At 49.2% G+C, this 72089-nt stretch overlaps 1 protein-coding gene across 1 annotated transcript; it reads right to left on the reverse strand.

Moving 5' to 3' along the window:
- Window positions 1–20122: 20122 nt before the first annotated feature.
- On the reverse strand, window positions 20123–48586 carry LOC144737425 (E3 ubiquitin/ISG15 ligase TRIM25-like). Its single transcript, XM_078620104.1, has 6 exons — window positions 47678–48586; window positions 28193–28288; window positions 27163–27396; window positions 26129–26151; window positions 25619–25704; window positions 20123–24252 (listed from the first exon to the last, which is right to left on the reverse strand). Exons 1-6 carry the CDS (start codon window positions 48242–48244, stop codon window positions 23690–23692), a joined length of 1569 nt encoding a protein of 522 aa, XP_078476230.1. The 5' UTR covers window positions 48245–48586; the 3' UTR covers window positions 20123–23689.
- Between the last annotated feature and the right edge of the window lie 23503 nt (window positions 48587–72089).

Raw genomic sequence — 72089 nt, forward strand, 5'->3', positions numbered from 1 at the left:
AGTAGTTTCAGGCTGCCGCGCCCGCCGCAATAAGTTACAATGTGACGTTGTAAGCCTCATTTTGGCGCCCCTTTACCTTGGCGCCCGGGGACATATGTACCCCCCTGCCCCCCCCTCCCCTAGCTACGCCTCTGACCACCAACCCATCATCATCATCACTCTCATCAACATAATCACCAACATCATTTACATCATTATCCCTATCATCACCACGATCACCACCATAAACCATCATCACCACCATCACAATCAACACCCAAAAAAACATCATAATCACATCCATAATAATCATCACTATCATCTCCACCACCACCATAACTATCATGACCATAACCATCATCACCACCACGATCACCATCATCACCACTACTGTCAATATCATCACCGTGAAAACCACCATCACCATCTTCTTTTTGGTTCTTTCGGTAAAGTCACCATTATTACCACCACGACCACCTTCATCACAATCATTACCACCATTACGATCATCATCACCCCCCCCCCCCTTCGCAAATCCCTTATCTCCACAATAAATATTAAAGACATAACACACACCACGTAACGTTTAATTCATCCCATCAGTCGCAGACACGGCCTTCTGGGAGTGCCTAATTGAAGCGGCATTTGGTTCAACGCAAGCAACACTCTGGGCAGGTTTCGACCTTCAGTGCCTCATCAGCAGCAGAGTCAGGCTCGTCGTAAAGCAATGTATGAATGTTGAACGTATTTCGCACCGTACGTAGCCAATGTACGTAGCCAACCGTGCTAATCGGAGGTGCAATCTTGGCGAATTGGCCAGATGTTCATAGGCAAGAACAGGTTCTGACGTTCTGTTTCTCATCAGCAGAAGTCAGGCTTTGCTTAAACCAAAGCTCACAAAGTTTTGCCAACTGGATTCCTGGCCGCCTGCTTGTATGTGTAATGCGGGCGTAAGCGACCTTCCGGAGGTGACGTCACGGGGGGTGGAGTCATGTGACGTGGGGGGAAGGTTCGGGGCCTTAAGCGGGTAAACCGGAAGGGGAAGGCAGTCGGGGTGTGAGCGGAAAAGAGTGAGGCCACGCGGGCAAGTGTGGAGAGGGGGGGCGCCGACGGCCATCGGGAGCCAACCCCGAAGATAAGAGGAAGCTGCGGAGTGGTGAGGAGCTGCAGAGGAGACAGCCAGGAGGGCTGCGTGTTAGAGGCAGCGGTGTGGCTGCCAGGAGGAGCTGCGGAGAGAGAGAGAGAGAGAGGGCTGCTTGTTAGAGGCAGCGGAGTGGCTGCCAGGAGGAGCTGCGGAGAGAGAGAGAGAGCAAGAAGCTGTGAGAGCTGCGGAGGGAGAAGAGCAGCAGCGAGTACAGCCAAGGGGGGCTGTGTGGGAGAAACAGCAGCGGAGCTGCTGTTGTGGATCGGGCCGACATTGGAGTCAGCACCGTGGAGAAGCTACAGAGTAAAGACAGCCGTGTGGGTGTACAGCACGAACCGAATAATAAAGGACACTGAGCCAGACATCGTGGTCCAGTCGTTTATTACACTGGTGTCGGAAGTGCAACGGCATGTCGAAACAAGTGAGGAAGAAAGTTAATCCGGCGCCTGCATCGGCTTCTTCGTCCGACGACGACGAACTCCCTCCAACCACGGATCCTGTTGGGGTGGTGGAGGAGAGCCCGGCTGAGGCGACCACGGGAACGGGAGTGGAGGATGTTGGCGCGGTGGCGGGTCCGTCGACATCATCAGACGCGGATCAACGATGGCATGCGATGGCGGTACAACTGGAGGCACTTAAGGACGTCCTGGCGCATCTATGCCATCTCGTCGCGCCAGGGACGATGGAAGACGCAGGTGGTGCTCTGCGGGCCGCCACGTTGCCTGTCCTGCCGCCGCCATTGCCCACGCGGCAAGAGGCCGCCATTTTGCGCGCTCCGTGGCGCCAAACCGCCATCTTGGCCACGCCGCGGGCCGACGCCATTTTGAATTTGCCATCACAGCCACCACCATTGGAAGACGGCGGGAAGAGGAGTCGGAGTCGCCACCTTACAACGGTTAAATAATTTTCCGTCGGTGGGGACTGGAGCGCGTTCGCCTGCCGCTTCTTGGCGGCGGTACGCACAGCAAGATGGACCGATGCGGAGGCTTTGGAGGTGTTGCCGACTCTCCTGGACGACGAATCTGTCCGATTCTTCCGTTCCATAACGACCGATAAGAAGGAAACTTTATGTGGTGTTTTTCAAGAAATGGCCGATGCTTATGAGCCACCAGATGATGCGCATCGGCGATTCGCTCAACGACAACGAGCACCAGAGGAGTCGCCCGTGGCGTTCAGGGGTGCGGTGCTGGAGCTGGCCATGGCAGCTTATCCTGAGACGCCACAGGATCTGCTCGAGCCTCTCATATTAGGGAAAATGTTGGAGCTGTCTCGGGATCTAGGGATCCCCATGCCTGTGTGTGGGCATGAGAAGCTAACTTCCCGGACGGCTGCTAAGTGTCTCGATGCGCAATTCAACCTCCGTCGCTGGAAACAAGTGACGGCGTGGACGGGAGGGCCCGTCAAAGAAGAGGATGCGCTGGGGTGGAACCCTGCGCAGGCTGTCTATGTTCCGGATGACCGGGGCCCTCAACAACTGACGGCCGCCTCCGCTCCATGGACGGGACGCGGCGGGCCGAGACCGCGCGCGGCGCTACCAGAACGGGGCCGTCAGGAGGCGAGGCCTGCGCTTCGGCGCAACGAGGCCGAATGTTTCCGCTGCGGGCGTAGGGGCCACTACGCCAGAGACTGCTGGGCCCGCTTCCCGGCTCCGCCGCAGCAGGAGGCCTCGGCACCGGTCAAGTCGGCTAAAGATCCTCCGAAACAGACAGGCCGGCCGTGACATTGCGGGGGACGAGGGGCCCTGCTCGGAGGACGCCTGCCAGGTCTGCGGGACCTTCGAGCCCTGCAGCCCTTCCGACCCAGCTGCGGGCACGGTCACAGGACAAGCCCAAGACTAACTCTTTAGGGACACGGGACGTCGGTGGACTTCCAGCTGCGACAGGGGGATTACCCCCTGTCATTCCTCGACTTTCATCGCGTTCCCGTTCTGCGAGTGGGCCGCCGACCGTCCGGGACGGGCCGGCGACCCGCACACGTTCCAAATCGCTTACGTTTCGTTGATTGTTGCTGTCTTGTTATTTTTTTCTTACAGTTGTATTTATTGCATGCTTTTGTACGTTCGTTGATGTTAATTGCGTTGTTGTTGTTCTTGCTGTTACATTATATGCTTAGTGTCCTTTAGGGGGGGAAGCTCGGTTCGCCGCATTACGATTTGCTATTGGTCAGCCGAGGTCGGCTGGGATTTTTCTACGGGGGAGGGTGGTGTAATGCGGGCGTAAGCGACCTTCCGGAGGTGACGTCACGGGGGGTGGAGTCATGTGACGTGGGGGGAAGGTTCGGGGCCTTAAGCGGGTAAACCGGAAGGGGAAGGCAGTCGGGGTGTGAGCGGAAAAGAGTGAGGCCACGCGGGCAAGTGTGGAGAGGGGGGGCGCCGACGGCCATCGGGAGCCAACCCCGAAGATAAGAGGAAGCTGCGGAGTGGTGAGGAGCTGCAGAGGAGACAGCCAGGAGGGCTGCGTGTTAGAGGCAGCGGTGTGGCTGCCAGGAGGAGCTGCGGAGAGAGAGAGAGAGAGGGCTGCTTGTTAGAGGCAGCGGAGTGGCTGCCAGGAGGAGCTGCGGAGAGAGAGAGAGAGCAAGAAGCTGTGAGAGCTGCGGAGGGAGAAGAGCAGCAGCGAGTACAGCCAAGGGGGGCTGTGTGGGAGAAACAGCAGCGGAGCTGCTGTTGTGGATCGGGCCGACATTGGAGTCAGCACCGTGGAGAAGCTACAGAGTAAAGACAGCCGTGTGGGTGTACAGCACGAACCGAATAATAAAGGACACTGAGCCAGACATCGTGGTCCAGTCGTTTATTACATATGTATTGTGTGTTGAGATTATATTGCAACGAATGTAGCCAGCTGGGCTAATCGGAGGTGCGGGGGAAGGACAACAAACTAAAAACAAAAACACACACACAGGCACGGACAGTCAGGTATAAAGGCCGTGCGGGTTGCTCGTGTTTGATTAGAAAATAAAAATGGTCAATAAAAATCGAAGGTAAAAAAGAACACACAGCACGTGTTATTGTCTTGAGTATTACTGTTTACTTGAAGTGACTTTAACCCACAGTCTATAGAAAGCAATACACGTACAGCGACACAGACTAATTTGACTTGAGTTTGTGTGTGACCAGACCAGTACTCGCTGTATCTGATTCAATACAAATCTTATTGTAGTGCTCGTTCTGTCAAACAAGAAAAACGTGCCAAGTCTACTGCACGGTGAACGTGAAAGAGTTAATGCATTAGCACTTTGATAGATTCACTCAGACCCATAGACTCACCACACAGAGACATAAACTCACTCAGAGACACAGACTCACGAACAGGGACCCATAGACTCCATCACACACAGACCCATAGACTCACACTGAGATCCACACTCACACAGAGACCCATACACACGCACCGAACCAGACTCAGAGACCCATAAATTCACTCACACAGAGACCCATAGACTAAGACAGAGACCCATAGACTCACCACACAGATACCCATAGACTCATGATACAGAGACCCATAGACTCATGACAAAGTGTCGTGTATAGTGTAGTGTGTAGTGTAATATACTAGTACAGCACTAGTGTATAGTGTAGTGTATAGTAGTGTATAGTGTAGTGTATAGTCGTGTATTGTGTAGTGTATAGTAGTGTATAGTGTAGTGTATACTAGTGTATTGTGTAGTGTATAGTAGTGTATAGTGTAGTGTATTGTATAGTGTATAGTAGTGTATTCTGTAGTGTATAGTGTAGTGTATTGTGGAGTGTATACCAGTGTATAGTGTAGTGTATAATAGTAGAGCGTATAGTAGTGTATAATAGTGTAGTGTATAGTAGTGAAATGGTTCGATAGAGGCACACACATTAAACTTGGGAGGCAACACTTTTTATTATTAACACAACGAGTAACTCTTAACATCGGGTGGTGACCACCGACCTATCCTCGCTAACACACGTCATCACTCGCTAACACTCGCTAACACTGATGCTCTGATTCGACGAGCGTGGCCAAGCCAGGAGGGCTACTGGTTGGCCACGCCGACTTGAGGCTTGACTCTTCTTCTTCACGAGGCGTCTTCACGAGGCATCTTCATCCTGGACCCGAGCAGCCCCGCACCAGGTTCGGAGCCCGCTTATATGCGCCTCGCGTGTCCGGGCCACACCCCGGCCACCCCCATCTTCAAGAACTCTCGAGAAGGTGGGCGTGGCCTCGGTGTGTCCGGGCCACACCCCGGCCACGCCCACCTTCGAGAACTCTCGAGAAGGTGGGCGTGGCCTCGGCGTGTCCGGGCCACACCCCGGTCACGCCCACCTTCGAGAACTCTCGAGAAGTTTCTTTTTCTGACCACGTGGCCCCCAGGGTGCCCCCAGCCCCCACCTTGATCCGGTCACGTGTCCAGCCGGGTTCATGCAGAGTGCCACGGCCTCACACAACCCCCGCGCTACTGACCCACGGCCTCCAGACCCCCTGATACGGCCGTGACATCATTCCCGCATGCAGACGTAGTGACGTCATGTGTGTGTGAGTGTGGACCCGTGCGAGGTAGTGACGCTCCCCCAGGTAGTGACGTCACACGTGTGTGTGTATGCCCACACGGTAGTGACGTACAAAGTCACTACAGTAGTGTATTGCGTAGTGTATAGCAGTGTATTGTGTAGTGTAGTATAGTGTAGAGTATAGTAGTGTAGTGTATTGTGTCACATGGTACAAATAAGTGGCAAAAGAAAATACACCTGTGTAGGAAAAGTGGGTGATTGAAAATTAGAACCACCTGCAGCCAAACAAAGTGTCAATCACCACCAGAGACGAGAGGGTGAATAGAGGACGACCCCAGGCATCTCCGCTCTCGAGCTCCAAGAACAAGGCAAGAACCAAAGTAACACATTGTAGTGTATAGTGTAGTAGTGTGTTATATTGTACTGTGTGTGGTGGTGGTGGTGCTGTGTGAGGTGGTGGGGAGTACGTGTGAAAGTGAGTGTGTGTATGTAAAGTTAGGTGCTCATAGTATGTTGTGGACTATACAGAGGGATCGTCATCTGCAGGTTTATGTGTAGTGACTGACTCAGAGACACTAAGAGTAGGAGGCACTCTGTTTATTAACACGGCCATAACAGTTAACACTTGGTAACTACGGTTCCCAGTCATGACAGCTGGTAAGACTGCTTGACTGGTGACGCCGAGATGGTGAAGACGAAGACGATGGTGAAGACTCCAGCAGCATGACGAGATCCCACTACAAACGACAGCCCCGAGGTCCCCTCCCTGAGCCCCTCTTATACAGATAGTCCCCGAGTTACGATGGTCCGACTTACGATATTTCGATCTTACGATAGCGATACGACAAAATTGTAAAATATTTAAAATTTCGCGCGGCAGGCAAACGCAGCAGCGTACGAGGTACGATACTGTACGTTGGGACGCTACCGGGATGTACGCATCTCCCACCTTGTGTGATGCCTCACTCTCACCAGCAGTCGACGGAGTTAAGTTGTCTCGGTGTTAGCGTGTTTATAGGATTGTTTCCTGAAAAAAACTTGCCATTAAATTCCAGTTCATATAGGTAGGCTAAGAATTTACCTTGTTTTTTTTCCTTTACATTTTACTGTGCAATACAGTATTGTAATTAATAAATACATACAGTATATAGTTTACACAGTACGGTACTGTAAATTGCTCTGTTTGGCTAAATTATCACTATTCTTTAAGACTCCTGGGTAGGCTAGTCCATCTTCAACTTACGATTTTTTTGACTTACGATGGGGTCGTCGTAACGCATCTCCATCGTAAGTAGAGGACTACCTGTACTGCCAGTGTGGCCTGGCTCCGCCCCCGGCCACGCCCCCTTCTGGAACCTACTAACGGATTCTCGATGTGCCCCTTCTGTAACCTTTCCCCTAGATCCCTCTCTGGTCTATCATGTGACCTGCTGTCAGTCAGGGCTGCTATGAGCTGCAGATCTCTTTCCCTGTCTGCAGCCAGCACTAAGCTGCTATGTGACCGATTCTATGTCACTACACGAGTGTAGTGTATAATAGTGTAGTGTATAGTAGTGTATAGTACTGTAGTGTATAGTAGTGTAGTGTATAATAGTGTAGTGTATAGTAGTGTAGTGTATAGTAGTGTATAGTAGTGTAGTGTATAATAGTGTAGTGTATAGTAGTGTATAGTAGTGTAGTGTATAATAGTCTAGTGTATAGTAGTGTAGTGTATAATAGTGTAGTGTATAGTAGTGTATAGTAGTGTATTGTATAATAGTGTAGTGTATAGTAGTGTAGTGTATACTTGTGTAGTGTATAGTAGTGTATAGTAGTGTAGTGTATACTTGTGTAGTGCAGAACCCCAACGATCACCTCTGTTAACGACTAATCGCTTAACAACGGGTCTCCATTGAGCACAATGTGTTCACTTATCGACCATTCCCCTGTACGTTTTTGGGTGAAAAAGGGTAACTTTCGAAGCTACCAGAACAAATTAAGCCTTTAACGGGTATTTCATAGACACACTTATATTAACGACCAAATCACTTAACGACCGGTTTCGTGGGATAAATTAGCATCGTTAAGAGGAGGGGTTCTACTGCACGAGGGGCTGGGGTGGTCCTCGTTCACCAGGGCCGGGTGGCGGGGGGGGGGGGCTCCTGCAGGGGAGCGGCTGCTGCGGTGTGGGTGAGTCGGTGCCCTGAGCTGCTGGTGCATGGAGCAGCTGTGTGCGGTGCTGCTGTGCGGGCGTGGCAGTGACCCAGACTGCTGGTGAGTGGAGTCGCTCAGAGCGCTGTTGAGATCAACCAACCAAGTCCCGAGGCTGCGTTGATCCATTAAAGGGCACCGTTGTATGTGCGAGCCAAGGTTGAGGTTTATGCTGCTTTGAATCCTTGGAGTGCTGCACTACCGTTGGGTCCTGGGGGGATCCCTGAGGCTGCAAGCGACCTCGTGAGTGAATGTTGCGCACCAAGCTGGTGGGCTTCTGCCACGTTGCCTCGTCACCCATAGGCCGCTGTCGGTAGCCTAAAAGAGGCCTAGAATAGGGTTTCGTTCCACCAAGTGGGGCGCTACCTACTTTTTTAATATTTAACATCAGAAATATATAGAGATTCCTTAGGAAAAAGTTATCCGCACACAACCTTGCAGTTTTTGAGAAAAATAATGCTAAAGGTGCCCATTTTTAAAAAAGGGAAACCATAGGGATTTTTGCACTTTTAAACCTGTTTATCATATAAACCCAAAAATGCAGAATTACCACTTGAAGTACAAAATAAACCAGTTTGAAATGTGTGATATACCTGAAGTTGCTATCAATGTACAATAAACATGATAAGATTATCAAGAAAACTTCTGCTGTAGCATTAACATCCCAATTACTTCTCATTATGTTGTTCCAATTGAAAGGTAATATTTGAGGTAAAATCTGAATAACAAATAGAATTAAGCCAAAATATAATATATAAAAAAGCACTTTTCAAAATAACACATTTAATGGTGAATTGTCAATTCGCATACATGAGCAGCAACTGCACTACATATTCACAGCAATGATTATTGTAAACAAGATTGAATTTTGATTGATTTATATTAAATATATATGTCCTATATTAATTTTATTATCATATACACATCACTAAATATCAAGATCACTGTCCTCACTATCAGATTCACATGAAACAATATCCTCAATTAATCTCACATTGTCACAATGAACACATTTACATAGGTCAGTGCAGGCCAGGTCAGCCTTGTGGCATGAGCACCTTCCACCTGTACAAGTACGAGACTTACACCCACAGTGGAGTGACCCCAAAATCTGTTGAGAAGCTGGATCTTTAGTCATCCATGATATGATGAGATCACCATCCTTGACAATCCATCCAAAGCCGTCTGGACTGGGAGCATTTATAAAAGGATCCAATGCTCTCCTGTGGATTGCAGCTAGGTAGTTAGCACGCTTGAAGTGCTCTGTAAGTGCATCTTTTGTTGGAGGTAATGCCTGTTCGGAAGAGGCCTGGACACAGAACCTATTGTATCTGGCCAAATTAACATCTGATACCTTTTCTCCATACAGCTCACACACAAAACGTTCTATGGTTACAAATGTGGTGCTGTCCATTTCAAATTGCCTCCCAAGAGCAACAAATGCACGGATGTACTCTGCATTTCCAGACACTATATTTAGTGGTTTCTCTTTTCCTTTCCCATAAAAGGAACTAGTTGAGTCACAGCCAGTGAATGTGTGTAGTCCTATCAGTGCCTCTGTTAGTGAAGGACCCAAAGCAGAACCAATAGCCTGGAGATCTAACATTCTTTGCCTGTCTTTTGTTCCTGTCAGAAAGTACATCTTTGCTGAGGGAAGCTTAGCCATTATTGAAAGTGAAATGATAGTGTAATGTAGTAACTTGATGGGAGACGACCTTACGGGTAGCACACTCTATATTAACACCAACTTATATTACACGGGTGGCTAACTGCAGCCTAACCCACGGGGTTCCCCTGGCTACACCCACACGGGCTCTTACGCCCCGTAGCTTCTCTGAACCCACCCGGCTGGGGTGTCCGTCTCGACTCTGGGTCCCACAGCCTCGTCCCACATGGACGTCAGACCACGGGTCCCACAGTCTCGCCTCCGAGCCACACAGGGTCCCGGCCCTTACAAGGACAGCGGGACTAGGGGTCTCAGGGCCCTACCTCTTCAACTCCGTCTTCGATCTTCAACTGGTTAACAACTCCCCGAGTGCTCCCGCGCGTCCTCCTTTATAGTCCCTCATGCGGACGTCGCTGAGAGCACCCACCCCAGTTGACCAATCACTGCGCGCTGCCCACGATCCTATTTCCCACCTTGTGTCAGCGCGCACAACCACGCACCCCGCGCCGCCCCGTGATCTCTTACTGTCGGCGCGCGTCAACACCACCACTACATCACCCCCTACCACATAGCTCGCAGCCGACCCGGCTGCTATAAAAAATATTTATTACCCCCCCCCCCGTGTGTGCCCCGTAACACAAGCAACAATCACAACAACACAACACAACAATAACTCCGCCATCCGCAAGAATCAGAACATGGCACCGCAACAACAAGAACAATATGTACAATATGTACAACCCGGCGAGCGACAACAATAAATGTGTATGCAAAAAAAAATGACTCGTGCAGCGTCCCTTCATTCCCGAGCGCCCCTTGAACGGGACGTTATACCGGGCAGAAGAGGAACGCGGCGGCGAGCTGCAATCTCGGGCCCTCCCCTCTTTTTTTTTTTTCATGAAAAGTGTCGTGTCTTAGCACGAGTCCGCCTGGCCGGTCCGTCGTACGGCACCAGACGCGGTTGACCGTCCGGTGGTGCCAGCAGTCCAGGAAGGCACGGGGCAGGCATCGGAGATCCGCGCGTGCCTCCGGGTTCCGGTTCACGACGGTCAACAGCCGTCAAGTCCGAGACACCTGGGAGTGGGTCAGGTGGAGACACGTGAGGATCAGACTGCGACACATCCCTCCCCGAGTCGACGGCCACATCACACGCTCGGTCGTTACAGCACAAAGGGAGGTCATGCGGTGCCGCGCAGGGTTTCAGCCGGGAGGGGTGTACGTACCAACGGCTTTTTTTCCCATTTAATCTGGATACTCTGGGGTCGTGCTATACGCACGATTTCCGCTGCCGCTATGTCGACTAAATGTAAGGACAACTTGATTTCCAAATTCAACCGCCTCTCAAACAAGAAACCGGACCCAAACATTGAAAAGCTAGATGTTAACAAAGTCGTAATTAATCGCAGTAACAGTCCTATTTCTGAAGGTCTGAAATCCGTTTTAGCTAAAGGACTAAACTTTGCAGTCACACCTAGACACATACCAGTTAATGATATAATTGCTCGAGTAGATGTAGCTCTCAAGGGCTTGAGTCACATCGCTGCAGACGTAGCAAGATCTGAAATCTCTGCAACCCTCAAAAACGCTAAGATGCCAGCTAGCAACATCAGCAAAGATGAGCGTTTTGAATTAGCTCAATTAAAAAAGAGGGATGACATTGTCATCCTCTCAGCCGACAAAGGCAATGCCACTGTCATCATGGACAAAATAGAATACAACAACAAAATTCAAGAACTACTCAACGATGGCAGCTATACAAAAATAAAAAGAGACCGCACCAACAGCCTCGTCACCAAAACCAACAAAATCATTTCTGCTTCAACCGCATTAATTGATCAGACCACACAGTTCTCGTTGAAACCTTCTGCAGCCAGGCCACCAAGATTGTACGGCTTGCCAAAGATACATAAAGAAGATACACCTCTTCGTCCCATTGTCTCTACTATCAACTCCCCCACTTACAAACTGGCTCGTGTTTTGTCTGAAATCCTACGGCCTTTCACTGGAAAAACCACCTCTGCGGTACAAAACTCCACTGACCTGGTATCGACAATTAAGGGGATTTCCCTGTCCCCAGACGACCTGCTTGCCAGTTTTGATGTGGTTTCCTTGTTCACCAAGGTTCCTGTGCCTGACACCTTCGCAATCATTGAAGACTTGGTTCATCAAGGACTGAATGCTGGGGTTCCCCCCCTGGTGCGACACTGCTTAACCAATACATACTTCACCTGGAATGGAACCTTCTACAAGCAAACTGAGGGCACCCCAATGGGCTCCCCCCTATCTCCGGTTGTAGCCAACATTTTCATGGAGAAATTTGAGACTGACGCCATCCAGACTGCCACTCTACACCCGACCTTATGGAAGAGGTACGTAGATGACACTTTTGTTATCTGGCCACATGGCCGGCCTGCTCTAGACCAATTTCTCCACCACATCAATTCCATACACCCAGCCATCAGATTCACCATGGAAGTCGAAAAAGATGGCAAGCTACCCTTTTTGGATGTCCTAATTAAAAGGAGACCTGATGGTTCAATGAGCCATTCTGTCTACAGGAAAGCCACCCATACGGATGCCTACCTTAAAACCGGATTCCCACCACCATCCATCCCAGAAGAACTCCCTCATCAAGACTCTATACCATAGAGCCCAATGCATCTCCGACCAGGAACACATTGCCAGTGAACTCAAACACGTACGCCAAGCTCTTAAGGCTAATGGTTACTCCGACTACACAATCCGCAAGGCCATCACTCCAACCGTCAAAAAGGATCCTGCTGAGGTGCCTTTCAAAACCATCACCTTACCCTACATTGCTGGGGTCACAAAAAAGATCTCCAAAATCCTGATTAAACACAAGATTCAGGTACGATTCAACACAGTATATAAAATCCGTGATCTGGTTCTGTCTGTAAAAGACGTGGTTCCAGACATACAGTACCCTGGCGTCTACAAACTAAGTTGCCTCTGTGGTAGCAGTTACATTGGAGAAACCAAACGACATGTCTCGGACCGCATCCGTGAACATAAAGCTGACCTGAAACACGGTAGGACAAACACCTCAGCCGTGGCAGATCACTGTTACAATTCAGTGGGTTCACATGACATTGACTTCTCCAAGACAGAGGTTCTCTGCAAGCCATCTGGCTACCATGAGAGATTCGTTCATGAGGCGATCCACATATACAAACACAGAGACAATTTCAACCGAGAAGATGGATTCTAGCTCAGCAATCATTGGAAGGACGTAATAAACCACTTCGGATCTTAACTGATTGTTGTTCACGTTTATGGTGGCTTTCAGACCGCAGTCCACTCACTGGCATTAACTGTGTATCTTGTGTTCTCCACAGGGAATGCATTATTTGCTCTGCTGCGGATCTCCTGCCACCGTTTTCCCAGTCACATGTTTCATTGCTTCTACATACTATTAACATGCCCTCCCTTTGTTAATGCTACCCCCCCCTCCCTTTGGTGCTGCTGATCCTGCATAATGCATGGGCATATTATGACTTTGAACCCCCCCCGCCCACCTCCTACGCATTTACCATGAATATGCTAAATTCCTCTTGATATGCACATTTTTTTGTTAAGGCTCTCTTCTTCTTCCACCTCCAACTCAGCTTATATATAAGCTCCTAGCTTGGCAGAGTCTCATTCTTCACCTGAAGACGGCTGCTTGCGTTGTAGCCGAAACGTCGTGAGAATTGTTTTATTATGTTTTATTTTTATTATTTTATTACTTCCCTTCTACGTGACTTTACCGAAAGAACCAAGAAGAAGAAATCAATTGCTGCATTAACCACACACAGTACTTGTAGCGAACATGCAAACAAACATGGCTCTGTTAATATATGATGCATTGCCTTTGAAACGGATTGGCCTACTACAGATACATCTTTCTTTAGGGCCTAGTCTCACGAGTCTCAGACCAGAGAACGCATAAAGGCGAAAAGTGCAAAGGCAATGCACTATCAGGGCATTTTTAGCTCTGGGTGAGCAGCCAAAAAATGAGACCCGAATCGCTATTGCAGCCATGCTAATTGTGAGGGCCGCTGATCTTTTTACGTGGGAGAGAGAAAAATGAGTTAGGATCAATTTTATCTGCCGTGAAATTCCCTTAATTTTATTATCGGGCACCAGCGCGGATTTTTCAACATTGCTTTAACGGCGATGAAAAGGGCAATAACTCGATCAGGAATACAGAGAAAGATTTGTAATTTATAAATTATACCTCGATTCGTGATGCACTATTGAAACACTTTGCTCAAGGACGCGAACCAACTGTGGAGGATAATCATTTATTGACAACCAAGTGCAACCAATTCTTCGAAACTCTCGACAACAGTAACAGCGCATGTTTACATAACCCCGTAAGTCCACCGGCATAACACGGCGACCCCACAGCGCGTCGACGATCGCAGAACTCCGCGGCGACCGTTCGCACCACAACCCTGACACATGCTCCGCTCCGGGGTGACGAGGCAACCCGGCAGAAGCCCACCAGCTTGGTGCCCAACATTCACTCTCAAGGTCGTGTGCAGCCTTGGGGATCCCCCCCAGGACCCAACGGTAGTGCAACACTCCAAGGATTCAAAGCAGCATCAACCTCAACCTTGGCTCGCACACACAACGGCGCCCTTTAATGGATCCACTCAGCCGCAGTCTAGGGACTTGGTTGGTTGGTTGCTCTCAACAGCGCTCTGAGTGACTCCACCAGCAGTCTCGGTCACTGCCACGCCCGCACGGCAGCACCGCACACAGCTGCTCCATGCACCAGCAGCACCGGGCACCGACTCGCCCATTACAGCAGCAGCCGCTCCCCTGCAGGAGCCCCCCACCCCCCCGCCACCCGGCCCCGGTGAACGAGGACCACTCCAGCCCCTCGTGCAGTAGAACCCCTCCTCTTAACGATGTTAATTTGTCCCACGAAACCGGTCGTTAAGTGATTTGACCGTTAAGTGTGTATATGAAATACCCGTTAAAGGCTTAATTTGTTCTGATAGCTTCGAAAGTTACCCTTTTTTCACCAAAAAACGTACAGAGGAATTGTCGATAAGTGAACACATTGTGCTCAATGGAGACCCGTTGTTAAGCGATTAGTTGTTAACAGAGGTGATCGTTGGGGTGGGGTTCTGCACTACACTATTATACACTACACTACAATACACTACTATACACTACACTATTATACACTACACTACTATACACTACACCATACACTACTATACACACTACTATACACTACTATACACTACACTAGTGTAGTGACGTGGAATCGCTCACGTAGCACCATAGCGCTGTCTGCTGACAGGGAAAGTGAACTGCAGCTCACAGCAGCCCTGACTGACAGCAGGTCACGTAATAGACCAGAGAGGGATCTCGGGGGAAGGTTACGTAAGGGGCACATTGAGAATCCGTTAGTAGGAGCCAGGCCACACTGGCAGTATAAGAGGGGCTCCGGGAGGGGACCTCGTGGCTGTCGTTTGGAGTGGGATCTCGTCATGCTGCTGGAGTCTTCACCATCGTCTCCGTCTTCACCATCTCGGCATCGCCAGTCAGGCAGTCTACCAGCTGTCCTGACTGGGAACCGTAGTTACCAAGTGTTAACTGTTATGGCCGTGTTAATAAAGTGCCTCCTACTCTTAGTGTCTCTGAGTCAGTCACCGCACATAAACGACAGATGACGATCCCTCTGTATAGTGCACAACGGATCTGACGTACATTGGAAGCTAATTTCTTTATAACTGATGTTTGTGTCTAGTTTGTTATCCTCACCCCGCAGCTCCGGTATATAACTAACAAATTACAATTGGGTATTAATTGCTATGTATGTTTAAACACTAAATGCAAGTGTGGAAACACAAGTCCATCTTTACGCCAAGACAGCACACAGTCTCTCAATAAAATTGTATATGAATATTGAACTATCGATACGTGGATATGGATCAAAGTTCCAATCACATTTGCAAATGTGGCTGTAGCCAGCACGATTGTTCTGCCTCCGGACGTTTATTGAAGGAAAATGTATGATGTTAAAGAAGGAATGCTCACGAAAGGGCCCAAACAGACCCTTCCTGAACACGTCCGCGACTCTGTACTCCGTGTGGTAGAAGCACGAGAGGCAGCATGGGTCAGCATGGCCAAGACCCAGGCTTGTAACGAGCGGTGTGCTCGCCGGTCGCATCGCGATATGCTGTGGTCTGTGGGTGACCGGGCCTGGCTTCATTGCCCCCAGGTGCCGGTGGGCACCTCCCCCAAATTGCACAGGCCGTGGCAGGGGCCAGTGGAGTTGATTGAAATTCGACATCCTCAATGTGTGCGTATCCGGGCCGGTCTGCGCCGTTGGTACGTCCATACGTCCCGGTTGAAACCCATCTTTCCCCCGCGCGTCGATCCGTCATCCCCATTGAGTACCTTGCCGGTGTCTGATGCGTCCGACGTGCCACCCCAGTTAGTTGCCGGTTGATCCCCCAAAGGGGCCTGTTTTTCCTCCCACAAACGCGAGGGCCCTGAGGACTCCTGTTGCTGATGACCCTGCTCCGACCGGCCCTTCACCCACTATGGCAGACGCCGAGCCCTCCGCACTTCCGCCTCCCACTGTATCGCAGCCAGCGGGACCTCGTGCTAATGCCGGAGATAGTCCGGCGTCGCGTACCCGTTCTGAATCATTTCAATTTTGTTGATGCTTATTTCTTCTTACTTGCTTCGATTTATAGCTTTCGTGACTGCACGGATTCATCTTCTTGGTTCTTTCAGTAAAGTCACGTAGAAGGGAAGTAATAAAATAATAAAAAATAAAACAAAATAAAACAATTCTCACGACGTTTCGGCCACAATGCAAGCAGCCGTCCTCCGGTGAAAACCAGGTCTGTCGAGGCGACAGCGTCTGAATGAAACAGCACACGTGCTTGGAGCATATATATAAGCTGGGTTGGAAGGGGGGAAAAGGGCGCCTTGACAAAATAATATGCATATCAAGAGCAATTTAGCATATTTATGGGAAATGCAGGTATGTGATTAGTACTACTTATGCCCGTGCATTATGCAGGATTAGCAGCATCAAAGGGAAGGGATATGGGAAATGCAGGTATGTGATTAGTACTACTTATGCCCGTGCATTATGCTGGATTAGCAGCATCAAAGGGAGGGGATAGGGGTAGCATTAATAAAACGCTAAGATGCCAGCTAGCAACATCAGCAAAGATGAGCGTTTTGAATGAGCTCAATTAAACAAGTATAACCCGTAAAAACAAAGTTTTTCACTATAAATCCTTTATATGCGTGGCGGCTAGAGTCCTCTCGTACTCTGGCTTGAGATGGCTGCCACCTATGGGTCAGATGATTGTCTGGCAGCATTAAGCAATTGGTAATTAAATATTGAAAACAATTTCCCTAAACAGTGGGTTAAAAAACGACCGAAATATTTGCATGGTCGTAAGCAAGCAAGCAAGCACGCAAGCAAGCAAGCAAGCACGCACGCAAGCAAGCAAGCGAACTTAATATAAAGGATTTAAAAAGAGACCCCACCAACAGCCTCGTCTCTAAAACCAACAAAATAATTTCTGCTTCAACCGCATTAATTGATCAGACCAAACAGTTCTCGTTGAAACCTTCTGCAGCCAGGCCACCAAGATTATACGGCTTACCAAAGATACATAAAGAAGATACACCTCTTCGTCCCATTGTCTCTACTATCAACTCCCCCACCTACAAACTGGCTCGTTTTTTGTCTGAAATCCTACGGCCTTTCACTGGAAAAAACACCTCTTCGGTACTAAACTCTACTGACCTGGTATCGACAATCAAGGGGATTCCCCTGTCCCCAGACGACCTGCTTGTCAGTTTTGATGTGGTTTCCTTTTTCACCAAAGTTCCTGTACCTGACACCATCGCAATCATTGAAGACTTGGTTCATCAAGGACTGAACGCTGGGGTACCCCCCCTGGTGAGACACTGCTTAACCAATACATACTTCACCTGGAATGGAACTTTCTACAAGCAAACTGAGGGCACCCCAATGGGCTCCCCCCTATCTCCGGTTGTAGCCAACGTGTTCATGTAGAAATTTGAGACGGACGCCATCCAGACTGCCACTCTACGCCCGATCTTATGTAAGAGGTACGTAGATGACACTTTTGTCATCTGGCCACATGGCCGGCCTGCTCTCGACCAATTTCTCAACCACATCAATTCCATACACCCAGCCATCAGATTCACCATGGAAGTTGAAAACGATGGCAAGCTACCCTTTTTGGATGTCCTAATTAAAAGGAGACCTGATGGTTCAATGAGCCACTCTGTCTACAGGAAAGCCACCCATACGGATGCTTACCTAAAACCGGATTCGCACCACCATCCATCCATCCCAGAAGAATTCCCTCATCAAGACTCTATACCATAGAGCGCAATGCATATCCGACCAGGAACACATTGCCAGTGAACTCAAACACGTTCGCCAAGCTCTTAAGGCTAATGGTTACTCTGACTACACAATCCGCAAAGCCATCACTCCAACCATCAAGAAGGATCCTGTTGAAGAGCCTTTCAAGACCATCACCTTACCCTACATTGCTGGGGTCACAAAAAAGATCTCCAAAATCCTGATAAAACACAAGATCCAGGTCCGATTCAACACAGTACATAAAATCCGTGATCTGGTCCCGTCTGTTAAAGATGTGGTTCCCGACACACAGTACCCTGGCGTCTACAAACTAAGTTGCCTCTGTGGTAGCAGTTACATTGGAGAAACCAAACGACATGTCTCGGACCGCATCCGTGAACATAAAGCAGACTTGAAACACGGTAGGACAAACACCTCCACCGTGGCAGATCACTGTTACAATTCAGTGGGCTCACATGATATTGACTTCTCCAAGACAGAGGTTCTCTGCAAGCCATCTGGCTACCATGAGAGATTCGTTCATGAGGCGATCCACATATACAAACACAGAGATAATTTCAACCGAGAAGATGGATTTTGGCTTAGCAATCATTGGATGGACGTAATAAACCATTTCTGATCTTAACTGATTGTGTTCACGTTTACGGTGACTTTCAGACCGCGCTCCACTCACTGGCATTGTATTCTCTGCAGGGAATGAATTCTTTGCTCCGCTGCAAGTTTCCTTCTACTACTCACCCATTGACATATTTCGTTGCTTCCTCTTAGTATCTTTCACACGACGGTCAATGGTACAGTGTATACTAACAAATAGTATAACATTTATATGCTTAATACAATGTACGAAGTAATATATAGTATTGTAATTGTATAGTTAATATACAGCAGTTTGATATACATTAGGGTGGGTAGAATAATACATAGTGTAATATTACAATGTATAAGGTATAGGGTAGTTTATACCAATACAGTATATAATTTAATGTTGGGTTTGTCCATGGCAGTATATAGTACGGTGTAGACTCGTGTGACGTAAGAGAATAAAGTTTAGATGGAAGCATATTATACATTATTTTACGACGTAGAATTGTAATGTATTACTTACTGTTAGTAACTCAACATATTGTAGAGTATATTTAGTATACTGATGATACTATGTAGTTTATACTTTAGTTGTTTACGTGGTGGTTTTAGTTACTGCAGCTACATACTATTAACACTCCTTCCCTTTATTAATGCTACCCCTATCCCCTCCCTTTGATGCTGCTAATCCTGCATAATGCACGGGCATAAATAGTACTAATCACATACCTGCATTTCCCATATCCCTTCCCTTTGATGCTGCTAATCCTGCATAATGCATGGGCATAAGTAGTACTAATCACATACCTGCATTTCCCAAAAATATGCTAAATTCCTCTTGATATGCATATTCTTTTGTCAAGGCGCCCTTTTCCCCCCTTCCAACCCAGCTTATATATATGCTCCAAGCACGTGTGCTGTTTCATTCAGACGCTGTCGCCTCGACAGACCTGGTTTTCACCTGAGGATGGCTGCTTGCGTTGTGGCCGAAACGTCGTGGGAATTGTTTTATTGTGTTTTATTTTTATTATTTTATTATTTCCCTTCTACGTGACTTTACCGAAAGAACCAAGAAGATTCTTACTTGCTGTTACGCATGTTGCGTTCGTTATGCATCCTGTTCTTGTTGTTCTATTCATGATTCATGGTGTCTCTCTTGCATTACCTGACTTACCTCGTTCCTAGCCGGGACAGCTAGTCTTTTACACCAAGGTGGGGGAGATGTAATAAGAGAGTACACCGACGGTCGCCGATCGGCTGGATAGGCTCCGCTGCATCAGCCATAAGCCAATCAAATTGGGCCAAAGTTCAAGGGCAGAGCTCAGGGTGCTCGTGGGGAAACATTGTCAAGGTTCTGGAAGGGGCGTGGCTAGAGGCGGGGCTTGGCTCCGTGTGAGAGGGATATAAGGGGAAGTAGGAAGAGGCTCGTGGTCAGTGTGGGAAGTCTGGAAACCGGACCACGTCTCGCCCTTCAGAACGCCAGCGGCCACGTGGCGGTCCCAGAATTGCCTCCGTGCTCGCCGCCAACCAGCGGTGTGCAGGTGCGGGGAGTGTGAGCGAGCCGTGCACGGAGAAGAGTCAACACATGCCGTGCCGAGAAGAACGGGAGTTATTATACGAGATGGAGCGTGGAGCTGTGCAGCCGACACAGAAATAAATAAAGAAAGACGCAAGTCACTGTTCGTCGTTGAAGTGGTTTATTACACAATTATTCTCGCTTTAACTTTTACTGATTCTGTCTTAGTGTATTTTATTGTAGGTCTTAAAATTCATATATCTCTGCAGGATACAGTTCTTATAATTACGATTATTTTGCATGAACTTAGGAAGGCTCCACTCAGGCTTTTCTGTGTTAAGCAACTTTTATCTCTAAACAAAAACATACCACTCTAATATGCAAATTCTTATGCTAGGAATGTCAACACAGTACTCCTGGAGATGTCCTCCTCATTGATCTGTACATTTAACCCTCAATGATTACGTTTATTAAACTGGGTAACAGAACAATCGGTTAATTCCTCAGACTAAAGCGAGCAGACACGGCGATAGGAAAAGTCCTTAAAAATGAATGTGACAATATTCATATGAACAGCAATAAAGAAACATGTCCCGAAAACAAAAGTAGACCCCAATGAATTCATTGGTAAGATTATGCAATTAACGAAATGTCTTGGAACAATGGTGTGCGGCACTGTGCCTGCTTGTCTAACCAATGTTATCAATTGGCTAAGGCTTCAGTAAATTCAACACAATAGTCCCCCTGTGAGTGTGTAGATTCGTAACGTAGATGTTAATACATGTTTTAGTTTCATCAATAAATTCATTGATACAGTTAGGCAATTAACAAAAAGAATGACTAAAATACTTCTAACGACCATATCCACATAACTCAATGCGCGAAACACAAGGATAACTTTTGGAGTCCTCTTATTACTCCCGATATGTGCGTCATGTGTGTGTTGGTGTATTTTTAAATCCTTTATATTAAGTTCGCTTGCTTGCTTGCTTACGACCGTGTAAATCTTGCGGTCGTTTTTTAACCCACTTCCCGTGATCCAATCGAGCTGACATTTTCCACACAGACTCGTTGTGCGTGACAATTAATATTCGTGAATTTTTTTTCTCCAAAATTTTACACATTTTAGGCAAAAAAATGATTTTACATTTATTCAAATAGAACTCATTCATGGCTTTGGCTGAACGTCACAGTGTAGGAGCCCAGAGCGTGACACCACCACAGGCCCTGGCGGAGTAGCGCAGTTGGTAGCGCCCTCGCTTCCCATGCCAAAGGTCGCGGGATCGATCCCCACGTCCTCCACAGGCGAATATATTTTAAAATCCTTTATTAAATCCTTTATATTAAGTTCGCTTGCTTGCTTGCGTGCTTACGACCGTGCAAATCTATCGGTCGTTTTTTAACCCACTTCCCGTGATCCAATCGAGCTGACATTTTGCACACAGACTCGTTGTGCGTGACAATTAATGTTCGTTAAATTTTTTTCAAATATGTTACACTTTTTAGGACAAAAATATTCTATTTAATGACCAATTGCTTAATGGTGGCATGCAATCATCTGACCCATAGGTGGCAGCCATCTCAAGCCAGAGGACGAGAGTACTCTCGCCGCCACGCATATAAAGGATTTATAGTGAAAAACTTTGTTTTTACTGGTTATACTTGTTTCCTTGCTCAACTCTTTGCATTAAGCAGACGCCAAGGTGGGGCGTTTTTTATATGAAAAATTCGTGTGTTTCGTGCTGAGCGATGAGTTGTGTGTGTGTGTAGGAGTGTCATACACACGGCTCTCCCTCTCTCTCTCGCTCGGTGGCAGCTGCAGCTGCTTGTCCACTACTGGATGAGCTGAGTCGGCACGACGCTTGTCTTTGAAGGTGCTCGATCGCGCTCGCAGCTCGTCCGCTGGCTGCTTACACCCCTGCCCTGTGGCGCTGGTTGCGCGCTTTCTCCTGCTTGTGCTCTCTAGTGATGCACGATGCGCTCGCAGCTCGTTCGCTGGTGGCACACACCCTTGCTCGGTGGTGCTGGTTGCGTGGTCTCTCCTGCCCCGTGCTATCTGGCGATGCACGATGCGCTCGCAGCTCGTCCGCTGCTGCTGGTCCTCTGGATGCTCACTTGGTCGAAGCTTGGCACTTTCTGCCCTTTCTCCAGGTTGATTGCTTGTCGTTGCTCGTCACGCTTTCTCTCTCTTTCTCTCCTGCTCTCTCCTTGATCGTGCCGCTGCTGGGTGGGAGCTGGCACTCAATGTACAATACACTTTTAGCGATTCTTCGTCTGTCAGCGCCGAACTCGTACTCGGTGACACAACGCTACTCTGCAAGCCTCGCCATCCTTGGTCGATTGCAGGGCCCACCGCCGGAGCTTACTGCAGCAAGACTCAACTCTTTGCATTGACTTCGTAGACTCGTGGCTACTGCCGATGCAGCCCCCTATCGATGTGCCTGTCAGGGGCAGATTCCCGGAGCCTGCCGCTCACAGAACCGAATTGTGTGTGTTGCTTATATCTGAAATTCTCTCCCCTCGGCTCACCCTCTCACAAAGGACCGGAATTCCTTTGACTTTGCTCTTAGCTTGTGGGGGAAGTTGTTCGTCCGGTGTACGTGTGTGTGTGTGTATGTTCTGCTTTATTAAGCAATTTGTTAACTATTATCAAGGCCTGTTCCTGTCACGGTCGGGGTGTTACATTTTTGTCTCTCTCATAGAGGGGCGCTGTGGCCTTTGAATTCGTGTTCTCTCGTACCGGTTGGAAGTAAAACATATTATTTCACCTTTTATAGCATAATACCGTACCACTGTTTGCAGTTTTGACTCTGTAAGTGACTCAAAGTATATTTGGAGCAGTGTTACAGTACTTCCCTCGTGGTTTGGAATTCCTTCATGGTGTTTGATATCTCGAGGGGAGGTGCACTCCTAATGTGTATGTAATTTATTGCTACAAACGTGCTTCTGGAAGACAAAGGCGGTTAGGAGGGTCTTTCTATGGAACGCATTATCTTGGTCGTGTGTGATTGACCTGTTTCGGCTTTATTCTCGAGTTATATTTTGATATCCTGAGGTTGGAGATATAACTAAGTTTTGACCTAAACTTCCGTGACTGCCAGAATCATTCTTTGATTCTTTTGGCAAAGTCGCGTAGATAGAAGAATAATAATACAAATAAGGTGAATAACATTAATATTAAAATAATATATGAGAAATAATAACCCACTAATGTAGATTCTAGCCTGGTTCTTAATATGAGTGCAATCTATAATGTCGACATATTCTTATAGCTAAGCTTCGAACTTTTACTGAACTAAAAGAAACCAAGAAAAATGTCGGTTCGGTTCTCGCCACCCGGAAAGAATTGTGGCGCTCGTTGTTTGTACGTGCTTTGTGTCGGCCTTTGAAGCCCGGTAGAGATTTCCCCAGAATCTCATTAGCAACCCCCACCCTCTCTTCTTATTACACCGGGGTCTTTTTTTACTAACTTTTATGGCTACTTCCTTGCCTGGTTCCTTGTGAAAGGCAGCTAACCCCTCCACGCTCACCTCACGCTTGCCTCAATTTTCACCTCACCCTCCCATCACCTCACCCTCTCTCTAACCCCTCCTTCACATCCTCTCCTCACCCTCTCCTCACCCTTCACCCTCCATGCTCACCCGTCACCTTCCCTGCCCTTCCGTCCCACGTTCCCCTCACCCTCACTTCACCCTCTCCTACGTTTCTTGTATTTTTGTATCTCCTCAACCTCAGGATATACGACTCAGATCCACGATCTTCAATGGTGCATTCAAACACCCCACCCACATCCCAGGGTAGAGAGGCTGCGAGAATCTCTGCCGAACCTCGTGGATCACCTCCATAGAGTCAGCGCGGTAAAAAGCCAGGAGTCCCCCCTCCCAGTGCAGGTGAAGACCGATTCTGCGGGGGGAGGGGGCCCCCCTCACTGACAGTGCAGTCTCCACTCCGCCATGAAACATTGAGAAGCTGTCGTCACATTTGTCTAAACACCAGGACGAGTTGCTCCGTCCCAGATGCTGTGCAGGACCACCACTCCATTTCCGTGGGATCGTCCCGTGCGCGACTCCAACTCGACACTGCCGCACGTCCCCCACGTCCCCCACGTCCACCTCCCAGTAGTGGTGGCCCGACGAGAAGCTCTCACAGCACAGGGCTTGTGACCAGCAATCAAACCGGTGTGGGTGATCAGGGCGACCCTGGGAGTCACGGGTCCGCGTCATCGTCCGGAGATCCAAGGAGATCTGGAGTTGGTCATGAGCTGAGTTTGTGTCGAGAGTCGGTGAGCGTCCGTCTGTGACAACAGCGATGACAACACCACAAAAGAACACCATCATCACCATCATCCACCATCACCACCATCAACATCATCATCACCAACCATTATCTTCACCATCAACTATAACATCACAAACATCACCATCACCAACTATTCTCGCCATCAATATCATCAATGACAACAACATAAACATCACCATCACCACCATCATCAACACTATGAACATCAACAACATCACTATCATCATCAGCAACATCACAACGATCACCGCCACCAGGAGCACCATCACAAACAATCACCACCACCATCACTACCATCACCTCGACCATCACCACTATCCCCATCACCACCATCTCTAACATATTCCTCACTATCACCAACATCACCAACACGACCAGCATAATTATGACCATCACAACGACCATCAAAACCATCATCACGACCATCACTACCATCACTACCATGACCACCAAAACCAATATCATCATCACTACTACCATCAATGCCATCAGCAAAACCATCACCACCTATATTGTCATCAATGTGACCATCATTACCATCAGCACGACCATCACTGTCATCACCACGACCAACACCATCACCAATGCTATCACCATTCCCATCACTCACATTATCACTAACAGCATCATTAGCACCATCTTCATCACGACCACCATCACCATCATTATGACCATTACCAGCATCAGGAACTCATTTGAGGTTGAAACTGCCTAGCAGAGACCCAGGACTGATTAGATATCACCTGCCACTGATGGTAGCCATGGCGGATATAATCAAACCCAGGTAACTGGGTTCATAGTGAGGTGTGCTACCGCTCCCCCCACGCATGCACAGGCACTCACTGCATCTCAACATCACAATTACCCCTGCCTCATACTGATTGTTTACCCAAGAACTCCACACCGAGTCTCATGGCTCTTAAATAGGGTCCTGGAATGGGATGTGAACAAAACAGAGATCCCTTGTGTAGACTTCACAGACTATTGGGACAAGTGCTGTCCGTGAGCATCTATGAAGGCCGGTATTGCACACGAGGTGGGTGGCCAGCACCACGCCCGACCACCTTTGTCTCACTCGTGGCGATTTTGTTTACACAACGCATCGGTTTCCAGGATGTAAACACAGAAATATCCCCCGTGTAGCCTTTACAGACTGTTGGGGCAAATCAGCACCGTTGAAGGCTGGCACGACATACAAGGGGGTGGCCAGCACTACACCTGGCCGCCTTTGTCTCCCTAGTGGCGATGTTTATGAAACAGCAGGTAATTATTTGAAGGCTGAGTCGACCTCGTGCACACACACCGGGACAATTTATTGTCAAGATGGCCCCATCACCCATGATTCACACTGAATAACTCACACAGGAGTTTGACTGCAGGTGTCTCCAAGACTTTAAGTGAGACTTGGCTGGGAGCTGAGGGTAGAGTTGCTGTAGCCCTCCCTGCCCTGTGCAAGCAGAACAGACATGGCCACTTTTTCACATAGAGCATTGTCACTCACAGTATCATCACAGCTCCATCACGTATATACTCATCAAACAAAACATCATCACTCATCTCACAATTGCAGCATCACCACTCAGAATTACTATTACTACATACAGCATCACCACACACAGTATCAACACACACAGCATAAACGCACACAGCATCATCACACACATTAACACACAGCATCACCACACAGCATTACCACACACAGCTTCACCACACACAGCCTAATCACACAGAGCCTAATCACACACAGCATCACCATCACATGTAATCATCACACACAGCATCCCCATACACAGCCAATGTCTCACTGCCCACACCCCATACTCAGTCGCATGTTGTCGTGTGTCGAGTCGTGAGTGATCGTCGTCTTTTACCTGCGCGTCTCCTCCAGGTGCCCCTATGGGAGAGAGAGAGATGCGTTACTGTGACTCTACCTCCAATCCCTTGTGATCAGTGGAGTTCCCACTGCAACACCGTGGAATATAAATCCCAAAGTCTTGGCTTTTGACCCTATGATCACCAACACTGACTTACAGGGAAAATGTTTCAGAGTGAGACCGTTTGAAAGTCAACTATAAACTATTATTTTAATTTTTCCAGGTGTTGAGGAGTTCCCAGGACGCACTCGGAGACGAAGGTAAGTTTATGGGATATCACCAAAGGTTTATAACAGACTTTGCAACTTAACACAAGGGTACACAACTCCCAGGGGTTAGGGGTCCTACGCTGAGTCCTGGTCCCTGCCCGGCTAGCTCCGGTCTCTCTCTCCGTGTCGGATAAGTCCCACGGAGCGATAGAGCTCTTTTTCAGAAGCGACCTGGCCACAAATGATAGCTCAATGAAGTGGTTCATCACATGGAAATGCATCGCAGCCCAATACAAATGGGGAGGGAAAAAATGGAGGACCCGGAGAAAAATCCATGCGATCATGGAGAGAGACATGAAAACTCATCCAATGGGAGTCCCTCAAAGTAAGAAGCAGAGATGACATCAGCTCGTGAGCAGGCGCTGGTGGATTCTTGCATCGCGGCCTCATGAGATGTGGTAACGGCTTTGGGAGGCCTTCATTGATAAGTGGATTGAATATGGCTGATGATAATAATGTTACACCGTGTACATTGTTGATGTATGGTTTATTTAAAAATTGCAATTCCGATAACATTTAGTTTATATTCACAATGAAACAAACTTCATGGAAATCTGTTAAAGGACGGGAGAGAGAATTAATTTATCTGAGAAAATATGAGCTGGGCTTCCACATGGCAGCCACTGGAGCTGCGATGCGAGTCCATGAGTGGAGTTGTGTTCTCAAGCCGAGTGTATGCGAGCTCCCATTCAGGAGCCTCCCTCTGCTGCTGCTGGTGAGAGGGCACTGTGCCAATAGCGACACTGGAGACTCATCGCTCACCTGCAGGAACGTGAGTGAGTCCCTCTCCTGCGCTAGGGCCTGCAGGCGAGTGGCTGCTGCCTGGAGCTCGCTGATCTCGCACTGGTAGTGAGCGATCTTCTTCTCGATCTGGGACAGCAGCTTGCGCCCTTTCTGCTCCGCTTGCTCTAAAGCCGCCTTCTCCTCCACATCCAACGCTGCTCTCGCGCGGGTGAATCTGACCGAGATTGAGGCCTTTTCATCCGTCATGGACCCCTGCAAAGAGAAAGACATGTCACCTCTGTTCATTAAATGTCTGGTCCTTTGTGAAATGACATTCAGGTTGGTGTGACCTCTGTGCATCTCTAAGGTGTCCAGACAGTGATACGATCCTGCAGCACTGAGGCCTCTAATAACGCCACTGTGCATTTTCACTACAACACGAATCGCCATAACGGGTGCGGGCTGTGAGGCAATGAAATCATCAAATACCATCATGAGTACATTTAGCGTCTGTGCCATTCTCAATAAGGATGACGCTTTGTTTACCTTCGCATGAAGCAAAGGGGAAACTATTATTTGCCATCATAAAGTAAATCCTCAAAGAGTCTCTTATCAATAAAATGTTTAATTGGGACGATAGGCCAATTCCTCTTTAAATTGGTGTTTAGAATGTGAGAGAAAAAAAAACACCACAGATGTATAACTGCAAAGAGGAGATCCTGAACCCACAGTATACTGCCACCTGGCGAACCCAAAGCCGAACTGGGTTCAGTATTATGGTGTCCAACAGTCTCTGTGTGATCCACTAAATAGGCCAATATTGCTAATGGACTTTGAAGTGGTAAGTTGTATAGACGTATGGGAATATGTAATTACCACCACTAAATCAATTCCTTATTGGAGATGAGAACCACCTCTTTGCTCAACTGAGCATTGAGGCGCATTGACCGTTGTCTTTAGTCCCACGGTGTGTTCAAAACCAATGGAAGTCCACGTTAATGAATGGAGTTGTCCTCCATCACAAACCCTACTCAGGGTGAAGTGACAGAGGCCAGCCCAGACGCGGTACCTGCACGTCCCTGCGAGCGGCCTCAATCTGCGTCACGAACTCCTCCGCCTTCCTCCTCTTCTCCTCCACCGCCCGCGTCTCCTCTCCCACTTGTTTCTGTGAGAGACATCATCAGGGGAGACTCCACTCACTCTCTGCTCGTCCCCTCTCACCCCCATTCCACTTGGACCCCTACACAATGCCGGTCCCAGCTCCAGACAGCAGCAGCCCGTGCAGTCATGGAGGCCGGGGGAGAGAGCGCTGCACGGAACTGATTTCACAAGGAGCTCAAATGACTCCTGGAGCTGGGCTCAGAGATCACGGAGCTTGAGTCCAGGACCCACTCACTCTGCACTGCAGAGGTTCACTTCACGTAGATTCACTACCATTGGAGATTCACTGTCATAGTACTAGTATTGTTCTCCTTTTCATTTGACATGGTAGACTTGCTGATAAAATGTGCATATTCTTATTTAAGATTACATTTTAAGTTCGTATGTGATTTAAATATACTTCTTGAAATAAAATGAAAATCTAGCCTTTATGTCAATCCACTGCTGGATTGAGCCTATCCACTCTGTATCCATCATGGGGATTGTTTCGCTATAAATTTCCACCCACGTCATCGCTTTACGGCAACTCCTTCTGCAGGTTTCCAATGGATTAATATTCACTCAGGATTCAAACACTAAATAACGCCAGCAGAATTCCCTACAACGTAGCTTTGATTGCTCGTTTGTCAAAACGCCAGGAGGTTGGATATACAAGCACGACAGTAATAACTACTGCAGTCAGTAGTTATTACTGTAACCTCAGTTACAGTGTCAATATATACTACTATAGAGTCAGCAAATACTACTGTAGAGTTGGCAGATATTACTGTAGACTCAGTATATACTACCATAGAGTCAATAGACACTATTGTAGAGTCAATAGTGACTGCTGTAGTTACTACTGTCCAGTCAGTAGTTACTACTAGAGTCAATCGATGCCACTATAGATTCAGCAGATACTACTATAGTCAATAGATACTACTGTAGATTCAGTAGTTCTACTATAGAGTCGGTTAATACTACTATAGAGTCATTAAATACGGCTACAAGGTGGAAGATACCACTGCAGTCAGTTTATACTGCTACAGAGTCAGTAGATACTGCTATTAAGTCCGCAGATACTGTTATAGTCAGCAGATACTACTATAGAGTTAGTAGTTACTAATATAGTCAGTGCCTACCATTATACAGTCAGTAGATACGACTGTAGTGACATCGCGGATGTCACTGTGTAATACTGGCTCTAGCGAGGTACAGCGTGCGATGCATTATCATCACGGACACCCTGTAGGTGGGTGTAGTACCAACCCTAGAGGGGGCTTGGTGAGTGCTGGGATAGTGCAGTGGCACCACACGTGGTGTGTAGTGCTGACTCCTACAGGAGGGAGTGTGGGAGTGTCAGCCATGGGATGAGACAATGCACTATCAAAGTAATGAGGGCTTGGGGTGCCCTTCATTACTTTGATAGTGCATTGTCTTTGAGCTGTACGCCTTTTGGCGTCCTATGATCGAGCACCAAGGACAATGCATATATTATCATAGTGTGTTTTTTTGTTTGCATTGTGACTGCAAGTATTGTGGTTAATGCAGACATGAATCCTCGTAAAAAAAGGTTTCAGTTTGTTGCCAGAAAAAAAGGGGAAAAACTCGATTATATTTTGGTACTGGCAAAGGAGGTCTAATGATTCAGACGGTGGTTATTTATGAGCTGCCATCCAACGTGCACCACAAATTCGCTACCCGAAAGATAGGGGAAACCGAGATGCCCCTTGCCTTCCATAGCGCACTTTTGGCGCTGGCGAAGGCTGCCTTTCCAAGGATGGACCACGATGGAGTCGACTTGTTGGTCCTTGAGAGACTGCTGGCTTTGGTGAAGGACCTCAACATCATCCTGCCAGCTGTAGACGACGATCTTTCGTCAATAAAAGTGGCGAGGTGCATTCAGGCTCACCAGTTCCTGCAACGGCATAAGGGGTTGGAAGTGGAACCCATCTCAGCATGCATATTGACCCAGAGTGGACGCGGGCGAGGGGACGGCATGGTGTGGTGGGCAGACGACCAGCGACAGCGGAAGACATCTCCCCGTTCCGGGAGCAGTCCCATTGTATGCTACAGCTGTGGCCTGCCAGGGCACGTCTCATCGGGCTGCAATGTACCACGACGACGCCTTCCCTGACCACCGCCGTCATCCCCCCGACCGTCGTTCACTCCACTGCACTCTAAGGCGAGTCGCGACACATTCCACACTCGGCCCCTGAATCCATCTCACCCATATTGTGCGTTCGGGGTTCGTTCCGGTCGCGTGTCAGGGCGGGAAGATCCTGATGTTGACCAGGCCGGCTGGATGTTCCGACCAGGTCAGTGGTCGGAGCTGGTACATCGAGTGGTAGCCGCGAACGCAGGTTCATCCGCTGTTATTGGACGGATAGGGGGTGGAAATTAGGATGTTCATTGACACTGGTGCATCAGCGACCATCATTTTGGAATTGATTTATAACATCTTACCCCCTAAATGTCGTTCCTTATGCCTTGTCGAAGCTCCGTGCTTCGACGCAAATAGCGGCTCATTGGGCATTATTGAGAAAATAAGAGCGGAGATGTGCATTGTGGATGCTAAATTGACATGGCAGGTTATTGTTTCGACGTCTCTTGCTATTCCTTGCTTATTTGGGACAGATTTTTTGGGAAGAATACCCCTGAAAATTTTGATTGACCGCGGGTGCTTGGAATCGCCATCCGGCCGTCGAATAGCATTTTTGCCTTCCCCCACCCGCTTATACATGGCTAATGCTACCGTGCAAGCACTTGCGTGTAGGACGGTGAGGATCCTCCCCGGCAAGCAAATGTTGGTTCGCTGCAAGATCGAGAGATGATGGTGGGAATTCTCTTGGGTCCTGCTAATGAAGTCAGTCGTGGTTTGACATTGGTGGGGGCGCAGACGTTGGTATCCAACGACCAGGAGCCCTTCATTCAGGTCCTTAACGCAGGGTTAGACACGTCGGTCATCCAGGAAGGTACTGTGTTAGCTCATGCATCGCCAGCGCTTCCTGAGGGAAGCATTGTGGGCAATGTGGGTGCCGCTTTGAATACGCGGCCGCACCAGAAACCTGATGAGGGGTGGATGAAGAAGCTTTGTGCCGAGAATGCAGATTTGTCCGAGGGCCAGAGGGGAAAGCTGCGAGTGCTTTTGCGCGAATTTTCGGATGTTTTTAGTAATGGGAAGTATTATATTGGACGCACTACGTTTTTGAGTCATCACATTGATATGGGCGATGCCGTTCCCATCCGGCAGAATCCTTACTGGCTGAGCCCTGCGGAAAAAGAACACGTTCGGCTATCATTTGATGAAATGCTAGCCGCAGACATTATTTCACCATCCACCAGCCCATGGGGAGCACCAATTGTACTCGTTAAAAAGCACGATGGTAGCTTGCGCTTTTGTGTTGACTTCCGTAAGCTTAATAAGGCCTCTGTTGCTGATGCGTACCCTTTACCTCGAATGGATGACTCATTGGATGCTCAAGGTGGAACGCGGTTCTTTGCCACTCTTGATCTCCTATCCGGGTTCTGGCAGTTGCCACTAGACGAAGCCTCGAAGCCTAAGACAGCCTTTCGTACACCACAAGGCTTGTTCGAATTCAGTCGGCTTCCAATGGGTCTTCATTTCGCACCTGCCACGTTCCAGTGATTATTGGAACTGGTTCTGGCTGGTCTGTAGTGGGACTCGTGTTTGATATACCTCGACAATGTCATCGTTTTCAGACGTACGTTTGATGAACACCTGGAATGGCTACTTGCTGTCTTTCTCAAAATGCGTACAGGTATGCAGTTTCATAGGTTTAGTGTCCTATTACCGCCGTTTTGTCCATGGATTTGCTACCATCGCTAAGCCTCTCCACGCCTTGATGGCTAAGGGTAATAAATTGCATTGGGGGGAGGAGGAGGCCGCGTTTGTTGTGAAATAAAAGACTGCAACGACGATCTGGACTGGTGTCTTCTTATTTGTTTATCACTCTTCCTCAGATGGACAGCTCCGCTCTTTCTCTCTCTCTCCCGCACGGCTGCACCCTCGTTCCCGCGCAGTTTGGTGTTTGCTCGCGCCAACTCTCTCACAGCCTCTCCTGCTCCCGCGCGCCGCTGACAGGCGGCTCGCTGGGAGGAAGCCTCCGGCCCGCCACATGGCCGCTGGCGTTTCGGAGGCGCGCATGGGGCCCTGCTCTCTGACTCTGCACACTGCTCTTGAGCTCTCTTCCGCTTCCCCTTATATCCCCTGGCCTACGTCATCAAGCCCCGCCTACAGCCACGCCCCCTCACGATCCTTCTACATGGTTACTTCCCCAGAGCGTTTAAGCTCCGCCCCTAACTCCGGCTCATCCCTCTGATTGGGTGATGGTCCAAACGGCGGAGCCTATCTCACCGATCGGCAATCATCAGTGAACTCTCGTATTACATCACATCCCTTCCCCCCCTCCCCCCCCCTCGGTGCAAAAGGGCTAGCCGACCCGGCTAGAACAAAGCGACAACAATACGAGAGCCATAGAGCATGAAGACAATGCAACAAGAACAATAAAAAGGCGCCTAACGAGCGCACAAGGCAAGGCCAATAAAAACAAATTCAACACAACCAACAGTACCGATAAGATGCATACGAACACGTTATGCAAGAAGGTATAACATTTATTAGCGAAAAGGAACAGATCTCGAGCATGTACGCGACGCAGGTCCATCCCCCGCCGCAGGGCGATGCGCCGCCGGTCCCGATGTCACAGGAAACGGAAGAATGGGGCGTGGAGCGTCCGACTTGGCGGAAGAAGATCCCGCCGGAGCAGGGTCATCCGCAGCAGCCGGAGCGTTCAGGGTCTGGTTGGTCTGTGGAAGGCAAACCAGACCCCTTCTGGGGATCAACCGGCAACCGAGGCAGCCCATCGGCCGCATCAGACCCCGGCAGGGTAGTCAATGGGGATGAGGGAGCAACACACGGGGCGAGGAAGGGTTTCAACTGCGAAGTGTGAACGTACCAGCGGCGCGAACCCAACTGAATACGTACACATTGAGGGCTCTGTACCTCGATAAACTCAACAGGCCTATGCCATGGTCTGTGTAATTTGGGGGAGGTACCTACCGGTACCTGGGGGCCGTGGATCCAGGCCCGGTCGCCTACAACCCATGGCATCTCACCTCGCGATCGACGAGCGTGCCGCTCGTTACGGGCTTGGGTCCTCTCCGTAGCAATTCTCGCTGCCTCTCACGCTTCCGTGACCCGGCAAATCAAATCACGGACATGTTCTGGCAAGCTTAGCGCAGGTTCCTTAGCGGGCATCCCTAGTTGCACACCAATCAATGGTACGTTCTCCCGACGGTACATGAGGAAGAACGGTGAGGACCCCGTAGAGGCATGCGGGGCCATACGGTAGGCGGACAGTACGCTAGGAACATGAAGGTCCCAATCGGCCTGTTTCTCGTGCACTGTGTGACAAAGCATGGCAGACAAAGTAAGGTTGAACCGTTCCACCATTCCATCCATTTGCGGATGGTAGGGCGACGTGCATATCTTCTTAGTGCCCAAAGTGTCACACACGTCACGCAACAATTTTGATGATACATTTTGGCCTTGGTCTGTGAGCAGCCATTCCGGAGCTCCCTTGTCCATCACATAACCGTTTAAGAACGCATCCGCAATGGAAGTTGCCGATTGATCAGGCAGGGCCCAAGCCATTGGCCAACGCGAAAAATACTCCAACCCTACCAGCAGAAATTTGTTACCCCTGGCGGAAGGAGGAAACGGCCCGAGAATATCAAGCGCCACAAGCTCATTAATTTGCGTAACCTTAATCGATTGCAAGGGTAGAATATATTTTTTGCATGGGGGTTTCCGCCGAGTACATTTGGAACACATCTTGATGGCCCTGGCGACATCAGCCGTCATACCAAGCCAAAAATAATCCCTTTGCATCGTGAAGAGTGTTTTCTGCATGCCGAGGTGCAACAACTTGTTGGCGTGCAGTGTCCAAATCAGTTCGTGTCGAAGCGTAACGGGAACAACCAGGCGCCAATGACCCAACATGTCGTCCTTCCACATTAATAGCCACCCCCCAAAAGGCAGCCTGGCAGGACCCGTCCATGCCCGGGGCTTCGAGGGGCCCGTTAGCCCATCCGCAGCGAAACCAATGAATCATCCAATAGCTGTTCGCGTATCCACACTGAACGTGGCAGGTTCAACACACCATCAGCTGGCCATGGCTCCGCGTGTTCCACGGAGTGTTCCGCAGAGTCCACCCCCGCAGACAAGACCAGCCAAGGGGTCCGAGGAAGAACTGTGCACCGGTTAGTGCCGGACACGCATGCACAAAGGTAACCCCCGGGCAACCTGGAGAGCGCGTCCACATTGCCGTGGCGAGTACTCTTACGATAATGTATCTCAAAAAATAACTCTTGCAACGTTTCAAGCCAACGCGAAAGCTGGCCGGATGGTTGTTCGATTTTTAACGAGTATTGCAGGGCGGCGTGGTGAGTGCGTACAAGAAATTTCCTACCATACAAATAAAGCCGATATTGGCGAACAAAATGCGCAATTGCTAGAAGCTCCCTGCGCGTAACACAGTAACGAGTCTCCGCCGGGGAGAGAACCCTGTTACCATACGCCACGACCCTCTCCACGCCTTTTTTACGTTGGAATGGCACGGCGCCGATGCCCGTATCGCTGGCATTCGTGTCCAGGATAAAGGGCAATGAAAAGTCTGGATAATCAAGCGCCGGCACGGACGCCAACTTATCCCTGAGGGTTCGAAAAGCTAACTCTTCCTCGGGTCCCCATCTGAACATCTGATTTTTACCTGTCAAAACGTGCAGGGGCCTAGCGATGGTAGCAAAATGTGGAACGAAGCGACGGTAGTAGGACGCGAACCTGACGAATTGACGCACCTCACCCATGAGGGTGGGGGTCGGCCAATCACGGACACAAGAGGTTTTGTCCGGATCCGTGGCGACGCCATCAGATCTCACAATGTGACCCAAATAACGCACAGACTGTTGCAGGAGATGACACTTCTTAGGTTTGAATTTCAGATTAGCAGCCCGCATTCTGTCGAAAACAACCCTCAAGCGTTGGAGGTGTTCTTTGAACGTGCGACTAAACACAATGGCATCATCCAAATATATGAGACACGTGTCCCATTGCAGTCCCACCAACACCAGCTCCATCAGCCGCTGGAACGTAGCGGGAGCAGCGTTCAGCCCCATGGGGAGGCAATTAAATTCAAATAGGCCTTGTGGTGTACGAAAGGCCTTCTTAGGCTTCGACACCTCGTCGAGGGGCAGCTGCCAAAATCCCGTTGAGAGATCGAGGGTGGAAAAATAAATTTGCTCCCGACAGGGCATCCAGGGAGTCGTCCATCCGTGGCAGAGGGTGCGCATCTGCCACGGATACCTTATTCAATCTACGAAAATCCACACAAAACCGGAGGCCGCCATCTTTCTTCTTAACAAGCACAACCGGGGCACCCCAAGGGCTGTTAGATGGTGAAATTATGTCGGCAGCGAGCATTTCGTCCACCGCCCCCCGAATATGGTCCCTCTCAGCGGGACTCATGCGGTGCGGATTCATCCGTATGGGGCTCGCTACCCCGGTATCTATGTGATGAGATAAGAGTGACGTACGACCCCAGTCAAGGTCACTCTTGCTAAAGACATCGGTGTAATCCGACAGCAGCGCTCGCAGAGCGTCACATTGCCGGCCGGATAACGATGAATTTTCCCCGTACAGCTCGATGATCCACCGATCGTCGGAATTAGCATCGTGGCGTGCCCCTACGGCCAAAACATGCGGATCACTCTCCTCGCAGTCCGTAACTGCGGTGGTGGCGTGAGCCAAGACTGCACCGGCCGGCACCACCACGCCGTCCGGGCCCCCATTCAGTACTTGTAAGAACGGGGCCTGGCCAGCGTTGATGATCGTCTGCGCGGCAGCAAGAGAAAAATTCTTGGCGACGGAGTTAGATGGGGACAGCAGAATCCTGACTGATGCGTCAACTTCCCCCAACGGTTTCCGGTAACTTAAGGGTATAAACATTTGTGCGCCTGGCGGGACCTCCACCGTGACGTCCGTCATAGCCTGCACGGCAAGGCACAGCAACGGGCGACCCAGCGGTGACGGCAAAAAAAATATCTTTTGGCCCTCTGGCAGTTCCAAACAGCCCTGATCCACGAGGATCTTAACGGGCATCCCACGAAGGAAGTCAGTGCCCAACAAGCAGGGCACCGCTAACGAACGTGAAATCAAAACCGTCCCCGACGCAGCCACATTACCAACAGAAATATGAACACCTACCTGTCCGATGATGCCCATACTCCCCCCGTTAGCAGCAATACATGTGTCAAAAGCCGGTCGCACCCGTGAAGCCGTAATATACAGGAGGTGCAAAATGACGTCAGATATGATAGTCGCCGACGCCCAAGTATCGACTAAAATCCGAACGTCCACCCCCTGTATAGTACCCGGTACAGTGGAGGACCCCGATGAGGCCGCGACGACACGGCGCGCCAATTTCCGCCATTGCATAGCCGTGCGCGGCGGCCCCCCAACAGCCTCACGTGCTTCGCGAAATACAGGAACATTTAACGCGCCGGAAGATGCCTGAGGTGTCAACACATGCCGGGGGTCTGATGCGTACCGACTTGCCTGGCCAGGTAGACGGTCTGATCCTGTAGATGACCCCGAAGGTGGAGACACAGGAGACGAAGGAGGACGGGGACGACTCTGGCAGTTGCGCGCGAAGTGGCCCATCCGGCCACATCTGAAGCACACCGACCCCGCATGGCAGGAAGCCCCCTCAGCGTTTCCACACGGCGTCGGGGCAACCCCCCGACACCCCATAGACCCACGTCATGGCACCCAGCAGAGCGCAGCAGCGGCCAGATTTCCATCGTCGTCCAGAACATGGACGACACGAGAAGGCGCCCAGCCATCTGGTTCCCCATCCTTGGCGGGGTCCCCGGTCCAGGTGGCCATTTGTTTCCACTGACGCAAGTTAACCTTTGCGTCGAGGCACCTGGCAGCCCATCGGGATGTCAACGGCACACCGGTAGTGATATGTCCATTTCCTTGGACAACTCCAACATCTTAGTCAGAATAAAGGGGTCGAGCAGGTCAGCCGTAGACTCGGAGTAAGCGGCCATCGCGAGCACAACAAGTGCGCCACGATACGCGAGTGGAGACTCGTTGACTCCCCGACGCCGATGCATGAATTTCCTCTGCGCGTCAGATAGTGGTTTGTAGATTTCCGCCATCTCAGTGAATGCATCCCGCAGTGTATTTTTCTTCCCTGAGGGAATAGACCGGAACACCGCCAATGAAACATCGCCAAGCAACGTGGACAAGGCCTCCAGTGCCTCGTCCTCCGTCCACTTCTCTGAACGGAAAGCGGGTTCGAACCGCCAGGTAAAGGCGTTCCAGTCGCCGCCCGTGGTGAATTCTTTAATGTTGGGTAGGCGATTGCTCCGCGGAGCGCCCCCGTCCCCGGCCGATGCTGCCTCCCCCGGGCGCGTGCCACGCTGCTCAGAGAAAATGGCGGCATCGGGTCGCGCGCTCACGGCCGCACCCAAAATGGTGGTTTCGCGCCACGTGGCGCCCGTCCTCAGCGACCCCAGGACGGGAGCCCAGCCCATTCCCACTCGGCGGCATTTCCCGCGCTGGTCCCAGCATCGTAGACGAGGCGACCAGCGTGACGAGGTTCAGAAGAATGGCTTGGAGAGAATCGATTTGCTGCGCCAGCCGCTTCCAACGATCCTCCGCATCCGGAGTCGAAGACGGCTCCACGTCCACGTCCTTGCACTGTCCTTTGGTCGACCCAGCCGTGGTTGCGGCAACCGGGTCTGCCAACTCTTGGCTGAGCGGATCATCATCTTCGTCCGAGGATGGTGCAGGTGGGTTCTTTTTCTTGAGATGCTTGAACATCACAGCAGTGACCGACTCGTCCAAGTTCAAGAGTCACTTCTGACGCCAATTAAATTAACGACTGCAATGACGATCTGGACTGGTGTCTTCTTACTTGTTTATTATTCTTCCTCAGATGGACAGCTCTGCTCTCTCTCTCTCACTCCCGCACAGCTACACGGCTGCACCCTCGTTCCCACGCGGTTTTGTGTTCGCTTGCGCCAACTCTCTCACAGCCTCTCCCGCTCCCGCGCGCCGCTGACAGGAAGCCTCCGGCCCGCCACATGGCCGCTGGTGTTCCGGAGGCGCGTGCCGGGCCCTGCTCTCTGACTCCGCACACTGCTCTCGAGCTCTCTTCCGCTTTCCCTTATATCCCCTGGCCAACGTCATCAAGCCCCGCCTACAGCCACGCCCCCTCACGAACCTTCCCCTAACTCCGGCTTGTCCCTCTAATTGGGTGATGGTCCAAGCGGCGGAGCATATCTCACCGATCGGCGATCGGCAGTGAACTCTCGTATTACAGTTGCACTCTGGGATGGCTTGGTGAATGTCCCTCCTCTCTGCTATCCCAATCTTTTGTTGCCATTCGTCCTTGATATGGATGCGAGTAACACCAGCATTGGAGCTGTTTTGTCCCAAGTTGTCAATGGCGTCGAGCGCATTGTTGTATACAGCAGCAGGGTGTTGTCTCCAGTAGAACAATGGTATTGTGTCATGCGTCGGGAACTGTTAGCCATTGTGGTTTTTGTGCAACAGTTAGCCATTGTGATTTTTGTGCAACAGTATCGTCCTTATTTGTTTTGTAGGCACTCTGAAGTGCGCTCTGACCATGCAGCGCTACAATACGCGCTGTGTGTTGACTGGCTGTCTGGCCATTTTTTCTGCTGGTTGGAGGTTCTCCAGGATTATTCTCTTAAGGTTACCATTCGCAAGGGTTCCCATCACATGAACGCTGACGTCCTGTTGCGATTACCAACTGCGGCGGGTGTGCCTGCTTTTCGGGCTCCGGGTGCTGTAAGCTGGTCGCCGAGCCCTCATCCCCTCCCCTCGTGGCGTCAGCCGACATGGTAACATCTGAGTTGGCCGAGGGTCCAGTGGCACGTGACACTGTCATTGGGTTGGACCACGCAGAATGGGGGCGCCTTCAGGTGGAGGACGCTTCTCTGCTAAAATTGTGACGCCATGTCAGAGAGCCTGAGGGGGGTAAGGATCAACGGGGTATCGCCTTTGTCAGGGTGCCGGTCCCTCACAGCCGACTGCCGGGGAGAGCTGGCGGGAGCTCACCAGGCCCCTGGGTCAGCTGCTCTCTGCCGTCCGCGCAGCTGGTCGGCCAGCTTGCCACGGCTGCGCCTGCCAGAGGAGCCACGGTAAATGAATTACAAGCAGCTGGAGCGCCTCCTGCCACTGTGCCCGTGCTCGAATTCCCCGCCATTTTGCCCGCCGTTTTGAAGCGGCATACTTGTCGGTCGGCCAAGGTACCAGAGGGGCCTGCACCGCGGGAGCTGGAACAAGCCTGCGCTTCATTCAGCCGGGGCCCCCGCGGTAGAGGTGCCAAGAGATGGCAGGCGGAGAAGGGTTGGCAAGAGAGTGACACTCTTCTGGCCTGGAGATCCACGACCACCTGCTACATGTGTGGCCAGCTGGGCCACATCGCCAGCGTGTGCCGGAACAGCGCTGGAGCAGTGGCCTCGCCGTCGACGTCCCACGGCCCACCAATGCCCGCTTCCATAGCCTCACAGGCAAGTCGCGACACACCAAATACTCGGCCACAAACGCCACCTCAGACATCTCGGTTTTCACGCGCATCGGATTCCGCCATCGTCATTCCTCATCTTGTCGCGGCGCGTGAATGGCGGACTCTAGCATTGGACAGATGGCCAAAATCCCGTGAGCAATGAGATCAATTTGCGCACTGAGATGTGGCAGCTGCGTTGGGTTCATCCGTAGTGGGGGGGTTCATCCAGGGGGAAGAGGTAAGGGTTCTGGTCGATGCAGGAGCTTCGACTACCATAATTTCTGAGCTCATTTACAATTTGTTGCCGCCGGGAACCCACTGTCTCAGTCCAGTCGTGAGAGCTTGTGTTGCCATTATGGGATAGATAGTGGGCTGGGGGCAGCTGTGGTCTAAGCCGGCACAGTTTATGCCTATGCAACTGCTGCACGTTGCGGGTTGACCGACACAGCTGCAGCGGAGGTCATTGGCACAGTGGAGGGGGAAGGCGTGTCAGACGAGACATGGATTCACAAATTGTGCTCCAGAAATTCCGATTCGACCCAAGAACAACTGGAAGAGGTGTGTGCTCTCTTGCGGCAGTTTGTGGATGCTTTTAGCCAGGGAAAATTTGACATTGGCCGCACTTCGCTACTACAGCACTGCATTGACACGGGGCAGGGAAGCCTACGCTTTTGTGTAGATTATCTGGAAACTGAATACAATTTCTATGGAAGATGCATATCCATTCCCTCGGATGGACGATTCCCTGGATGCGTTGTCTGGTGCCCAGTTTTTCTCCACCGTCGATTTGTCATCAGGGTTCTTGCAGCTGCCCCTGGACAAGGTATCCAAACCGAAGACCGCATTCTGGACGCCCCATGGATTGTTCCAATATAATTGCCTTCCTACTGGGCTGCATTTGGCTCTAGCCACGTTTTAATGGCTGATGGAATTGGTCTTGGCAGGTCTGCAATAAAATTCGTGCCTCATTTATCTGGACGATGTCATCATGTTCAAACAAACGTTCAGAGAGCACTTGCTGCGATTATGGTCGGTGTTAGTCAGAGTGTGGGCTGCCAATCATGAATTCAAATTGCAAATGTACCACCTCTTGCAAACATCTGTGCAGTATTTGGGCCATATGTTTAGTATATCCAGGATAGCCACGGACCCTAACAAAATGGCGGCCTGCCGTTTGTTCTGGACAAAGACGCGAGCGACACAGAAATAGGAGCTGCCCTGTCCAAGGTTAAGAATGGAGTGGAGAGGGTAGTTGCATATGGCAGCCGCATCCTGTCCACCGCAGATCAGCGGTACTGTGTCACCCGCAGGGAACTCTTGGCCATGGTGTACTTTGTACAGTACAGGCCTTATCTCTAAGGCAGGGATTTTGTTGTTCGCACGGATCACGCAGCTCTTCAGTACTCCCTGCGAGTGGACCAACCTTCCGGCCAGCTCTCACGTTGGCTGGAAATACTTCAGTACTCGTTCCGAGTGATATACTGTAAAGCGGTGCAACATTGTAAAGCTGGCGCATTGTTCCGCCTGCCCCCTGGGGTGGGTTGTGCATGTTCATTGGGCGCGGGCCAATGTAAATCTCCGGTGGCGGGGTCTGCAGCCGTCATAGCGCCGCTTGATGAGGGGGAGCCTGCCAAGGTGGTCGTGCTGGGGGACAGCACTTTGAATCTCTTGAGCGCCGAGTGGGGGCGGTTACAAATGGAGGATGTATCCCTTATGGCGTTGTGGTGTCACACTGGATAAGGGGTCCCCGAGCAGCTTCTCACGGATCAGGGTCGGAATTTCTCATCGAAGCTGCGGCACAAAGTGTGTAACGCGCTAGGCACTAAGAAAATTAAAACATCACTATTCCACCCCCAAACAGATGGTATGGTGTAATGCCTGCACAGAACCCTGACATTCATGTTGTGTCAGGCGGTTTGTGGGGCTCAAACCGATTGGGATCTGCATGTTCCGGGGGTCTTGGCGGCATACAGAATGGCTCCCCACGCTTCCACGGGAATTTCGTCGTTTTTCCTTATATATGGGAGAGAAAATAAACCCCCCATTGGTCCTGTCAGAGGGCAAGGGGAAACGACCTTGCCCACGCCCCTGCAAGTTGCACTAATCGCATGTTGGCAGCACGCAAAGCAGCCAAAATAAACACTGCCAGAGCGCAGACGGCTAATAAAAAGAATATGGGGCGGTATAACCATGTGCTGCCATGGGCCATAGGAGACCGGGCATGGTAACACTGCCCACAGGTGCCACTGGGCACGTCTCCTTAATTGCATCGGCCATGGCAGAGTCCCTTGGAGGTAGTGGAAGTCAAACGGCCACAGTGCATACGTAATCAGGTGGGCCGTCGCCGTTAGTTTGTCCATCCGTCACGATTGAAACCATATGTTACTCACCAAACTGACACCTCATCTCCAAGCACTATACGGCCGGTGTTTGATGTGTCCAACGAGCCGGGGGAATCGGCTACGGAGAGCGTGGGTCAGAAGGATTGTGTTGTGCCGCCCACAGTTTCCGAGCCCTTGAAGACTGGGGAGTCACGAGATCCAGCGGAATGCGAGATACCGCCAACTACAACACGGCCCACGTCATCAAAGGAGTTGGGGGGGAGCTGACCCCTTCCAGGCTTTTATGCGAGCCCACATCGCCTGGAAAGAAGACGAAGTTCGCCCCCAAAAATGGACCAGTATCGAGGACCCGGTAGAAATGTGCTATATTCTGCTAATAGGATTCTCCCTGTGTGCGATACAGTGAGGTAAAAAACTATTTGATCCCCTGCTGATTTTGTACAATTGCGCACTGACAAAGAAATGATCAGTCTATAATTTTAATGGTAGGTTTATTTGAACAGTGAGAGACAGAATAACAACAACAAAATCCAGAAAAACGCATGTCAACCCCCATTTGAACATGCATGTTATAAATTGATTTGCATTTTAATGAGGGAAATAAGTATTTGACCCCCTCTCAATCAGAAAGGTTTCTGGCTCCCAGGTGTCTTTTATACAGGTAACGAGCTGAGATTAGGAGCACACTCTTAAAGGGAGTGCTCCTAATCTCAGCTTGTTACCTGTATAAAAGACACCTGTCCACAGAAGCAATCAATCAATCAGATTCCAAACTCTCCACCATGGCCAAGACCAAAGAGCTCTCCAATGATGTCAGGGACAAGATTGTACACCTACACAAGGTTGGAATGGGCTACAAGACCATCGCCAAGCAGCTTGGTGAGAAGGTGACAACAGTTGGTGCGATTATTCGCAAATGGAAGAAACACAAAAGAACTGTCAATCTCCCTTGGCCTGGGGCTCCATGCAAGATCTCACCTCGTGGAGTTGCAATGATCATGAGAACGGTGAGGAATCAGCCCAGAACTACACGGGAGGATCTTGTCAATGCACTCAAGGCAGCTGGGACCATAGTCACCAAGAAAACAGCTGGTAACACACTACGCCGCGAAGGACTGAAATCCTGCAGCGCCCGCAATGTCCCCCTGCTCAAGAAAGCACATATGCATGCCCGTCTGAAGTTTGCCAATGAACATCTGAATGATTCAGAGGACAACTGGGTGAAAGTGTTGTGGTCAGATGAGACGAAAATGGAGCTCTTTGACATCAACTCAACTCGCCGTGTTTGGAGGAGGAGGAATGCTGCCTATGACCCCAAGAACACCATCCCCACCATCGAACATGGAGGTGGAAACATTATGCTTTGGGGGTATTTTTCTGCTAAGGGGACAGGACAACTTCACCGCATCAAAGGGACGATGGACGGGGCCATGTACCGTCAAATCTTGGGTGAGAACCTCCTTCCCTCAGCCAGGGCATTGAAAATGGGTCGTGGATGGGTATTCCAGCATGACAATGACACAAAACAGACGGCCTAGGCAACAAAGGAGTGGCTCAAGAAGAAGCACATTAAGGTCCTGGAGTGGCCTAGCCAGTCTCCAGACCTTCATCCCATAGAAAATATGTGGAGGGAGCTGAAGGTTCGAGTTGCTAAACGTCATCCTCGAAACTTTAATGACTTGGAGAAGATCTGCAAAGAGGAGTGGGACAAAATCCCTCCTGAGATGTGTGCAAACCTGGTGGCCAACTACAATAAACGTCTGAGCTCTGTGATTGCCAACAAGGGTTTTGCCACCAAGTACTAAGTCATGTTTTGCAGAGGGGTCAAATACTTATTTCCCTCATTAAAATGCAAATCAATTTATTACATATTTGACATGTGTTTTTCTGGATTTTGTTGTTGTTATTCTGTCTCACACTGTTCAAATAAACCTACCATTAAAATTATAGACTGATCATTTCTTTGTCAGTGGGCAAACGTACAAAATCAGCAGGGGATCAAATACTTTTTTCCCTCACTGTACGTGTTGGGAAAATTTGTTTGCTTCTTTTTTTTCTCTTCTCTCTGCTCGCTACCTCTCCCTCTACATTTCTGAGTTGTGGAAGTTGCGATTCTTTCTTTAATATTTTTGACTGCCTTTTCGTTTGCGGAATTTTCTGTCCTAAGAAACAACTAATTATTTTTTCGGATTTGTTTTTTAGAGTGTTCTTGATTGCAGAATTATTCTACCTGACTTATATTGCTTTTGTTCGTATTAGCCGGGACGGCTATCTTTTAAACTAAGTGGGAGGGGGGGGGGTGATGTAGTGACAGGGTGTTGTCCATGAAGGGTAACTACAGGTATGGGTGCACTATATAACAGCCAACTATAAGGAGGGTGTAACTGGGCAATGGTTCAGAGGCGGGGATCAGTCACGAAGCTCCTGGAACCTGCATGAGAGATCTATATGGAAGGTGTGGCCAGAGGCGGGGCTTGGCCACGCTAAGGAGAATATAAGAGGGAGGTAACCGGAGGTTCGGGGCTGTTGTGGGGGTTCGGGTCCTGGCTGCCGTCGCTATCTTTGCCGTCATCTCTTCATCATCGTTCAGCCGTATGGCCGATCCACTGTATGGTCCCCATCATCATCATCGCTGTATTAGTCAGTCAGCTATATAGTTAGATGCCAGCGATGTGGCTGTATGAGTGGGTAGTTGCTACTGTAGAGTCGGTAGATACTACTACAGTCAGTTGTCACGACTGTAGACTCAGTAGTCACTACTGTAGAGTCACTAGATACTACTATAGAATCACTAGATGCTACTTAAGAGTCAGTATATACTTCTGTAGAGTCAGTGGATACTACTAATGTCAGTAGATACTACTACAGTCAGTAGGTACTACTACAGTCAGTAGATACTCTTTGGTTCTTTCGGTAAAGTCATGTAGGTAGAAAAATAAAATACAAAAATTATATATTACGACATTTCGATTGCAACACAAGCAGTCGTCCTCAGGCGGAAAAAAATATCCAGCAGTGGAACTGCCTGCAGGCTAGCGGAGGAAGAGAGGAAGAGTTCGCGACAGGAGTACGTGGTGTTGAATGTGAGGAGCATCCGTGTGGGATGCCGCGAATCAAGTGACAAAGGAGAAAAAGACGAAGTTGTCCACGTGAATAAACACCACACTACACTATTATAGTCAGTGGATACTACTATACAGTCAGTAGATACTACTACAGTCAGTCGATATCACTAGTCAGTATATACGACTATAGAGTCAGTAGTTACTTATTTTGAGTCAGAAGTTACTGCTATAGAGTCAGCAGATAATACGATAGAGTTAGTAGTTACTACTATCGTCAGTGGATATTACTACTGGCAGTAGATCCTACTATACAGTCAGTAGATACTACTATGGAGTCAGTAGATACTACTGTAGAGTCAGCGGATACTGCTATAGAGGCAGTAGATACAACTGTAGAGCCAGATACTACTGTAGCATCAATATATATGACTGTAGAGTCAGTACTTACTACTGTAGAGTCACTAGATACTAATCTAGTAATATAGAATAAGTAATGTAGCAGCATAGTACTGGATGCTGCCGGGGAAGGGGATCTGCAGTTTACAGCAGCCCTGACATCTGCAGCTCAGGTGATACACCAGAGGGAATATCTGGGGGAAAGGTTAAAGAAGGGGCACGGGGAAGCCCCGGGAACCCGCTGGTAGGTTCTAGAGAGGGGGTGTGGCCGGGGCGGAGCGAGACCACGCTGGGAGCATTAAAGGGGTTCCTGAGCAAGAGCTCAGAGCTGTCGTATGGAGTGGGATCCCCGTCGTGCTGTTGAAGTTTGTCGCTGTCGTTGCTGTCATCTGGATGCTGTCGTCTTCACTCAATATTGCGCTGCTAGATGGTAGTTGGTTGTCTCGGTTCAGCGTCGTCAGTGTTAGACGGCTAGTTTTGTGCATTGGGTAGCAACCCACGTAGAGTTGTGTTTAAACGAGTGACAGAAGAGTGTGCACCAGCGTAGGGTGTGTATTGTGTAACTCTTAGCATCTCCGAGTTAAATCACTACACTACTATAGAATTATAGTGACATAAGAAGGGAGGGGCTGCTGGGGGCTCTGGGTCCCTGGGAGGGCCAGGCGCTTAATCCCCTTGGCGCCAGGCGTGGGTTCTCAGGCGGGTCAGACGCTTAAGCCTCTTGGCATCAGGCGTTGAGTTCCCAGGCGTTTAATCCCCTTGACGCCGCCAAAGGGGGGGGCTGTGTGTGCTCTGTGGGATATCTGGGGGTGCACACGGCCCCACCCTTCGTTGGGGACTGGGCATATAAGCGGAGCTTCCTGGACGATCAGAGCCAGTTGTAACTCAAGACCCAAGACCCACGACCAGCCATCTGAAGACCCTGGGATGTTGTGAGAGCCAGTGGTGGGACTCTGGAACTCCCGACTCTACGACCTTGTGAGGGCGAGTTCCGGAGCATAGCCAGAGTAGAGTATCTAGGCTGTGTAGCTAGGCTGTGTACCTAGGCTGTAACAGAGTATCAGGACTGTTGGAGAGTTGGACTGTTAGAGTGTTGTATTGTAATAAAGAAGTTACCTCTACAAGTGTCTCCGGAACCCGTTACAGAATCGCTAGATGCCACTTTAGAGTCAGTTGATACTACTATATAGTCACTGGATACTGCTGACTCTATTGTATGAGGGTGTGTAGGTATATATGCCTACAAAATAAAAATTGGCTGGGGGGGGGGGGGTTAAAATATTTTTGGAGGGGGAGGGTCGACAAATTTCGGAAACCGTGTAGATCAACGATTTACACCCCACATACTATTACTTTTTGATTCAGAACTTCGGCAACCCTCTTATAATTTCGTTGATGGACAAATGGACAGAAAAACGGAATGCCGGGCTTTCACAATAGCTTAGTATTGCGTATGTATATGTTGTGTTTTTTAAGCGAAGACAAGTTTTGAAATATATTTTCCCCCCGGGCAAAGCTGGATACTTCCTTCTAGTAAGATAAATACAACGTTTTTTAAAAATAATATACAGACGTAACGCGACTTTAACTCTAACATAAACATTATTGGATTAAACTCATAAAGGTACTGTAAAGCGCACCTGCTCTTGACACATCATAGGACATGGGATTAACTCATGAACAGGGGGACACTGAGACTCAGAGGGACACATGGGCACACATGGAGACACTGAGACTCAGAGGGACACGTGGGGACACTGCATTTATGTGGAATGTTGTCCATGTACTATGAATCTACCCGTCAAATACTCGTTTGAAAAATAAATTGACGGGCATGTAAAATATTAAATCCACTTTAAAATGAGCCTGATCCATTCGCTGTGTTTTCGTTATTAGATGTTGCTGTTTAGAGCCAATGACAGAGTTCATCAGCTGATGCTGCGGTATCGTGGGTACTACTCGGTGACTATGAGAACCTCCTCACCTTTCGTTTGTCGTGCTCCACCTTCAAAGTGACGAGCTCATGCCCTCGATGATCCACAGTGACGGTGCAGTCCCTGCAGACGAGGTGTCCGTCGTTAATGCAGTAGAAGCGGTATTCGTCTCCATGCTCCACGCACCGTCGATTTTCCAGGTTCAGAACGGGCGACACCAGGACATGGTCACTAAACTTCGTCAGCTTTTGGTGGGGCGCGACGTGGGTCATACAGAACGACGTCTCACACTTGAGGCAAGTCTTCACTGCGGGCTTCCTGCAATGATCGCAGCAAACAGCAGAAGCAGCAGCATCGGCAGCCATGGGCTCAGCCACTCGCAGCTGCTCAATAAGGTTGGTGAGCGTCACGCTCTTGTTCAGCTTGGGCCTCCGAGGGAAAGTCACTCGGCACTGTGGGCAGGAGAAGGACTCTGTCGCATCCCAGGCGCCCTCCACGCACTTGAGGCAGAACGAGTGGCCGCAGCTGAGCGTGCAGGGGCATCGGAAGGCGTCCAGGCAGATGGGGCAGGTCAACTCCCCTGGAGCCTCGCTCTCACTGGGAGCCGCACTCGCCATGGCCCTGTGGCTCCACTCAGAGATGGCCGCTGGCTGGAGCTCAGGCAGTGGCTGGCTGTAGCTCAGGCAGTATTTGGCTGTTTTTCAGGCAGTCTATGGCTGTAGCACAGACAGTCACTGGCTGTAGCTCAGGCAGCTTCTTGCTGTAGCTCAGGCAATCTCTGCCGGGAGCTCCGGCAGTCTGGCTCTAGCTTCGGCAGTATCTAGCTATAGCTCACGCAGTCTCTGGTTGTTGCTCAGGCAGTTTATGGCGACATCTGATACACTAAACCAGGAACAAGGCACCTATATGTGAGGCAGGTTAAAGTACAAAGTATTTCAGTTTGATATGCATATCATGAGGCACACCCTGGAATGTGTTGACTTGTGACCGGGTAGAAATGTATCGGCGCCAGAGATGGCTAGATAAAGTCAGCTCACCTCATCTCAAATCACCTCATCTCAACTAACCTCTTGTCAACTCAACTCATGTCAAGACATTGCTGTGAAGGTTGGTCCATCTTGGCTCGATGAACACTCTTGTTGTCCACAGATGCTCTCAAAGGCAAAAGCTACCCTCCAATTACACAAACTCACGAGCCCAACCGTCATGCTTAGATAACGTAGGTTGTCCCCTAACAAAGTTTAACTCACCTACCAAGCTCCAAATAATGGTGACAAAAAAAACTCAAATCTCACAACAGTTGAACACGAACAAATCCCAGCGCGTCTAGTCCAGTCCTTCAGTTGAAAAAGTCCCTCAGTTGAAAAAGTCCAGTCTCAAACAGGTCTAGAGGGTTCACGAAGTTTGTCCAAAACATTGGCCATGAATAATGAGCCTGGCACGGTGCACAGCCAGGGACTCACCACTCAAAGCAGGTGGCCTCCATGGGCACTGCAGGTGTCCTCAACAGTCTGAAACGAAAAGAGCTGCTGCAGGGTTGTGGTTAGGTTTTTCGCACATTCAAAAACACTCATTTGAAGAGGAATTGGTTGAATGTCCCAAAACAATATTTATTTGAAAAGAGACTCATTGAGGCTTTATTTGTTGAAGGGCACTTTACGCAGATTATTCTTCGCTGCTAGTGACAGATACGTTATAAAAAAACAATGGTGACCTCTCGGGCAGTGGCATCGCCATCCTCGAGTCGAGCGGTGGCTCGAGGGCTGCCACGGCGAGCCTCGCTGCGTCTGTCAACAGCGGTGCTTGTTGTGTCTATACCCCTTTTTTATTTTTTTTTATTAAGAATTAGTCTGCCAATATATATATAATACATTTTGTTAATAGACACGGGGCAACTTGAGATGGAACACAGACGCGCGGAAAACCCGTTTGTCCACTTCAACAGATGCGCGCACACCTCAAAGGCCAGAAAGCATGAAAGAGGGCAATAAAAGGTCATAAAAACTCCCCTAATTTCACACAAGAGGAACAAGGGGGGGGAATTGCAAGCGGCGGTTAGGATGACATCCTTTCGTTAAAAAGCCTTACAAAAAAAAACAGGCACCACGGAGAAAGATATAATTATATTCTTAACAAAGAAAATAGCATCGACAACAAAAAAACACAGACGGGTTTGAATCCTCATGTATTAATTCCATACGGACATTATGTACACTTGGTAGTTTCTACGCGGCCGGACCGAAGCATCAAAGAATAATTATGGCATCAGGGTCGCTCCAAAACAAAAATCCCTAGCCCGGGATATCAGATTAAATAATCACAAGAAGTCAAATAATAAGTATGGAATTAAAGTGGATCTCCTAGGAGAATTAAGGGCGGAGAAGTCTCTCATAATCAACCAAACGCAACACCCCATTAGAAGCGAGCAACTCACGGCCGTCTTTGTCTTCCCGAGAGGATCTCCACACGCAGGCACAAAGCCAGGAAATGGCCCCATAAAGATCGTAGCGCGCGGGCAACGACTCGAGAAAGGAAATTAATAAATAAACACACGCACAGGGCGCTCCCACCACGGAGAATAGCCGTCTTTGTCTCCCCACAACACAGACAGCAGGATTTGCACATGCGAGCAAATAACATTTCCATGGGAGATCGGGTCACGATGAAATACCGTGAACACGGTTACGGCATAACTTGGGTCGCTTGCAATCAAATCACAATGGAACTAAGCAGCAAATGGGTCGCATTTCAACTTCCAAACCAAGAACAACTTGAGCTGTGTGAGACAGAAGATATAACGCCCAGAGCAAGGGAGGGGATCATTAAGCTCGCTTAACGTGTAGGTTTTCGCGACAATATTATTCATAATCAAAGACATGGAGTATGATTTATAACTCGGTGCGAACGCGAATCGTCGGTCTGGTTAATGGATAACTTAGGTGTCGCCGTCGCGAGGCCCCCACCCCTCCTTCCAGAATGATTACACAGCTGGTCTTTAAAGCTCCCATAAACGCGACACACAGACGGACACACGGACGCAGATGTGTTCACCCCCACAGGAATGTTTTATGACAGCCTTTGAACAACTCGAAAAAACTGAGTGGACGTTCCCGATATAAGCCGAGGAAAAATCCATTCAAAGCAGATCGTCAGGGCTCTGCCCCCACCACAGATCTTCAGTGTTTCAGCCCCATCACCGATCTCCACAGGGCTTCGGCCTCCATCTCATCTCGTCTCCGGGCTAAGGCCCCCACCAGAGATCTCCAGGGCTACAGCCCATCTCATCTCAACGCCGACAACGAAGAAGCTCTTCCGTCATCCAGAATGACGAGGTTCGCGGGGGTAGCGACGTGCAGCAACAAGCCGAGGTCTGCACCACCTGAGAAGAATCGCTACCCTGAGTCGCCGAGCTGCGAGTGAAGCTGACGGAGACTCCAGCTACCACTCCCGAGCCAACAAAGACACCAACGTCCACCCTGCAACGAACGAAGCATCGCTCCTCGTCAGAGTGACGACCAGCGAACAACCCGCAGGAAGGGCGGAGATCGCCAAGCGAGCAAAGCAGATAGCGCGAAGCAGTGGAGAAAGCCTGATCGAACGGCTGTGAGGAGGAGGACAGCGCCATCGAATGCGCCGCGTGTTTAATACACACACCCAGATCAACCAGCATCAACCAAAACCGACTCGTCATCCCGCAGTGGAGAAAGAGAGTCAAAGTCTTCCGAACGAGCGCCGCCGTCAGAGCTGCAGAGAGCGTGCCACCGCGCCGTCAGCTACCGAGGACCGCCAAGCGCCGCCGCTCAACTCCCTGCGGAGAAAGTCGCGTCTGCAATCCGTACGGGCTGTGAGGAAATCTCCGAACAGGGTCGTATCGCTTCCACACACACAGATTCAAGGAAGCACAGAGAATATCTTGTCAAACCGGTTTCTTTGTCATAGAGTCTCGCCGAAGAATTAATTAAAACAGAGCCAGATTCGCTCTCCCACCACCACACACGCCCTCACCCACCATTGTCTCAAACATTCCGTTAACAGATATAATCTTGCCAACGAATCGATTGAAGTATGCTTTGCTTTCGGGGTACAATAAGTGCTCTTATTACCGCCATATGAAATTGTGTCATGCTTGTTTTCAAACTCGGCCAGTCGCCGATTGTGATCGATACATGGGGGAACTAATGAAATGCCTGGTGGAAAGGTAGAGGTTACGATTGTTAGAAGTGTTTTTAGTCATTCATTTTAGTTAAATGCATAATCTCGCAAATGAATAAGCTTTTAGTCATTCATATTAGTTAATTGCATAATCTTGCTCATGAATTATTGGCGCATGTTTGACCTGCATGCTAGAATGTCACATGTTTGTTTAGAATAAAATTGTTATCACAGAAGCATATCCAGTGTTCCTTCCAAGTCCATGCAAAACTGTCTTATTCTTGAGAACTGTAGCCTGTGATGAGATATGAAACTGGAGACCTAAAATAACATAACACACACTAGGATAATCGGTAAATGTTTAATCAATGATAATCGTGTTATCCTGATTGATACAACTCTGGATAAACGAAACTAAGCCTAATTATCATAACTGCACACATTAACATAATCGCAAGCATCCGCATAAATTACTACGATTATCTCCGTGATAATCATAATTTATGCATAGAATTACACACATTAACATAATTAATGCGATTTGTGCATTTTTCGGAAAATTATTAATTTTTATTATTTTTATCAAAATTTCATAATCCACAAATACAACATGCTCATCTCAACAACTTATTTAATATTTATAGCACACCTTTTCTCAATGTGCTTAAAATAGTAGAAAAAAATGTGTTATATAATACAATGATATGGATGGCAGGGGCGTGTTAAAGGCTGATGAATGCGCGACTGCGATAGGGGATACTGAGAGATTACGAACGGGTAGTGGGAGGGAAGAGTAAGAGTGTGACGGTGGGTAACCAACTCTAGCGTCACTACATGATTACCTCCACCATGGTGAACTATTTTGCAGGCCGGTCGGCTCCACAATGCGGAATAAGCAGCGACACCCATGGACCAGGCTTTTAAGTGGTGAAGCAATTTTACTTCTGTGCTTAGGCCAGGTTACAGACAGTAGGGTGAGATGTGTGTAGGCCCACCAACACGGCCCTACACCCCTAGAAGACACAATTTAACACAGACACATGGGTCTATCTAAACTCACTCACGCCTATGACTCTGCGAAATCCCGACACACACATGCGCAGTCTCAGTAGTGGTGGTCGTGCGTTTCACCATTTCACACACAGCACCAAAACCAACTCCACTGTCCACATGCACTGTAGACAGTCCACAAACGTCCCTGAATAACCGTACCACATATTCAATGCACGGGACCGGGAAACCAGCACCGCGGTTTTAGGCATCAGTCCAAGTGGCCTACAGTGGACTGGATCTGCCTTCTCCCTTCTGATCCTCACACCAGGCCCGTGGGTCTTTGCTTCCGCCCCAGGGGGAGCTGCCTTGCTCGCTCAGCTCACTGCTGCTGGTACTGCTGCTGCCCCCGTTGGTGCCGCTGCCTCCTCCACTGTGGCGGCTGCTTCTCCCGCTGGCGCTGCTTCTTTTGCTGGTGCTGCTCTAACAGTCAACCCCTTTGTATACTGGAAGATGCCAATGTGTTTTGGCCACCCAGTCCCTAGCCACATCCAGATAATTTCAGTTTCAAATTGACCGGAAACCAGTCGAGTCAGACTCGTAGGCTGGACTTTCGAGCACCCCCAACACAGCTTCACCTACTGTATCATCATTGAACACCACTGTGAACCACGTAATATTGTATCCGTGACAACGAGATAGGGTAATCAGGATTTACGATAGAGAAAGAGGGTAAGAAGTGAGGCTGCTTCATGTACAGGGGCAGTGTAGAGTCTACGAACAGTGTTGAGTCTATGGGCAGTGTTGAGTCTTTGGGCAGCATTGAGTCTATGGGCAGTATTGAGTCTATGGGCAGTATTGAGTCTATGGACAGTGTTGAGTCTATGGGCAGTGGTGAGTGTATTGGCAGTGTTGAGTCTATGGGCAGTCCTGAATCTATGGACAGTGCTGCTCAATGCACAGGGGATGTTTATCCAGTTGAGGGTCCAAAGAGGAATAAGGATCGATAACGGGATTGAGTACAGGGAGAAATAGGCACAGAGAGACAGGGACTCAAACTACAACATCGCACCCTGTTCTTAACTTATTTACTCACCATCTCACCCACTCATCCATTCACTTCGTCATTCACTCACTCTTCATCTCACTCACTTACCTACCATCTCAGTATTTCACCCACTCGCCATCTCTGTCACTCAAGTACCTCTTCATTCACTCATTCACTCACCCATCAACTCACTTATTCACTCACCCAATCACTCACCACTATCTCACTCAACCACCTACAATCTCAGGTACTAATTCACCCACTCATTCATTCACCCATTAATTAACTCATGCACACACCCACCATCTCAGTCATTTGCTCACTCATTCTCTCACTCAAGATCTTAATAACTTATTCACCCACTCACTAATTCACTCACCCACTCACTCATTCACTCACCCACTCACTCATTCACTCACCCACGCACTCACTCAACCACCATATCACTCACTCATGCACAATCCCACTCGCCCACATATGCATGTCACAAGACGCGCCCTGGAAAGTGCCGACGTCTCAGCTCTAGGGGTTGCTGGTCAAAGTCCATCTCAACTAATCTCATGTCAACTCACCTAATCTCCAATAACCTCTTGTAAACTCATCTCATGTCACCTCAATCTCACACACCTCATCTCACCTCAATTCAACTCACTTCATCTCAACTCACCTCATCCTCACCTTCTCAACTCACCTCACCCTCACATACCTCACCTTAAAATCACCTCACCCACCCACTCACTCACCCAATAATTCGCTCGTGCTCCATTTCAAACATTCACTCACCATCTCACGCACCGACATACTCATTCTCAACTGGCAAAAAAAAGAGCGTGAAAGAGAGAGCGATGGAGAGAGGCATGCGTGAGAGATAGAGCGCGAAATACGGTGGGGGGAGAGGGGGGGTGGAGATAAGAGGCAGTGTTTGGGAGTGGGTAGGATAGATTGTAATAAACAGAGTGAGAGAGGAGAGAGACTTTGACTGTGAAACCACTTTCATTGCTGTCAGCAGAAAAAGCACTGGAGCCGATTTCGATGCAAAGCAACATCGAATGCAGGGTGACGTCACAAAAAGGCCACGACTACCCGCGCGGGCCATGTGGCGCTTGCACGCGCCATGCACAGCACGAAACAGCGCGTCGTCACGCATGGCAGGTTCACTATGTCAAACGCATAATGCCGTTCGCGCTGGTGCAGAGGGCTTGACTGCCCCCCCCCACACCGTTCAAAATACACGCGAGAGTCGCCGGCATTGGAGTGGCTACGCGTGCTCCAGCTGGAGCCGTGCCTTGAGCAGCCCCCCTTCGAACATTGGCACAACCGCAGAGCAGCCGTCACGTGTCGCCTTGCGGCATCTTTATTTATTTCCCTGGTCTTGTAAAGGAAAGAGAGGGAGAGTGTGGAGGGAGGGAAACTTGGAACTCATCCACAAGTAAAACGGAACTCGGGGCAAATCAAAGCTGGAAAATCACTGCCTCCGAAGCAAAATGACGTTGACGACGCAGCGAGGGGTGCGTGCCAACAAATAAATAAATAAACGGCTGCAACTCGAGTGGAACTTTTTTCGTACAATCTTGATCTTGATATTCAAAGTGGGGGGGGGGGGATACTGGTACGGAAGGAGCGGTAGCGAAGTGGTTAGAGCACTGTGCTATGAACCCGGCATATCCTGAGTTCGATATCAGACCCTGATGAACGACGTGAGTCACCAACACCTGAAAACACCATCTGCTACACGGTGCACGTTAACGAGCCCATGCATTGACACTTTCATAGTTTCACAGAGAGACCCATGGACTCACATAGACACCCATAGACTCATCTGAGAGACTCCATAGAATCACCGCGCAGATACCCATAGACTCACATAGAGACCCGTAGACTCACAACACTGAAATCCAGACTCATCAGAGAGACCCCATAGACTCACCACGCAGAGACCCATAGACTCACCACACAATAAAGTAGGCATCAGCGCGTATTCCAACAGAACGGGCACGGTTCAGGGGGCAGAGAACAACAAAAATTTAATTAGGCAAAAAAAAACTAGTTTTTCAACGCACACACTTTTATTTGCATTCAAACGTAGAACATAAATTATTTTGAGCCCAGAATTGATTACATTTTAATTAAGTAGGTGGCTTGCGTAAATACATTTAAACATATGGAAAGGAAACCACCCACTTGTATTTCGATTTAAAGCTTTCGTGACTGCAGGGATTCATCTTCTTGGTTTTTTCGGTAAAGTCACGTAGAAGGGAAGTAATAAAATAATAAAAATAAAACATAATGAAATAATTCTCACGACGTTGAAAAACTAGTTAAGGCGCTCTTCTTCCACCTCCAACTCAGCTTATATAAGCTCCTAGCTTGGCAGTGTCTCATTCTTCACCTGAAGACGGCTGCTTGCGTTGTAGCCGAAACGTCGTGAGAATTATTTATTATGTTTTATTTTTATTATTTTATTACTTCCCTTCTACGTGACTTTACCGAAAAAAACAAGAAGAACACCCACTTGTATTCAATAGATCAATTTGATTTATTCTGGTCTGTTCGCTGATGTTGTTCCCTTTGCTCCACAATAATGGGAATCACAGACATTCTATTTGTCACCATTCTGGATCACCACACAGCATTTGCAGTTTGCTATCAAAATTCCAGCACCATGATGATTGAACAGCTGTTTCAAACCGTTCAGCAACTTGTAGCCAATTTCAGGAATGTTCCGTTTGTCATCCAGATTTCCGAAAATTTATGGAGCATTATCATACACTATTGGGAACGAGTCGTCGAACATGATGACGTCGATCTGGATGACATCGAAGTTTTTTACGTCCAAGAAGCTGGACTCTGGTATGTTGATGTTGGACATAGCGAATAGCATTCTAATTATTTTGTAAAAATTGTTGCCTTCAATCAGCACTTGGTTGTAGATGTTAGTGTTCCATATCGATGGTGGAAACAAGCAGGGCTCAACAATTGCTGAGAGTGCCATGGCACATCATTGTGTTCCAGCTTAGGAAGAATTCATAAAAACAGCATTAGCTTGGTTCCATGAAGTAGGATTCAGTCGGGAATGATAATTGATCCTGAAGTAAGAATTGAGTTCAAACAGTTATTCTTGTTCCGCTCTGTCTTGTCGCACAATTGCGTTTTGCTGCAGATTGGTATCATAGGTAATGTGCTGGACATTTCTATAGAGTGGATTGCTGTTGATGAGCCAATTCAGGACGCTATTTACACGTTCTGTCGAAATCGAGAACTGGTGATGTAAACGCTCACTTACTTGGAAGAGTCTTGAGCGAACAGGATGGCCTTGCATTTTACTCCATATTGCCCATAAAATGCACCAAATTTTGACGATTTTGATGAGCGGAATAATGCGGGATATGAGGAGCTATTGAACTTGGGATAGAACAGCAATTTATCGAGGAATTGCCCCCTGATCTAGATTGTTCCAATATGATTTCGCTGGGGGAAGCTGATAGTTGCGATTCAGATGGCGTCTGCATCGATCACACAACAGACTTGACTTTTGTGAAAGCTACAATGGCAAGCAGTCGGGAATTTGCACATAATTCAGCTTAAAATGACTCACTTGGCTAGGATATCATTGATTCTAACGGTACCTCGTGAACCTTGTCAGTAAGCACATTGATTTGTCAATCAAAGGATCCAATATCCGCGGCTGCAATGAGTCTGCGCTGTCATTGTGTTTACAATTTTTGGACTCTATCAGATTACCGACTCATGTGTTCCTTGTGTGGCATGGCGCTGTGCATCATCTTCGAGATGGCAGCGACGCTCTTCAGGTCCTTCCTGTGCAATCAGTGATGTTTGACGTTCTCTTTGTTATGCTAATCTTTGGACACTCTGTTCTGGAGTTTTTTCTGCATTCCCATGGCTTGACGTGTGATCGTATGGTTTCTAATTAATTTTCTCGATGCTCCGGTGGTTCCGAAGCTTTTTTGGCATGGTAAGCTGCACGCTTTTTTACCTGTTTGCCTTTTTGCGATGATGTTTCAGCTTCCTTTCTCTTTTCATTGGACTGCTTTTGTTGATCAAGTCTTCTGTCGCTGACCTGGCGTTTCTTGCTTTTTACCCATCTTGATTCTAAAATAAATGGCAATTAAACGTTTGGCAGCATTGATGTGTTTTAGGGCTTATCACTTGATGTTGATATAAATTTCTCACCGTCAGCATTGAAACTTACAGTTGGCTGTTGAAAACAAACTTAATCTCTTGTGATCTGTTGATGGAAATACGTTTTTCAGCAATCTCCGGCATTTTCTACTTTTCCAGAATCTCTCACGTTATTTTGCTCTAAAATGTCCGTAAAATTAACGAAGCTATATCCTTTGAGCTATTTAAATGCTTCTGGGAGCGTAATGCTTGTGCTGAAATTAAATTGAAATTACATGTTTCGAATATTTTTGCACTTCTTGTAATACGCACTTCACAATTTTTAATTGCTTCGATATTGTAATTTAATAGAGGAATTCAATCAAACTTTGGATAAAGTAAAGTTTTAGCTACGTCTAGCAACGACATTTACTTGCAAAGCAGCATTTAAGTCGTCTCAAATTGAATTTAAAGTATTTTTCTACTTCCGCATAATTTCTCACCTTATTTTGGTGACAATTGTCATTGTTAATATAACTCTATGATTTGAGCTATTTAAACACTTAAGGTAGCGTAATTAGCCTGCCAAAATTTATTTGTAATAAAAAATGTTTTTATAATTCATGTGGTACTGACTTCACAATTCGTAATTGCTTCTATATTTAATGGAAGTGAGGAATTAAATAAAACCTCGAATGAAGTAAACGTTTAGCTAATTATCGAGCAACAAAGTTCACTGTTGAAGCAGCACTGAAACCGTCTCAAGTGGGATGAAATGTCTCTGTTTAGCAAATTCCCAAACACTTAAAATACCTGCAATTTTGGGCTGAGGCCAAAGGGACCAAACAAAAAAAATTCAATGCATTTTTGTGTTAAATTAACATTTAAAGAGGTATTTAAAAATGAAAGGAAATGAATTTGTTGGCAACGTGTATATTATATATTTTTTTCCCTTTTTAGTCTCATTGTCATTAGCTTAAATAAGACTACTCCATAAAATCTGGTCATTTGCATATAATAAGCTTATGTAATGTTGAAGTCTAGCAAAGAAATAAACCGAGAAATCGTCTCTTTATTGATGCATATGCAAAGTTAATATCAGATTTCCAGGAGAACATGCAAACGCCAAAATACGTAGGCGCGAGATATTAACTGTTAAGAACAGCAACACTATAACCCTCAACGCCTATAAATAAATCACCTGGACTTGAAGATGTGGCCGATCTGGTGGGACCCTGAAAGCCAAGCAGAACTCAGCCTGGGCAATCCCTTGCTGTTGGGCCACGTTGTGTTTATATGCAATTGTACTACACATCTATGCTGCCCGCCTTTACCAATCCACACTGACCAGGCGGGGTGAAGTATGTCAAATGGCCTCCACAACCAGCAGTGTTTTGACAAGTTCTCTATGCTATCTACGGGCATTGTGCGGTGCTCATTTCCACCAGTGGAAATCCCACATTCCCATGGCAGAGGCCATCTTTAACAACCACTGACGATTTACAACACATTTGTACCTGTTTTATGACGCTGTAGAGATGGCAATGATGGCTTGCCTATGTCAACCCTTGACCCTACAATAAATTAAAGCATGCGCATTGCTATCCAACAACAGTCTAAGTAATGAAGGATTCATAGCACCCAGCACAAAGCACGCCTATTAGAATTTAGAATAATGATCACCCCGACTTCACTGTAGTGAAATTACATTTAGAACAAGATAATACGCATAGTATGAAGCGTTTAATTGTCGTATTTGCGATCATTAAGTACTGCATTGTATGGAAGCCGGCAACACACAGACTACAATGCTATATCAATACGCACATATGCGCAACAGCGCATATTGCAATAATGTATTCGACTTGAACAGATTAAGCACTTAAATTTAAAGCATTTGCCAATTAAAATAGCGATAACATTATGGTATTTAATACAAAATCATGTTCACAGTTATCACTTGCTCACTCAACTTCAGCTTAACCAGGTTGTCTTCAGCTCATAGATATGGGTGGTGCAAAGCAAATAATATTACTATTTATTAGGCTTATAACTATGTAATAATTTTAACAAGAGCAATCGTAGTAATTATTACTGTTGGTCTCGCGCTAAGTAATAGGAAATCACAGCGGCCGCTCCGGCACCATGACGAGCGGCGATATAAGTTCGCCTTTCATTGGTCAGTCTCCCCAAGAACAGCAGCTACTCTGATTGGACACGACGTTTCCCCTCAAAACTGGGCGCGACCATCCGTGATTTAAAATGGGGGCGGGGCGGAAAGTATGATTTTTTTTGATAAAAATTAAGTGAAAAATACGACGAAGGCCATTTAAAGAAACTGGATCAGTTATTTAAATAGAATTTTGAATTATCACGCGAGACGAAAATGTGTAGAACATTTGAGCTCGTTAGACTTCGTAAACCCGTCAAATATTAAGTGTTAAATATTTGAAATAACATAAAAAAAAAATACAGGGCGTTCAATGAAAGTGTGAAAAAAGAAATCTGTCACGATCTCGGCGGCTCACCCCGACTGAGCAAAGTAAATTGCAATCGCGCCAAAACACGTCCACCAATTCAAGTAGTAAATATAATCAATAAAATAAATTATATGAAAAGCAGTTTAACACGAAGACTTTCGCAACCAATAGTATCTATAAGAGGTATTTTTGGGTTAGATCGCGTAAATATAAATTAGTCGTTTTGCCACTAATTACAGGCAGCATGTTGAGGCTGGTTGTGATTACCAGCGAATCGTCTAATTAACTGATGTTTCGAGGTCTGGGGTAGAGGAGTGGGCACAATTATCGGATTGTTCGGAGGTGGTAGAGACCTGCTCTGACAGTAGCTGCGACCTGCGAGCGCACAGCCAAGCTTTGATCGAACAGCTCACCGAGGTTGCGTCCTTTGGACACAGGGAGAACCAACTAACATGTACTCTGTCTTGCCCGGGTTTAGCTGCAGCCAATTTTTTCTTCAGACAAGCATTCTGAAAGAACAGAGATATCGGCGTCTGGATCTGACGTACATTGAAAACTAATTTATTTATAACTGATGTTTGTGTTTGGTTGGTTGTCCTCACCCCGCACCTCCGATTTCTAACTAACAATTTACAATCGGATATTAATTGCTATGGATGTTTAGACACTAAATGCAAGCGTGGGCAAGTCAGGAAACACGACAAGTCCCTCTTCACACCAAGACAGCACACAGTCTCTCAATAAAATTGTACATGAATATTGAACTATCGATACATGGATATGGATCAAAGTTCCAATCACATTTGCAAATGTGATGTTAAGGAATTAAACAAGGTTTTTCCAAAACGTTGGTGCTGCAACGGCAAAGTCTTTGTCACCTATTTCAATTCTCGTTGTTGGGATAATTAACAGGCAATTAAATGGATGTCTTAGGTTTCTTGGGTTTGACAGCGGGCTTCATGATTTAGCTAAATATAGCACAGATTTCCCAAGAAGGATTTTACAGATAAACAGGGCCCAATGTAGATTTCGACTTGCATCAAGTGACGTGAGATGGGATTTTAAGTCGAGGTCAAATTTGTGGGTCATGTATGGTACATACAATAAAAATCGGAGATCAGAATGCCAAATGGGGTTTAGTCTGTTCAGTGTTACATTAGTAGCTGATCTGTATGAAGCGTCACAGTAGCCACCAACCTTGTGGAACGCCATTTGTTATTTTAATATATTTGGACGAGATTTTACCATGATGTACCTTTTGAGCATGGTCTGAGAGGTACCTTTATTATACTGTCTGAAAATGTAAGTTGACTGCGTCGTGTGAGTAGAATATCATGGTCAACAGTATCAAAGGCTTTTGACGAGGTAATGAATAGTGCACAGAAGTAGTGGCCTTTATGCAGGTTACTGAAGAAAAAATAATTATCCATCATAGCTGTGGTTGCACAGTATTCCTCATGGAAACCAGACTCTGTATTGCGCGGGAGATTGTGAGTTTCAGGTCGCCGTCTATTCGTGCTTTAAATATTTTTCGAATATTGTTGTAATTGTGAAAGAATAACAATTGGTCTGTAAATATTCTTACAATGTCCGCCCTAACAAAACTGCCCACATCCAGTTCAGCAGTAACCGTGCAGGGTGCAACGGTCACATTCTAAAGGTGATTGTAAATCTTACCTTATCGCATGCAGTCACATATTCTTAATCTAGCATAAAGCTGCTTATCTCTGAAGTACAATAAAACATTTCCTCACGTTCAAAAGTTTGCACTTCATTGGTGCCAAGAAACCAATTTGTTCCTAAAAATGCAACTGGCAGTTTCTAAAAACGTTATAATCACATCCGACTTTTTCATATAGCCACCAATGATTCAGTTCCCAGCGAGTCGAATATGCGACATTGGACTGTAAAAATAAAAAAATGAAATGTTGTCACAATTTTGCATTACTGTTCCAATCTTTAGGCACAGAGGTAATTTCTCAAATCCATACCCATACCACAGGACTAGTGTGTAGCCTGAAGCGTGGTAAAATAACCGCCATGACCTGCACAGCGTGCGGCGGCCCTCATCAAACAGTGGACTGACAAAAGGGCTGTACATGTGTAATGCGAGCGTAGGCTGGGGCTTCGCCTCCCCAGCCCCTAAGCCAACCAGGTGACACGAGCCATCGGGGGCAGGGTTCAAGAGCGGAGCCCGCGGTCGCTCGGGGGTGGTATTATCTGGACAGTTCTTAAGGGGTGTGGTGAAGGTTGGAGTCTGGGTGACGCGGGAAGGGGATATAAGGGAGAGCCGGAAGGGGCTCAAGTTCAGTTGGTGAGAGCTGGAAGCTGGACCACGTTACGGGTCTCCGCGAGCCATCGGCCACGTGGCGACGCGGAGACGGCTCCCAGCGCGCCGTCTGCCAGCGGTGCACGGGAGCGGGGAAGCGGGACGCCAGCTCACGTGACGCGCCGAGAGCGAGAGAGCAGCGTGAGAGCGGGACGCCAGCTCACGCGACGTGCAGCGGAACGTCCGAGAGAGCGGAACGCAAGCTGTCCAGATAATGAAGAAATAAACAGACGGAGACACAGTCGCTTGTCGTCGACCTGCATTATTACACATGGACAGTGTATCGCATTGTGGTTCGGATACGGGATCAATAATTCACGTACGTATGTTGAAATAGTTTCACACCGTACGTAGCCAACTGTTAACATCGATACGAACTAGAGGCCGACCGAAACTGAATTTATGGTTTCGGCCGAAACCGAAACCAGACCGAAAGTTAAAAATTTACTTTCGGCGGAAACCGAAGCCGAAACCGAAAGTTTAACTACACTTTCGACCGAGACCAAAAGAGAAAGGTATATAAACTAAGTTACCAAACACAAGATTTATTAAATATGTCATGAGGCAATGCTACTTCAATTAACAATGAATCTATAACCAATCATTCAGATCCTGCAGTAAGAGTCGCTAAATATTAAATCTTTAGGTGTTACTTAGTAATTATATCTAAACAAACGAATGTTGTAGTTAAGAAACAACAATTTTTCCGCATTCTCGCCCAGCAGCTTGCTGCGCCTTGCTTGCATCAGAATCGACTTTTGTGAAGTAATCCCACACTGCATGTGTAATATCTTCAATAATGGCGGGAGACGAGTTGACGGGGCAGCACTCTTTATTCACAACGGTTACACACGTAACAGTCCTAACCGAGATAACACCTATGTCACACGTGCCTGACTCGGCCACGTACTCCGTCTTCCCCGTGGGGTACGCGCACTTATCTCTGCCTCGACTCAGGCTCTCTGGCTACGCTCTCCCCACGGGGAGCTATCAGACCCCTACGCGCACTCGGCTCGGGCCGTACTCAGTCTCTCCCGTAGGGTACGCGTGCCTATCTCTGCCTTGACTCAGGCTCTCCGGCTACACTCTCCCTACGGGGAGCTATCAGACCCCTCTTGTCAGACTACGGGTCTCGACCACTGGGCTACACAGCCCAAGCCCTTACAAGGGCGTCGGACCGTGAATCCCAAGGCCTCGCCTCTGAGCCTCTCAGAACCCCGGCCCTTATATGGGCAGCGGGGCTAGGGGTCCCAGGGCCTATCTCTTCCTCCGTCTTCTGTCTTCACCGGTTACCCACTCCCCGAGTGCCCGCGCGCATCGCCTTACATAGCCCTCCGCTCCCGAGGGGGCGGAGCCTATGCGGACCACTCGATGTGAGCACCCACTCGATGTAACCAATCACCACGCGCTGCCTCACGATCCCTCCTGCCAGCGCGTATCACCACTACACATGTGTAGAGGTAGTACGTACCGGGGTGTAGCGAGCCATCGCGTAGCCGGTGTCTACATCACGGTCCGCACATGGGTGGCTACACCGACGTCCTCATTAGCCCCGCCCCTCGGGGGGCAGAGGGCTATATAGGGTGGTGCGCGTGAGCGCTCGGGGAGTCGTTGAAGCCAGTGAAGAATGAAGACGGAGCAAGCTAGATAGGACCCTGGGATCCCTAGCCCCGCTGCCCTTATCAGGGCCGGGACTCTGTGTGGCTCAGTGGTGAGACCCTGGGTACTCGTGGCCCGACGTCCTTATCAGGGCCGGGTTTGATGGGCCAGTGGTTGAGACCCGTACCCTGGCTAGGTCGGGTCAGATAGCCTCCTCTAGGAAGTACATAGCCGGAGGACCTGAGAGCGTAGCCGGTGTCAGGCACGCGTAGCCGTAGGCTGTGTTCCTAGGCTGTATAGCTGACTGTTTCTGTAGGGTGTTATAAATAAATATGTGCTGCCTCCGTCAACTCGTCTCCTGCAGTATTTACACCATTACACATGTTTAGACATTCTTCACGGTGATTAACTGCTCCATTTATTCACTTTTATTTTCTACTTCATTCAGATTCTTAATTTCGTTATCACTAATTCGCTACAGAACTATTAACTGAATATCAATATTGTCAGACTTCGAATCTCGGTATCAACGCGCGTGTAGACTGAAGCGAACGCAACACATAAGCCATGGCGGGCAGGCAGCTGGGAACCGACAGAGGTACTTTGTTGTCGTCCTGCCAAAGAGACTCCACCCGCGGATGGAAATGCAGGCTGCCATCTGTTGACCGGTCGTATATACATTAGCAGACCATGGTTGCGGCTGTAAACTCGTTTCCAAGCTGCTGCTGCTGACGTGTGTGTGTTTGCCCCTATCGCATAGGATTGCCTAGCGCCGACTGACCGGCCGATAGGCAGAGTGATAGACGTAACACTCGCGTTATATTCTAAAAATAGATCTTCGGCTGACGACCAAAAGTCAATATCAGTTTCGACCGAAACCGAAAACAGACCGAAAGTAAAAAAAATACTTTCGGCCGTAACCGAAAGTAAACTAAAAGTAAACCGAAAGTCAAAAATTCACTTTCGGCCAAAAATTGACTTTCGGCTGAAACCGAAAGTATGCCGAATAAGGCCATTTGCCAACTTTCGGCGCCAACCCCTAAACCGAATTTCGTTCGGCCCCTAATACGAACTGTGCTCTGTGAAAAATACAACTTGACGTAAGTAAATTCTAGATTTGAAGCTTTCGTGACTGCAAGGATTCATACTCTCAGGTTCTTTCGGTAAAGTCATGTAGGTAAAAAGTCACGTAGGTACTGCAAGTACGGTGCTTGTACACTGCCTGCACGGTGCTTGTACACTGCAATTACGGTGCTTGTACACTACATGTACGGTGCTTGTACACTGCATGTACGGTGCTTGTACACTGCATGTACGGTGCTTGTGCCGTACATGGGGGACATTTTCTTTTACGCGTTTAACATGCAATAAATACACACATAACGCTGTGGCTATTTTTCACAGTCGCATATCCTCTTCGCCCCCCCCCCGTCAACACAATGCGTGCAGTTACTGCTATAAAGTCCTTAGATATTAATATTATTACAGTGCTTACATATAATTATTGTAGTCTTATTGTTTACTATTATTAAACAAATATGTTGACTAATATTACAATTATAATGTTTGTGTGCAGAAAAATACATTTTCATTATTAGGTTACTAAATATTTACTTTTTTTGGTGCGTTTTTATGACGCTGCGACGGTCTACTGCCAGACTGTGCTGTGGACTGCTGCCTGCTGATTCATTAACGTCTGTGCACTGCCACTCTATCTACACTGTTAACTTTGCTTTTGCCCATTATGAGTGTATGCCAGTCTATAATTTGTTGCCTGCTTCTTTACCTCACTAAGTGTACTGCCAGCCTTTCATGTCGACTGTATCGTACGTTTTCAGCTGCTGCCTGTATTGACAGCTTTTAATGTCCACTGTAGCAATGTCATTGAGTCGCCGTACTGGCAGTCTATCATCTATCACTGTAGCCTGCTTCTCAACTTACCTGTACGTACTGCTGCTATTTTATGTACTCTTTTTTCAGCTTATTTCTTCTATGCATTTCTATTGTTTCGCTGATACGTAGTACTGCGATGCTGATAGCTGTGCCATCATCAGGGATTGCTGTGCACGTCGATGTGTGTGTGTGAGTCGATGTGTGTGTGTGAATCGATGTGTGTGTTTCAGTCCATATGTGTGTGCGTGTAGGTCCATGCATCTGTGTTTAAGTCCATGTGTGTCTGTCTTTTTCCAACCGACAATGCCCGATGTGTGTGTGTGTACGTCGATGTGTTTGTGTGTGTCAGTCCAAGTGTGCGTGTCAGTCCATGTGTGTGTATCAGTCGCTGTGTGTGTTAGTCGATGTTTGTGCATGCCTCCATCTGAGTGTGTAAGTCAATGTGCGTTTGTGTGTCTATGTATGTCAGTCGATGCGTGTGTGTATGTCGATGTGTATGTGTGTGTCAGTCCATATGTGTGTGTTTGCTAGTCCACGTGTGTGTAAGTCCATACATGTGTGCGCGTCACTCGATGTGTGTCTAAGTCATTGCGTGTGTGTGAGTCGATATGTGTGTGTTAATCCATGTATGTGTATTTATTTCCCATACCTGGGTAGTGTGCTTATGACCGGCCTTAACAGCAGAGGTCTCACTCCGAATCAGTCGAGCGGCAATATCTTTTCATCGGTTGCGTAACGCTGTATGGAAGCTACTTGGTCTGTCGCTCTGCACGAAACTTCAGGTCTTCTCGGCCACAGTCATTCCCTCCCTTCTCTACGCTTGCGAAACGTGGACCCCCCTAATGGAGCATTTTCGCCAGTTGGAAACATTTAGTCTGGCCTGCCGACGATCCATCCTGGGTTTAACCAGGCTGGATTGTGTGAGGAGCTCACAAATCCTTGAAAGATCTGGGCAAAGTCCCATCGGTGAGCTCCTCCGGCAGGCAAGGCTGCGTTGACCTGGTCATGTAGCCCGCATGTCCAGCCACCGCATGCCTAAACAGCTTTTGTTCGTTCGGATCGACGGGGCTAAACGGGCGCAGCACGGGCTAGAAGAGATGGAGTGATGTGGTACAGGAGGACGTGGAGCTGGACTTGCCGATGACTGGTACCAGCGGTGTCAAGATCGGCCTCTGTGGAGGAGGCTCATGAAGGACGCTACTGGGCAGTTGGAGGCAGTCGCCCTCCAACAACAACGGAGGGTGGAGGAGCGACGCTCACAACAACGAGCGGAGCGCCGGGTGGCTAAAGCACAGAAAGTTGGCACAGGAGGGGGCACAGGTGGTGCATCAGCCAGTCATCTCGGTCATCTCAGTCAGTCCTGCCAGCGGGCGTTCGACACTTCACGTGGCCTCAAGGTGCACATGGCCTGGCACAAGCGTCGTGGTGACGTCACTACCACTTAGTGGCAAATGGCGGTTGTTGTTGTTGTGTATCTAAAGTAGATATCTGTGTTTCCATACGTGTGTTAAGTAGTTGTTGCTGTTGTAGACGGAGGTACTCGGAGACGGAGGTGAGTTAGGGGCTTCCGCCAGGGTTTATTAACAGGTATCACTATAAGGGTTCCCTCTTCACCCCTTCCACTATCCCCGTTCCTCCAGTGACCCCGCTTACGTCACGGGGTCTCCCTTAAATACCCTCTGAGGCGAGACGTCACGTGCACTGCCCGGCGCGTGCGACCCCACGTCCCGTGATGTCACAGCACCGGACAGCGCACGCGACGCCACCACTCTCCTCTACTCCTCTACATCACCCCCCCCCCCGTGAAAAAAAACAGCCGACCCGGCTGCAAGCACCCCGCAAGCGGGGCCCCACACCGGACCGAAGACCGAATATTCACGAGTTCGTGTGCCTGAAGGTATAACCGGCTGCTAGAAACTAAACCTTAGGGCAGCACGGCCCCTCAAGCAGAACAGCAACAACAAAAAACAAAACAAATAGACCCCGAAGGCCTCATCCGCCGGATAGCGCCGAACGGGCGCCAGGGGCTGGGCCCGCTGAACGGCCATCAGGGCCGTCACCGGAGCTGCATCCCCCTCGAGCGGGTATGCACTGCTGGCCCGCTCCCCCGTATGATGTCCATCTCCCGTGCAGGTGGCCCGTCAGCGGGCAACAGGCCCACCGCCGTGGCCTCCGGTGACCGGGGGGTCTCTGTCGGCCTCACTCGGGAGGGGCCTGGGGGCACACACACAGGTCGGACGTCACCTCCGTCAGCGAGACCCGGCCGGTCAGGCACGCCGGACACATCATCAGCCGGCCGCTCCGGAATTGGGGGTGGATCCCCCAGGGTAGATGGTCCCAGTCTGACTGGGACGTGTTCACCTGGTGGCACAGCATGGACGTAAGGGTGCGGTTCAAGCGCTCTACCATCCCGTCTGACTGGGGGTGGTAGGGCGAGGTGCGGATTTTCTTGGTGCCAAGGAGGTCACACACCTCCTTGAGCAACCTAGACGAGAAATTCCGCCCCTGGTCAGTCAACAATTGTTCCGGCGCGCCCTTGTCAAACACGTACCCCTGGACGAAGGCCTCGGTGATAGAAGAGGCCAACTGATCGACCAAAGGCCATGCCATGGGCCAACGTGTGAGGTACTCAACGCCCACCAAGAGGTATTTGTGGCCCCGTTGGGATGCAGGGAATGGCCCCAAAATGTCGAGCGCCACGAGCTCATTAACGCGAGAAACCCGGATGGACTGCAGCGGGGCCCGGTCCCGGACAACTGGGGCCTTCCTCCGCGCGCAGTCGTGGCAACCCTTTAAAATCAGTTCCACGTCACCCTCAACACCCGGCCAGTAATAGTCCCGCTTAAGGGTCAATAAGGTCTTGTGGTAGCCAAGGTGCATAAGCTTCTCGTGAATGGCTCGGGTTAATTTACCACGCAGGCTAGTGGGCACAACCACACAATAGCGTTCCAATTGGGCATCCCAACGCATTAGTAGTCCGTCATGCACGGCGATCTCCGGGGCAGCCGACGAAGCTGAGCTCCGGGCCTTATGTCCGACACGGCGCCGTAGCTTCAGCAGAGAGGAATCCTCCATCTGCAAGCCGGACCATACCTCCCGGGGAAGTCCAAGGCCGAAATCCGCGGGCGACGCTGCACCTGGAGGGGTGTCCGCCTCGGCCGACGCGACCAACTGGGCCACGGCGTCCCCTGGGGCCTTGCAACGGCTAGAGCCCAGGGCGCAAGCACACCCACCGCCTGCCGGCAATCGGGATAAACCGTCCGCATTTCCATGCTGTGTCCCCTTCCTGTGGATTACATCAAAGGGGTAATCCTGGAGCACTTCGAGCCAGCGAGACAGCTGACTCGAGGGCTGACTAATCTTCAGCGAATATTGCAGGGCCGCGTGGTCGGTTCGGACCGTAAACAGCCTACCGTACAAATATGGTCTATACAACTGAACAAAATAAACTATGGCCAAAAGTTCCCTCCGGGTCACACAATATCGCTGTTCCGTTGAGGACAGAACGCGACTGCCATAGGCTACCACCCTCTCAACCCCGTCGACCACCTGGGCCAGGACACCCCCAATTCCCGTGTCGCTGGCATCGGTATCGAGCAGGAAGGGTTTCGTAAAATCCGGGTACCCCAAGGGCGGCGCATCCGCCAAGGCCGTGCGAAGCGCCGCAAAAGCCGCCTCCTCCTCCGCGCCCCAGTGAAACCTTTGGCCTTTGGCGGAAAGGGCGTGCAGTGGCTTCGCAATGGTCGCAAAATCGCGGACAAACCGGCGATAGTACGATGCGAAGCCAACGAAGCTACGCACCTCCGCGACAGATGTGGGAGTCGGCCACGTCCGGACACAAGCCGTTTTATCCGGGTCCGTGGCGACACCTGACGTGCTAACAATGTGTCCCAAATACCTCACCGATGGTTGTAGCAAGTGGCATTTCTGGGGTTTGAATTTCAAGCCAGCAGCACGCACTTTGACGAACACCGCCTCAAGGCGTTGAAAGTGCTCGCCAAACGTATGGCCAAAAACAATAACGTCATCCAAGTAGATTAGACAAGACTCCCACTGCAGCCCCGCCAAGACCATCTCCATGAGATGCTGGAAGGTGGCCGGGGCCGAATGGAGACCCATAGGAAGCCGATTGAACTCGAACAACCCCTGGGGTGTGCGGAACGCTGTTTTGGGTCTAGAGGCCTCATCCAGTGGCAATTGCCAGAAGCCGGAGAGCAAATCTAAAGTCGAAAAGAACCGCGCGCCCGAGAGGGCGTCCAGGGAATCATCCATGCGAGGCAATGGATATGCATCAGCCACCGAGATCTTGTTCAATCTACGAAAATCGACGCAGAACCGGAGACTCCCATCTCGTTTCTTGACTAGCACAATGGGGGCACCCCAAGGGCTAGTAGATGGGGAGATGATGTCCGCCGCCAACATTTCCTCGACAGCCGAGCGGACATGATCTTTTTCCGCTGGGCTAAAGCAGTGGGAATTAAGTCGAATAGGGGCCGCGTCGCCCGTGTCTATGTGGTGGTCCAAAAGAGTAGTGCGACCCAGATCAAACTTACTTTGGCTGAATACATCGGTGAACCGCTCGATGAGGTCGCGGAGTTGCCGACATTCCCCGGAGGACAACGAGGCATTCTCGTCGCACAACGTGGCGATCCATAATGCGTCGGGGTCCCCCGTGCGCATCACGCCCGCCACGACCCCTCCATCCGGGGCAGCACTCTCGGGTGGAGGAGCCGGGGTCGCGTGTGCCAGGACGGCGCCGGCCGGGACTACGACCGGCAAGGGTCCGGAATTGAGGACCTGCAAAAAAAGGTCCTGGCCCCCCGACACGGCTGTCAAGGCGCCCACCAACCCCTTCGTCCTTGAAAAGTAGCTTGACGGGGACAGGAGGATACCCGTCTCCGTGGAGCCCATTTCGAGCGGTTTGCGCAACCTAAGGTGTATCAGGATTTGTGACGCCGGTGGTACGGTCACCGGCACTTTATTCAAGGCCCATACACCGGCGACCAAGGGAGACAGGACGGTAGGCGATTGTAGGAATTTCAGCCGCCTCCCTGACGGCATTTCCACACAGCCCTGGTCAACGAGAATTCGGATGGGCATCCTAGACAAAAAGTCGGTCCCCAAGAGGCATGGCACTGCCAAGGTCCTGGAGACCAAAATCGGCCCGGCCAACTCAATCTCGTCAACCCGAACCGACGCTACAACGTGGCCCAAGATGCCCAAACTGCCGCCGTTCGCGGCGACACAAGCCCCGCGAACCGGCCTTAACGGACCCACGCTGCGGGGTAGCAGCCCAAAAATGGCCTCCGAAATAATGGTGGCCGATGCCCCCGTATCCACCAGGAGGCGAACGTGCACCCCTTGCACATATCCTGCCACCGCTGAGGAGCCGGCAGCTGCCGCCACCATCCTATGCGCAAGCGCATCCCAGTGGCGGGTCTGTCTGGGCCATTGAGGGGGTGATGACGATGGTGCACCCGACCCTTCGAGGACAACCCCATGACGATGGGCCCTAGCCCCGCTAGATGCATGAGGTGAAGGGAGCGGCCGCGCAGATGATGCGTCGCGACTCGCCTGGGGCCCCGGACCCGATGCCAAGGAGGGTCTGGGAGAAGGTGGAGTCCCTTTTCCAAAGGCCCCCGGGGCATTCCGGCAGCCCCGCTCAATGTGGCCCCGCTGACCACAGCGGAAGCAGGCCACCGTGTCCGCCTCCTGTGGACGGGAAGGTCCCGGCCGCCCCCGCTGCTCCGGACGGCGACCACCCGCCCCCCTTCCTCGACGATCGGGCATCGCCAGGGCCGCGAGGGTGTCCACCCCCTGAGAGGTGACCCCCCCGTCCGGCGCCGGGACCC

This window comes from Lampetra planeri, chromosome 69, assembly GCF_965212315.1.
Source record: "Lampetra planeri chromosome 69, kcLamPlan1.2.h2, whole genome shotgun sequence".
Lineage (NCBI taxonomy): Eukaryota > Metazoa > Chordata > Hyperoartia > Petromyzontiformes > Petromyzontidae > Lampetra > Lampetra planeri.

Coding starts and splice junctions, on each gene's coding strand:
- LOC144737425 (XM_078620104.1), bottom strand. CDS start 48,244: ATGGCGAGTGCGGCTCCCAGTGAGAGCGAGGCTCCAGGGGAGTTGACC. Junction 28,289..47,677: donor TGGAGCACGACAAACGAAAG/GTGAGGAGGTTC, acceptor TGTCTCTCACAG/AAACAAGTGGGAGAGGAGAC. Junction 24,253..25,618: donor ACCTGCAGTCAAACTCCTGT/GTGAGTTATTCA, acceptor CTGTTGTCACAG/ACGGACGCTCACCGACTCTC.